Consider the following 72,089-nt stretch of genomic DNA (forward strand, 5'->3'; position numbering starts at 1 on the left):
GCCGCGGCCCACTGGACTCACGTGGCGACCTCACATGTGCCGACGCTCAAGGCGGACAAGTCATATTGTGTCACAGTGCGAGACCGACCAACCGAACGATCCAACCGCCAATGACCATTACTAAAGTTCACAGTCGGGATACTTATTAACGAGCTAAGGCACTATGTGTTGTTTATAACATGATACCAAAAATAATGGATGTATGTATTACTTTACATAACTTACACGATGCTATTGGAAATTTATTTTGGTAGCTATTCTGCATACAATGTACAAGTTCTCATATTCAAACAACAAAACGTAATTTTTATTTTTCTGTTTATTATGCATTTACAAACGGAAATGGATACAAATCAGGTTTTTCGTGGGTTACTTGCGGTTCGGTGGTGCCTTCTCATATGCTCTTGGCGAAGTGAATAGGCAAATCTCTTGACCTATGGTCGCTTGACACTGAACTTTCTCTGATTTTTCAAAACATAGGCAGAGTTTTCGCCGCCATTGTGTGTTGTTGTCGCTGTGTAGTATTCATTTGTTTCGTAGCGCGTTTTGCTTGGTAAGGCGCTCGAGTTTGAAGTGTATTTGGCATCTGTGGTGTTTGGTTTGTTTTAACGTGCGCCCGCGCGCGCGCGCGTGTGTGTGTGTGTGTGTGTGTGTGTGTGTGTGTGTGTGTGTTTTCAAGGCTGGGGCAGAGAGAGAGAGAGAGAGAGAGGGGGGGGGGGCGGGAGGGAGGGAGGGAGGGAAAAAGAAGTTTTTTTTCCTTCTCATGAGTAGTTTTGGTGTGGGTGTTATTTGTATAGTTCTTCTATTGTGGCTCAGAGGGTTTTATTGCACTGTGTGTGTATCCTTTGAGTAGTTTCTTTCCTTGGGCTACTGATTTTTGGATGTGATAGTTTTCTTTTATAGTTAATTTTTGGTATAAGCTGCTACTAGTTTTAAGGATATGTAAGTCAGTTCAATGTTTGTTGGGTGGTGATTGTGTGCTATCAGGTGGTCTGCAAATGTTGAGTGTGAGCTATTGCTTCTCAGTGCTCTGAGGTGTTCTGTGTACCTGGTTCTGAAATTCCTGCATGTTTTTCCCACATATACAGATTGACATCAATTCCAAGTAAGTTGCTATGTGCTGGTTCTGTATGATATGTCGAATCTTTGTTTCTTTGTTTCTTTAGTATATTACCCACCCTGTGTGTGACTTTGTTGTTGAAAGTCATTATTTGCCATTTGTTGCCTACTATCTGCTGATATGTTGTGTTTTGTGTTGTGTTGTGTGTGTCTGTCTGTGTGTGTGTGTGTGTGTGTGTGTGTGTGTGTGTGTGTGTGTGTGTGTTATGGTTAGGTGTTGTGTGTTTTTGTGTTTTGTGGTTTACTACTCCCTTTGTATCATATCCATTCTCCTGAGCAATTTGTTTTATTGTGTTCAGTTCTTATGTGTACTAGTGTTTGTTCATGGTTATTTTGTTCAGTCTGTGTAATACATATCTGAAGCAGGCTTCTTTGTGAGTTATGGGGTTGCGTGTTGGTTATGAATAATGGTGCTGGTGATTATGGGTTTTCTGAGGACTGTAAATTCATGTTTGTTGTTTCCTTTGTGTATGGCGAGATCTAAGAAATTAAGTTTTTCATCTGTTTGTGTTTCAGTTGTGAACTGTATTTGTGGGTGGATGGAGTTTATGTTGTCATGAAGTTAATTTATGCGAGGCTGTGTTTCATGTATTAGTCAAATTATGTCAACTACATATCTCTACCAATATAATATTTTGTACTGTTTTGGTATTCCTATTTTGTCAAAGAGCCACCATCAGCTTCAACAGTTCCCTGCTCACATGCAGGGCCCATGGATTCATGAGACTGTCTCAATTTCCGTTGTCGTCCATCCGCTCGATTCAACTTGAAAGGAGACTCGTCCGATCAGGCAACATGTTTCCAGTCATCAACAGTCCAATGTCGGTGTTGAGAGGCCCAGCCGAGGCGTAAAGCTTTGTGTCGCGCAGTCATCAAGGGTACATGAGTAGGCCTTCGGTTCCGAAAGCCCATATCGATGATGTGTCGCTGAATGGTTCGCAAGCTGACACTTGCTTATGGCCCAGCATTGATAACTGCAGCAATTTGCGGAAGGGTTGCACTTCTGTTATGCTGAACCATTCTCTTTAGTCATCATTGGTCCCCTTCTTGCAGGCTCTTTTTCCGGCCGCAGAGATGTCAGAGATTTGATGTTTTACCAGGTTTCTGATAGTCATGGTGAACCGTGAATTTACTTTCAAAACCTTTTCTTATGAATTTACTTTCTTTACTAGCGATTCATCAAGAACATTGACACATTTAATCACACTATGTGAGCGTGGAAGTAGTTGCCAATTGGTAACTGATGAAACAAATTAATTTATTTTCAATAAATGGAAATTTTATTCCTAAAAGACACTTTTTTTAAAACAGATTTTAAATTATAGTGAAAAAGCGCCCTGAAAATATCAAGTTACAACTTATTCAGAGACAGAAATTACATTTTTTTTATTTTTATTTTTTAATAATATGAGTTTACGGGCTGAGAACCTTGACGCTCCCTTTTAACACGGCCGCAGTGACGACCGCTCACAACAACCTCTGAAAGACTACACTGGTGCAAATCTGCAACACACCAGATTACTTTAAAGTAAATATTATAACAACTCACACAAACATATAAACTATGCACCTCGTAAGAGGGATGGAGATGGTACAAAACACTCACATTATAAATTATTTGCCACCGAAAGTACAACTTGTTTTTAAAAGAACTCTTATATTGGAATGGTGGCAACTTTATATACTAAAATGACCATTTAAAAAAAATCCATGAAATGCAGTTTTACATTTAATGCACCAACATGATGTACATTACACATATACCACCTTGCAAGATGATAGGCAAGATAAAAACGTATTTCAGGAATTCGGCCCTTACAACTTAAGCAATAAATTCGTTAACACCGAATCCGACAAACACGACAGAGGCAGCTATTAATGTACGGCAGACCGACAGACAGACAGACAGACAGACACTAACTGACTAACAAATGCGGACGAGAAGCAAATGAGCAAGCTGGGGACGAGTGACTGACCAAGAAAACAAGGACAATTTAACAAGAAACTGATACAACATACTAAGAATCTCTTAAATTCTAATAACTGCGATTTTTGGCGAAGACCTGGCGCAGCACCCAAAAAAGGCTCTCCCGAACCGTCCGCTGCCAGCCGACTCAACGGACGCAGAAAGGCGCGCCGATCTCCCGTCTCACGGCGTCGCAGATCGCCCTGGCCAGACCGACGTCGTGGGTTGACTCCTGTTGCTCTCGTGTCGGCCGCGAAGCCACTATTCCCCGCTATACGGCGCTGCCCACTGGACTCACGTGGCGAGCTCACATGTACCGACGCTCAACGTGGACAAGTCATTTTGTGTCTGAGTGCGCAATCGACCAACCGATCGATCCAACCGCCAATGACCGTTGCCCGAGCAACTCGAGCAGACTGGAGGCGTAACGCGCACACTCAGATGCAGGAACTCGGCCCCGACCGGGCGACAACGAGCTGAGTTCTGTTACTGGCGGAGTAGAAGATTCTCATTTTCTGGCTTTAAAGGTTGATTCAAACAACAGACATACTAGCACTCCGACGACAGACAGACACGACTGCCCCACACTGACACTGCTGACCAACTGAACAGACTCACTCCGACTGACCAACTGCACAGACTCGCCCTGACTGACAGACTGACAGAATGACCGACCGCCAAGCTCATAGCGCCCCTTAAATGCACGTGAACAGGAACTTTTGCCCTCCCCCACCTCGTCTTGTTCTTCTAACATCTCTGCATCCTTTACATTGTCCGCAGATTGATCCCCCCCCCCACCCTCTTATTTCCTCCTTCCTCTCCACTCCCACCCCTGTTGTCGCGCCTCTATCGCTGTATCCCTCCCTCTCTCCACCTCTGCACCCTCCATCTCCTTCATCAAGGCAATTTCCAGCGCCTCCCCCTCCCAGATGACGAACTTCGTCGTGACATCTACCCTTCCTTCTAACTATAACCTGACTTTGTTCCCCCTCCATCCCAGGGCCCTATTTTTTCTCTCCCCTACTTCTCCCAGAGGGGATTTTCCTCCTTCCTCCCCCCCCCCCTTTGAGACCCTGCACCCCATACTTGCCTCTTTCCTTCCCACATCCCTCCCTACCTGGCCCTCTCCAGCGCACCCCCCGCCCATCTCCGCCCTCTCTTCCCCTCCCTCCTTCCCTCCCTCCCTCCTTCCGGTCTCCCTCATCTCCTTACGCCTGACAGATCCTCCATTTTGCTCATCGTCAGTGTGCCACGTCAGTGTTGTGTTTAGTGCTGTTTCTCCTGTGCGTCAAGAGGTGTGATTTTAATGGTGTACTGCCTTGAGGTTCGCCGTCAGTGTTTTTTATGTGCTACACCATCCGTCGATACTTTTTATGCTCCAGTCATACTGTGCCTTGTGTCCTTTTAATTGTCGCAGTGTGTGGCTTTTTGTGTGCACTACTTATAAACAGTTTTTTATCTCCATTTTACAGTCGCCCCTTTTTTAGTCTATTGCCTTCCATGATGTTCTCCCGTTTTTTTTATATCTATGTTCACCATATTCTCTCCTTTGTTATTTTTAAATGTCTTCTATTGTTTGTTCTATATCTTTCGGCTGAAGAGCAGCGCATATGCTCCTGCCAGCCCGCCCCGATGGGGAATTGAAATACAATAAAGAAAAAGAAAAAAAAAACTTTTCCACTTTCCCAGCAGAGAGAGACATCAAAGCTTCGATTGCCACAGCGGAGCCACCGCCAGCAACTGAAGCCGACTGCTTTACACTAGGCACTGCAGCGCGCTCTTCAAAACAGCAAATTTTACAACGCCTCACACGGTACACTCGTAAAATGGTCGTGCGGGAAAATTCTCACTTCGTCGCTATCTCGGAGAAGCTGTGCCCATCGCTCGTGCCCTGACTATAACATGACGTTCAACCTCACTTAAATCTTGATAACCTACCATCATTAATCAGTAATCGATCTAACAACTGCGCCAAACACTTGTTGTCTTATCTTGGCGACGCGTGGCTACGCGTCTTGTCGCGGTCCACGCGGCTGCTCCCGTCGGTGGTTCGAGTCCTACCTCGGGCATGTGTGTGTGTGTGGGTCCTTGTGTGTGTCTGTGTGTGCGTGTCTGTGTGTGTCGTCCTTAGCGTTAGTTGTTTAAGTTAGATTAAATAGTCTGCAAGCTTAGGGATCGATGATCTCAGCCGTTTGATCCCATAAGACCTTACCACAAATTTCCAATTTTCTTATATTGGCTTTACCTACCGCAGCGTCGCTTTCTGCCTGTTTACATGTCTCTGTATTTGAATGCGCATGCCTATACCAGTTTCTTTGGCGATTCAGTGTATCTTTTAATGCATAGATTAAGATAACGTTTTAATTTTTAGATTCGGTCAAAACGTATGTAAAATATTGGAAATCGAATTTTTGTTTTTCGTGAAAGCCGTCATATTGTCCAAATAGAACTTGGATTGGCTGACCGGGTGACCAGATAACCATTTTGACCGTTATGCGACATAGAAACTGTCCTTCGTGCCATCTTGTGTAATCACGAATCGACGTATGACTGCAGAAATGGCTACACAATGTCTATTATGGCTCTAAACAGTTAATAAAATTTGGTACGACGTTTTTCCCCGTCAATGTATGCTGTGTGATCCGTGTCGCTAGGCATTGTTCAAACTGTTTTGCAGGTCATGAAAGAACAGGAACGCGAGGACATTTGATACGAGTGTTACTGGAAGCCGTCGTTTCGCAGAGGTTTCCGTATTGCTTTCTTCAGCTCTGTAGCTCGCCTGCTCTGTGTGTGACTCCAGGAACCCATCCTTCGCCAGTCCGCCCACGCGGCAGTCGTTTGGTTTCCCCGCTGCAGACTGCAGACACCTGAAGCAAGGACCACGCCCACTACCCCTCTGGCACCGATCGTTTCACCGATCCATTGCCCGTTCACCGCTCGCGTGCCTGTAACGCGATCGCATTCCGCCACTGAATGGTTCTTCATCTGTCGTCGGAACCCCACCCATCTCCGAAATTCCGTCTCTTTTCACTGCGCATCGACCGTCCGAATCGTTCCTGAGAAACACCGAAGTGCTCAGCGACGTCTTTGTAAGGAAGAGTGGCGTAAGCAAACGGAATGTTGTATGTTTCATATTCCTACATAACGAAATCTTTCAAGCTTCCACCCTCACCCAGATATGTACAGAATTTGTAAAAAATGTTCTTCCAATTTTACAAGCATATGTCTGCTATGTGAATGAGGGCATAAATGTGACGTGAATTAGCATCACGTTCTGTTCATTGGACGTCTCAGTCTCGATTCATTTGAGGAAGAGGTCATTGTACTAAAAAAATGGCTCTGAGCACTATGGGACTTAACTTCTAAGTTCATCAGTCCCCTAGAAGTTAGAACTACTTAAACCTAACTAACCTAAGGACATCACACACATCCATGACCGAGGCATGCTTCGAACCTGCGACCGTAGCGGTCATGCGGTTCCAGACTATAGCGCCTAGAACCGCAAGGCCATCACGGGCGGCCATTCTACTAACATTTATTTTAAATTGAGCACCAGTAGTTTGGTACACGGCCCACTTTCAAGTGCATCTATTGCAGATGATACGTAGTCCTCGTCTTGTAGTGAAAAATCGCGTGCCATGTGTAATTGTGCATCATCTCGCGAATCGTAGCTACGAATACAACTACGCACAGCTGTTTACTGCACTAACATATGCGTAGAAGTATGCCCATGCACACGCACTCGTACACTGTGTTAATACCATAAACAATTGTTTCCAAGTATTGTTTGTAGCTATGCGCCACGAGATGATGCACTCTGACGACCGTGCTACGTACAATTACGCATCGCACGCAACGTCGACTGTATGTATATGTGCTCGTATATGTACCAGATGCAACTGATAATTGGCCATATCCGAAACTAGTGGTGCTAGAAGCATATACTTGTCTATTCTCACACTTACGTGTTACTCTTTAAGAACTGACGTGGAAGTATAAATGTTGGCTCAAATGGCTCTGAGCACTATGGGACGTAACTCCTGCGGTCATCAGTCCGACAGAATTTAGAACTACTTAAACCTACTAACCTAAGGACATCACACACATCCATGTCCGAAGCAGGATTCAAACCTGCGACCGTATCGGTCACGTGATTCCAGACTGTAGCGCGTAGAACCGCTCGGCCACCCCGGCCGGCCTATAAATGTTCGTATAATAAATTATTATTTTCAGGCTCCTGAAACTCTGTTAAAGATCCGGATGGTTCCTCTCGGAATCTGTTTTTCAGTGGTTTCGACGACCTGATCGTACGCTGAATTTTACAGAGTGTTCCTAAGAGGACTTACAGAACTGGTTTTATTGTCATTTTTTTAGCAAGGTACATTAAGTTTTTTAGCTTACAGATTAGCAGGTTGAATGTGGCTTCCGTTGGTTAAGTGGCATCCATCCCTTCTCGATTCTGTTTCTTGCCAAACTAGCTTCACTATCTTAGCTGTAATTTGTTGAATATTGGAGTAGCGATACTAGAGACTTTTAAAGGTGGTATAGACACGGTACCATTGAAGAATCACATGTTCAAATGTGTGCGAAATCTTACGGAACAGTCCCTAAGCTTACACACTACATAACCTAAATTATCCTAAGGACAAACACACACACCCATGCCCGAGGGAGGACTCTAACCTCCGCCGGGACCAGCCGCATACTCCATGACTGCTGCGCCCTAGACCGCTCGGCTAATCCCGGGCGGCCCTTGAAGAACCCCCTCCAGAAAAAATCAATAGGTACCAGGTCCGGTGAACGTGGCAGCCTCACAGACGGCGTATCTCGCTCGACGTTTCCATTTACCTGGAAGGCGGAGATTGAGGAAAGTGCGAACGTCGGTGAGGAACTGGCTGTGCGCAACCATGTAAGAAGTGTACGCTAACTTCCTGGTCAGTATCGTCAACCAGCTGGATTAAGAAGTTTTCCAGCCTATCTTACTTCATATTTCCGTTGATTACCTACCCTTGAAAACGAATTGTCAGTAAAATTTGGTCTTGCAAAATCCACAAAAGACGTTAACTTTTGAGCCATCAGGACCATGTTCCAATGTTTGTCGTGGATTTTCACTAACCAAGATTCTACAGTGTACTAACCACTCAACCGAAAAGTCGAGTCTTCACTAAAAATAATGTTTACAATCAAATCTTTGTTTTATCCAACTGATGTATCATTTCCCCACGGAACGTCTTACGACCAGACTTATCAGTGTCTTTTAGTCCTTGCACCATTGTTATTTCGTACGGTTTGAAATGCGAATGTCTTCATAACACACTCCAAACAGTCACATGTGGGATTCCCAGCTTCTGAGAAGCACACAGCTCGATTTTACAGGACAAGGCTTTGCCTCACGTTCTCTTCGATATCGTCACGCACACGGTCGACCTGAGGATTTCGTACCGTTTAGTCAGCACCTGCAACCAGCCAGACTGCTATACTCACTGGACCTATACCTAGAGTTGTGATCTTGGGGGTTCTATTTCGTATGACAGCAGGAACACTCTCGTGATTATACCTCGTACCCTGATTGCAAATCTGTTCTCCAGTCTGCTTATTCGACCGCTTTGTGCTTCCATTCATGAACAGCATTCAGGGGTTTCTTTTCCACGGGTTAACACTCGCTTGCACACCGTTGTTACTCAGCATGCCCTGCAGAGTGATGAGACATGTTGCCTTGGCCTGCTCTATACCCAGATCTGTCTCCAATCAAGCACATATGGGACGTCATCGGACGACAACTTTATGGTCATACACAAAGAGCATTAACCGTACCTGCATTGCCAGATGAAGTGCAACAGGCATGGAACTCCATCGCACAAACTGACATCCGGCGCCTGTAGTACACAATGGATGCACGTTTATTTGCTTGCATTCAACGTTTTGGCGGTTACACCGGTTATTAATGTACCAGCATTTCACTTTAGCAATTACATATCTCGCGCCTGCGTTAACGTGTGATCTTGGGATGTTCATCACATACATATGTTGCCTAGAGAAACGTATTTGCAAACTTTCATGGCTCTACGTCAATTATTGTTTGGCGTTGCAGTTTTTTCCATCATTATACATACCTTTTCTCATGTATGTACCTTTCCTGGAAAAAAATGCATCACCCATAAGGCAAGGAGAAAACGAAATGAGCTTACCGAGTGGCGAGGGCCTTTGATGTTATTGCAGTGATCAAGTGCTCATGAAATCGTCTCAAATTTAGGCCTGTAAAGTACCTGCCAGCATGAGGCTCCTGATGTTTATGACACTGTATCGCGTACTTATGGATTTTCTGGGCGACTACTTCTGACCATCACAAGGAAGGATCCCCGTATTGTGCACCAAGCACATCGTAATCCCTCCACATCTGCGCCTGCTGTCCGCGAACAACAATGGAATCCCTGCAACAATGTGTGTCATATGCACCATTGGTCGAAGAGTAGCAGCAGCCTGGATGCATGTACTGAATTGGATGGGATTGATTTTATAAAGCCGTTGTGTCCTCTCCTGGAGCAAGTTACCCACAACTGTGTTGTGAATCGTCTACGATATCATGGGTCCTGGCAATGGGACGGAGCTGACGTCCAAACTGGTCCCACATATTTTCTATCACGGACAGATCTAGGGACCATGCTCGTCACAGCAGTATCTCAACATCACGCAGAGATTTCACAGAAGCACATGCTTATTGTAGACGAGCAGCGTCCTGTTGAGGATATGTGAAGCCCGTGAGTTACCGTTGTGCCTTCAGGCTTCCCTCAGTCGTTAACAGTCATGAACCAAAGTCACACCCGAGTGCTTCCGAAAAACACCTACTTGGGCATCATCATTTGTTGCAGGTCTTGGCTGACGTTTCACATGTTTCCTTAAATAACGTAACCATCCGGCGAACGGTCCAGACACTTGGATGATGTCGTCCAGGATAGCGAGCAGCATACATAGCACCCGCCCCTTGAGCATTTTGATCACAATAGCCATGCATCAACACGATATCAACCTTGGTAAACGGTCCATTTTCACACGGGTAATGTATCACGAAGCAAATACCGTCCGCACTGGCCGAATGTTACGTGCTACCACGTACTTATACGTTTGTGATTATTACAGCTCCATCTATCAGAAAGCGAAAAAAGTGGGCCAACTAAAGCATTCATATTTCTTTACATACTACACGAAAATGTAATAAAAATGGGGGTTCCTATGAAAAAAAACGCAGTTGATATCCGTTTGACCTATGGCAGAGGCATCTGGCGGGCCAACCATAGCGCCATCTGGTTTCCTCCTTCAAGCTAGACAAGTTTCGTTCTTTGTAGTTTTTTCGTTTGACGCTTACTTCGTGAGATATTTGGCCCGGTCACGATCAATGGACCACCCTGTATACATTGAAAAAATGACAAAGAGGAAGGACAAAGTTCCAGGGCACTCTCTTCGACTTGGGGTGGGAAACTATCCGAAAGGTGGAAGAACCAGCAGTTTCAACGGGATGAGGATGCAGAAGGCAATAGAAACCACAGTATTAAATATATATAATGCGCATCCACAGGACGTGACGTGTAATTGTAATAGTGTAATGATGATCTCTCCATTGGCAGAAGATTCCGGACTAGACCTTCATTCGGAACTCCGGGAGGGGATTGGTAAGAGGGTGGTAAGAATGAGAAACAGATTGCATGACCAACGAAAGGACAACGTTCTACGAGTCGAGGCGTGGAATGTCAGAAGTTTGCACGTAGTATAGAAGCTAAAAAATCTCAAAACGGGAATTTCCAAGGCTCAGTCTAGATTCAGTGGGGCTCAGTGAAGTGAGGTGGAAAAAAGACAATGATTTCTGGTCATAAGAGGTAATATCAACAGCAGCAGAAAATGGTATGACAGGACTAATATTCGTTGTAAAGGCAGGTCAGGGACTGTGTTACTGTCAACAGTTCAGCGAGAGGATGGTTCTCACCAGAATCGACAGCAAACAAACAATGACAGCAATAGTTCAGGTATATATACCGACGTCGCAAGCATAATATGAAAATATGAAGATAGTTTATGGGGATACCGAACAGTTAATTCAGTTCGTAAAAGGGGACAGTCACTGGAAATTAGAATGTGGTAGTAGGAAAAGCGTAGAAATAAGAGTTATTGGAGAATATGGGCTTGGTAGTAGGAATGAGAGAAGAGAAAGACTGATAGAGTTCTGCAATAAATTTCAGCTAGTAATAGCGAATACTCTGGTCAAGAATCACAGGAGGTGGAGGTGTACTAGGAACAGGCCGGGAGATACAGGATGATTTCAGTCATGTTACATCAGGGTCAGGCAGAGATTTCGATATCACATAGTGGATTGTAAATCTTACCCAGGAGGAGATAAAGACTTAGATCACAATTTGATAGAGATGAAGAGTGGGCTGACGTTCAGGAGACTAGTCCGGAAGAATCAATGCGCCCAGCAGTGGGATACGGAATTACTAAGGAATGAGGAGATAAGCTTGAACTTTTCTTACGCCAAAAATAATGCAATAGCGAGTAGCTCAGTGTTCAGTTTAGTTCAAGAGGAAAGGACAGATGCAAAGAAACCTTAGGTAACATAAGAAATAATTCAGTTGATCGATGAAAGAAGTCGGTACAAAAACGCTAAAGGAAATTTAAAAATTTAGAGATGCAAGTCACTGAACACTGAAATAGGAGGTTCAGGGAAGCTAAGACAAAATAGCTGCACGAAAAAGTGAAGAAGTCGAAGAATAAATAAGTGGCGGAAAGACTTACTTAGCGTGTAAAAAAGTCAAATCAACCTTCGGTAAAATTAATAGCTAGGGTGATAACATCAAGACTGCAACGTCAATTCCATTGTCAAATGCAAAGAAGAGAACGAATAGGAGGAAAGAGTTCACTGAAGGGCTCTATGACGGAAGGACTTGTCTGATAACGTGATAGAAGAAGAAATCTTCTTCTATCACGTTATCAGACAAGCCCTTCCGTCATAGAGCCCTACAGTGAACTCGTAGTCAATATACAAGACATTGGGGGGTAGAGTACCAAAATCACAATTTAAAAGAAGGCAGAAGGGATAGATAACATTCCACCAGAATTTCTAAAATCATTGGGGGGAGTGCAGAAAAAACGACTGTTCATGTTGATGTGTAGAATATATGAGTCTGGTGATATACATCTGACTTTTGGAGAAACAGCATCCAGACAATTCAGAAGACTGCAAGAGCCGATAGGTGCGAGAATTATGGGACCATCAGTTTAACAGCTAATGCATCCATGTTGCCGACGAGAATAATGTACAGAAGAACGGAAAAGAAAATTGAGGATCTGTTAGACGACGATCAGTTTGACTTAACGAAACGTATAGACACCATAGAGGTAATCCTGACGGCGCAATTGATACTGGAAGCAAGATTGAAGAAAGATCAAGACGAGTTCATATAATCTACGACCTGGAAAAGCTTTCGACAATGTCAAACGCTGCAAAAAGTTCGAAATTCCGAGAAAAGTAAGGGTAACCTATAGGGAAAGACGGGTAATATAGAATCTGTACAAGAATCAAGAGTTAACAATAAGGGCGGAAGACCAAGAACGAATTGCTCGGACTAAAAAGCCTTTTCGCCCCTACTGTTCAGTCTCTACATCGAAGAAGCCATGACGGAAATTAAAGAATGGTGCAGGAACGGAAAAAATAGAGGTTGAAGGGTGGGATGATGAGTTTCGCTGATGTCATTGCTTTCCCCAGTGAAAGTGAAGAAGCAGTACAACACCTGTATAATGGCAGGAACAGTCTAATGAGTTCATAATATGGACTGAGAGCAAGTCAAAGAAAGACGAAAGTAATGACAAATAGCAGAAATGAGAAAAGCGAGAAACTTAATGTCAGGTTTGGTGACCACGAGGCAGACGAATTTGAGGAATTCTGCTACCTAGGCAGCACTATAACCCATGACGGACGGAGCAAGGAGGTCATAAAAAGCAGACTAGCAAAAGGGCAATCCTTTTCAGAAGAAGTCTGCTAGAATCAAACTTGGGCCTTAATTACATGAAGAAATTTCCGAGAATACACGTTTGGAGCTCAGCATTGTATGGTACTGAAACATGGGCTGTGGGAAAATCGGAAAAGAAGAGAATCGAAGCAATGGCATTGTGTTGCTACAGGATAATATTGACAATTAGGTGCCGTGAGAAGATAAGGAATGAGTACGTTCTCCGGAGAATCGGCGAGGAAAGGAATATATGAAAAACACTGACAAGAAGAGTGACATGGTGGTAGGACATCTGTGAAGACATCAGGAAATAGCTTCCTTGGTCATAGAGAGCTGTAGAGGATAAAAATTTTAGAGGAAGACAAAGGTGGGAATACATACAGCAAATAATTGAAGTCGTAGGCTGCAGCTGCTACTTTAATATGAAGAGTTTGCCACACGAGAGGCATTATTGGCGGGCCTTATCAAACCAGTCAGAAGACTGATAATGAAGAGATTCATAAGTGAATGCAGAATGCACTGTTGTCCACCCCGCATCGTTTATGTCCTCTTTTTCCTCTCCACTCACTCCCAAAAGTCCTAGATAAAGGGCACTCGCCAGTATTTTACCGTTAGTCTAACATCTGACAGCGTGATGCATATGTTATTGTTATTTTATACTATTTTCATGATTGTTTAGTGTGCGTGTAATTAGGGTTTGTACATCATGACGAAACTGTTTGCGAAGTATTTTCATATCTGAAGCCGATAACGCGAATATTTGAAGTAATTAAACTGTGTTAACATATTAAAGTGCTATTGCATGCAGTGATGAAAAGTTTTTATTTTCAGATGAACCACCCGATTCTGCAGGAGTATATCTTCTACATGCATACGCATACAATATTGCGGTTCTTTTAAAAATCATATTTATTATGCATGTTTTCATATACCTTTCCCAAAAGTTCAATGAGCCGTCCACCGGAAGCACGACAAACATCCAAGCGACAGTCGAACTCGTCCCATATGTTTGCTACTGAGTCTGGATTTAACTACGTCCGCTGCTACTATACGGCATTGCAGTTCAGCCAAGTTGTTGCGAGAGGAGGCGCATACACGGAGTCTTTCGCAAATCACCACAAAAGCAATACACATACTGTGGGATTACTAGATCTTGAGGGCAAGTGGTAGAATGTTATGTCACTATGCGCCTTACGCTGCTGGAGTTGCACTGGCTGTAGAGGAAAACGACAAACCCTTCTTGTTATTGTGTTTTTAACTATCTAGACGCGAAGCACATTGCGCAATGAACGAGAGAGCAACAGAGCGAACTAACTGCGCCACGGAAACCCCTAGCAGTTGTGGTGAAGTTACGGGAAATGCGTTGGAGGGGATGGTCAGCCACCGCCAAGTCTTAATCTTAGGACCAACACAGTTTGTACGTCTCTTCCGCGAGATAAAATTCAATCGTTGATGAACTGACCTTGCTGGAGAGGGCTACTCAGCGGGCTTCAGTAGGCAGGCATCATTCAGCACTACAGTTTTAGACACTGACAAACCCTACGGCACTGCTACGAGCCATAACACCCTCAGAGAGCTCCACACACGGGCTCTTGGGAGCGCCTGCCGCCCGATGACCGATGCTGCCCTGATTTTCTCAGAGGCAGCATCAATATTCAGGGGAGGTACTAGTGCAGGCAATCTAACTTAGCTGCCCAGCGGTGTCGGCCACCGTAGGGAGCGTGGGACTGCAGTTTCAAGACTGTTCATTTCTCTCGCGCTTCCCGCCACAGTAGATAATTTAATTTCATTCCTACATAGCCACATAGAAGCAGCCAATACCTCGATCGCATATATATATATATATATATATATATATATATATATATATATATATATATATATATATATGTAAGCGACTACAGTCAACTACAGATGGCATGTGACGTCAGTTAGCATACGTAACGGATCTAAAAAAAATCGTGAAGCTTCCTAAAGAGAACCAGGAGATATGCAAAGGGCACTTGCTGCTTTTCTTGTCGCTGTAAGCTATTACTGTGCAGTAACCGGCAACAATCCTCTCCCAAGTTGTTCCACACGCAGCTAATTTTGTAGCATAATAATATAGCCCGTTTCACGTGCTAAATGAGCTAACATTACCTTATTTAGCCATTTAAAACTTATACTATACCAACAACTCACCCGCGCTTCACACAGGTAGCACCAAGTATCTGCGGTCGATAGACTTGTTTGGCGTAGCTACAAGAAGTCGTATACATAAACCTTAAACATTACTCAGTTTATGTATTTGCGAAAACTGCATAAAAATCCCAGCAGTTGTTCCTGAGAATAGCCTTCACATACATACAGAAGAAAATGGTGGAGGATTTAAGTTTGTAATATGTATATATTCTGATCAAGCTCCAGTGCTCTCTGGTGTTGCGGCGGATTTAACTTTGCTGTTTTTCCCGGCATGTACCGCTTCCTCTGTAGCATCCCAGGTTGTAACTCCCATCATTCTCACCAGATGTCACTCTAAGGGTCGATTAAGTATGAATCCGATAAAAATAAACATACTGCACACTCGCTATTTTTATAATTATAAATTAAATACACAAAACTTCTTTTTGAATCAGCGTGTCTACTAGTGAAAACTGTATCGATATCCCTACCCTAATTGCTGAGATTAGCCTTCTAACACATAAGAGAAAATACGGTGGTGAAGCTGGTTTTATAATTCCCACATAATTTTAAGCGAGCCTTTGTGAAAGGAAGCAGTAGCAAACTACACAGGAGAGGAACGGTAGACAACGATGCGCCCTGATACAACTTAAGACCGAAGTCTGGATATGGAGCCTTCATTATAAAGAGGAGACACGTGGGTGCGAATGAATGAATATAAATCGGTCCAGCCGATTAAACTGAAAGCAGGTTAATAGATTTCGTAACCTTTGGAGTAAAGCCTGGAGTGCCTCCACAGTGTCACTGCTATCAAAGGCGCTGTACAGAAAGATAAGTCAGGCTTGAATCGCTGTGGACCAGCACCTTGCTCTGTTGCCGAAACCAAAGTTGTACATATAATTTTTTAAAAGGAGATAAAATTCGCCACTGACTCTGGAAATTATTTACCGTTCACGTTTAGCCCAGGTCCTTGCTGTGCTGGTGTAGGCTATCGCCAGCAAACTGGTCAGCAAAGATGTAGCGCGAATATACAAAAAAAAAGGAAGGTTCAAATGGCTCCGAGCAGTTTGGGACTTAACATCTATGGTCATCAGTCCCCTAGAATTTAGAACTACTTAAACCTAACTAACCTAAGGACATCACACACATCCATGCCCGAGGTAGGATTCGAACCTGCGCCCGTAGCGGTCGCACGGTTCCAGACTGTAGCGCCTAGAACCGCTCGGCCACTAGGACCGGCAGCGTGAAGATCGATAGCAGGTGCTTCATCATGTGCGTCTATCACGAGAGAGGCCAGAAACAGACTCGCAAGCAACATGGCGTCAACGTCCTCTTGACAGCAGGTATTTAGGGCACTGCCACTGACCGGAGGGCCTCAATAACTCACACTCCAGTTTGGCGATGGTCACTCATCCAGCAGAACGGGTCACAGGTTAAAACAGTGCCTAGCGACCAGATTAGTGACACTGAGGTCTGTAATAGTCAGATTACCGATATTGTCTGCATGAGGAGTTTATGGAATAGCTTGTACTACAACATACAGACTCTAATAGAGTTAAATAACCAGATCCTGTAAATAAAGAAAAATATCGATCCATGTGTGCATTTGTGTTGTAGAAAGCTGATACTGGCCAACCATATTACATCAGCTTCCTTGCTTCCTTGGTCAAGACACTACACTTACCAGGGTTAAACGATTGGTCGTCAGGGCTTTCTAATGAACTTGAGATTTACGTTGAAGCCAGCGCATACCAGTGGGCAAAGTGGTCGGGATATGGCGTGCCTTCAGGAACCTCTGTATGATCAAACATTCTCTTGAAGAATCTAGCTTCTCTCTCTTCCCATTGGTAGCAGCAGTCCCACGTCATATTCTGGCCACACTATGCCACTGGTGTGCCATTGCTTAAGTTTGGTGTCCGAGTCATCATTCACTTACCACGCCACAAGTGCAGCATTTGGATTCAATCGATGTAAGTAATGAATTTAGTTGCTGCAGTCGATTCGAGGTCTCTGATCCTAAAGTTCACTTGCTATCAGGTTTCTGTAGTTGTCTGCAATGAAAGTATTGATACTTCAAAACTAGTCTTCGTAATTCACTATTTATTTCGTAGCAAACTCACTAAAGACGCTCAACACTGCCATCTGACATGGTATTGCACTATTTTCAATCCTGATTTGGATGGCTTTCACAAAGATTAGAAGTATTACAGATCAACATGAATTACCGCAATGTCAACTCACTCTAAAGTGACGCTTTGCATCTAGTAAAAACTGATTAGAAGGCACCACTTTCCCCTCCAATTTAATGGATGCAATGTCACATTAAAACTAATAATTGAATTAAGCTGCCTTAAGGCTACCCTATTTTAACTTATATTAGTATAAGTTAAAACATGGATGGTAAATAGTTTGGACAAGAAGAGAATAGAAGCTTTCGAAATGTGGTACAACAGAAGAATGCTGAAGATTACATGGGTGTATCACATAACTAACGAGGAGGTATTGAACAGAATCGAGGAGAAGAGGCGTTCGTGTCACAACTTGACTAAAAGAAGAGATCGGTTGGTAGGACATCTCCTGAGGCATCAAGGGATCACCAGTTTAGTATTGGAGGGTAGAGCGGAGGGTAAAAATCGTAGAGGGAGACAAAGAGATGAATACACTAAGCTGATTCAGAAGGATGTAGATTCCAGTAGGTGCTGGGAGATGAAGAAGCTTGCACAGGATAGAGTAGCTTGGAGAGCTGCATCACACCAGTATCAGGACTGAAGACCACAACAAAAACAACAAGTTAAAACAGTTTCTTCTGTCACATATTAAATTTGTTTGAGAGTAAATTGATGTAGCAGCAATCATACTTGGGTCCACTACCATTTATACCAACATGTCAGCAATCTTAGCAAAATAAAAAGTGAAATTTTTTGAAATTTAAAACTATTGACAATTTATGTACATAGTGTCTCGTTTACAGAAATTTTCTTGCTGATTTAAAAACTGGTATGAAATTTTGCGTGTCTGTAAAATTTCGAAATTTATGGAAAATTTAACATATTGATTTATATTTCACCAATATTAATACATCTGACGCGTTTTGCTTGCAGCTGTATAAGTAAAAAATGATCCTTTGTTGTCCATCACCTGCAGAATAAATTTTTCATTTCAAAACAGTGTAACTGAATTTTAATATTGCACAACAACTTCCATTGTTAATACGTGACCAATTTTGGAATTAGGTAACTGATTGCTCCCTGATTACATCTATTACGCTATTATGGTCTGTCTGTGTTGTCTCAATGATTTGCAGTCTGTATCCATCTTGTGTGTATCTTGGTCTAGAATTTTTTCTAATAAATTTTCTCTCTGCTTTCTTAGTTTCTTGTGAATGTAGTTTTCGATTCAGTGAGAGTGTTTCACTTGTATAGGTGACTACCGGTTTGATTACAGTGTTACAGAGTTTGATTTTAGCGCCTTTTGACAGGCACTAGTTTTTATACAAATCTGAAATAAGTCCAAATGCTTTCTTGATTTTCTGGAATATGTTTTTTGTGCTAATGTTTTCAAGTCCTCTTGGTTCAGTTGTTTCACTGACCTATTTAAAGTGTCTGACTCAGTTGATTTCACCATAATTTGCATTAAGTTTCGGAATATCTAACTTGCAACACATGAATTCAGTCTTCTCAAAGAAGATTTGCAGGCCAACCTTCTTTGCACATTCATTGAATGTCTCGATTTGTCTTACGGCTATTTCTTCACCGTCGGTTACAATCGCCAAGTCATCTGAAAACGCTAGGTATGGAACTTTCAGTTTCCCTTTACCTCTTCCTAGTTCGTTTGGCTTCCTAAAGTTTCGTTTTCTTTGTTCCCTTTCCCATTATTTCATTATTTTGTCTGAAACTATCTTTAATAATAGTGGCGCGATCCTGTCTTCTTGTCTTACTCCTGTTTCATCTAAGAATTGTTCCGAAAGTTCATCTATGATTTTAATTTCTGATCTGGTTTCTGACAGTGTTGCTTATATATTCAATATATTTCACACACATTTGTTTCTGTAGCGATTTAGGCTGTGTAGCATCTGTTTCACACAGCTCATGTTTATGACATCGACTCTCCTGATTTATGCCTCATACAATTCTATAATTTTGTAGTTACATCCATTGGTACATGTGAACGCTGTCTGAGAAATGTTTTACGAATACAGTTAGTACTAAGAAAGTACTTAATTTAAATGTGATGCAGGCTGCGACAGTTTTTCACACATCTCACAGTTTATGAAATCATATCTCCTTAATTATGTGTCGTTCAATGATATCTTCTTGCAAGTACAATCAGAGGTATACGTGAATTCCGTCTGCAGAATGTGTTGCAAATGTACTAGTAAAGAAGTAACATGTTACAAGGTCATGCCTGATGTGGCAGTTTTACTGCATGAACAGTGAAATACAGTAAGCAATAAACCATTTTTCCTTTGATTATGTGCAGGTTGTCAATCTGAAAAATCTTGTAAAGTTTTGTCATTATGCGCAGAGTTGGTTATGAGTTATTAAGTGCCCTCTTTCTTAAATATTGGATGAACATCTATATGCATGTCGTGAGCTACACTTCTTCTTGGTCCCCAACCCTACCGCTTTGAGAGTAAGTTTTTATTGCCACCTTACTGGTTCTTTCTATACTGTAAGTGGTTTGTATACCAAGTTTGGCTGAGATCAGAGTATAGGTTTAGGAGGCGCTGCGGAACATAAGAAAATGTATATGTACATATGCACGTACATACATCAACATTTATAATATCTGCGGATTGACATTTATTTGTGTTTTATAATTTAGACACTAATTGCTCATTAGGCTTGTCTTCTGTGACTTAAATGTTTTCATAATTGTACAGTCCAACAGTGCATACCCAAACCACTACGTTATAAAATGAGCCACTAGATAGAGTTATGATTGTACTCACAATCCAGTGGATAGGTAACAACTAATTAATGTCATCTGATGTTGAAGTTCCCTTCATTTATCTGTTATTATAAACCACTTGGTACACTGACATTGCCGGCCGGTGTGTCCGAGCGGTTCTACGCGCTTCAGTCTGGAACCGCGTGATCGCTACGGTCGCAGGTTCGAATCCTGCCTCGGGCATGGATGTGTGTGATATCCTTAGGTTAGTTAGGTTTAAGTAGTTCTAAGTTCTAGGGGACTGATGACCACAGATGTAAAGTCTCATAGTGCTCAGAGCCATTTGAACCATTTGAACACTGCAATTGGGTTGGTTCGATATGGGTAGGCCTGTAGGTGCTATTTATTCCAAAATTTATTTCGAGATCATGTATCTCAATCAACAGTTTAGACCTTTGGACAACTAGTGTCGACACTCTGAGCTTTAGTCAGTGTAGTAGCAATGGCAGTATAATCGTTGTTTACAGATGCACGTTTTATGTAGCAGTAGAGAGTAGTCTGTACTCTGCAGTATATACGCCAATCCCATGTCATCATATTTTTATGTTAAAGACTCTACAAGTCCATGTCGCTGCATGTTGACGACAATCTTCATATCGCCGCGACATACATGACACTGCTTGTTAGTTTTGCTATTGTCACACCAGTACCTGAACTTACAGCAGTCATCTCAGGGGCGTTGTTCGCATACGTGACTGCAAGACTGTGCTGCAGCTGAAACACCTCTTCATGCCACAGCATCTCTACGCTGCAGCCATCACATGGTCATTGCGTTCATACCGCTGCTCGTCTATGAAGAAGTCACTGCATGACCACTACGTCTGTGTCACTGCCTATCTGCACATCAGACGTCGCTCCCGTCCTGTCAGATGCCTGCCCAAGCAGCTGCCATGCCAAAGCGTTTCATGTGACACCTCTGTTGCTTCTCCAGGCCGCAGCGCCTTTGTGACGCTTCCTACAGGCCGTGTTGCATCTAGGCCGCAGTTTCTCCTCACCATAGATGGTGGTCCCCAGGCTTTGCCTTCTGCAGCGCTTTGTACCATAGCAACAAGTGAGAAAATGATGATATAAATACAGCAGGAAGCTGCATTTTCTTTTCTGGCGTTTCAGATCACCAACTGAGGGCGGAAAAATGAAAAAATCACCAAATTATTGTCGGTCAATGGGTGCATGTAATGATATTGGATGAACTAATGATCAGAGAGAAGGAGTCACTGTAAAGCAATGGATGACAGGGAATGAGTCTTTGTTCCATGTAATCGCTGTAAGTGAGAAACAGATCTGAAACTGGGGAGATGAACTGAAATTTGCAGAGGACTGAATCAGGGTTTGAGGAAATAAAATTTGAATTTGTGGGTTAAAAAGAATGCAACTTAAAGAAAGTGAAATTTGAAATTGGAAATCATGTTAAGGCATTACAATCTGAATTTCGGAGCAAATATGAAAATTTAGGAACAGCTCTTGGACATAAAATAAATGCTGTGAGTGGAAAGTTTGAACAATTTCGTCACAGAAGCTGAAACGAAAGGAGATTATCAGAGGGCTGAAGAGATAGAAAAGGAGAGAGAGGTTAAACTGAAAACTCTGTTTAGCGATCTTGGGCATACTGCAGCACAAGACTGTGTGCAATATCAATTGTAAATAGAAGCATAACTAAAGTGTGTGAATGTAAATTAGTGTAAGGAGGTCAATTAAGCTGGTAATAAAGGGCTAGGAAGGGAGGTGACTGGTATTGAAAGAGAAAGAATTGATATAAAGACAGTCATGTTCAGTAAAGTAACTGGGAAAGGAAATTATCAGGAGTATGCTAGGGGCATGGGATGTCTAAGTGTGTCGACTTTTTCAGTGAGGTGAGGTTATTCCGTTTAAAAGAGCCATGCACAATATGAAGACAAAAAAGGAAATTAGTTAACAGAATTTGCTATGGGGTGTGGACATATATTTATAATGAGTTTTCCAATGGAGAAAGCATGTTTTGTTTTGTAAGTTTCTTGGCAACATGCTGCATAAATTTTATTAACAATGTACTTGATTCGTCAAAGATTAAGAAGAAAAGAGGGATATCTGTGTATCAGAGAGTGTTATAAGGAAAGAAGAAAATTGTGGGGAGGAAGAGGGAAATGAGCCTTATGAGAAAAATAATAGTGTTACATTAAATGATAGATGTAATCAGGATGGAGTCAAAGTTAATGCAATCAATCTGTTCGCATGTACAACAGTTAGTGTGGTGTCTGTAATATGGGCAGTGATTTCCCAGAAATGGAAACAGATGAAGAAATGGAGCTGAATGGCAATTCAATTTGTAGTGAAGAATGAGTTATTGTGAGTGAGCCTGTTCTGAGAGGGCATGTGCTGTTATGCTTATAGTTATGTTGGTATTCTTCTATTATTGTGTATTAAATGGTCCTATTCAAAGGAACCGTGTGTTTGATACTGAGATTTCATTGGTAATGACAGAGTCGATGGCATATGAATATTTATTTATCTATTCTCTGTTTAATTGTAATTATTGTGGAGGTAATGGTTCTAGTGACTAAGCCAATACGCATGTTGTATGATATAATTGATATAATATGCACAGCTGGTGTGAAAATGGTGTGAGAAGTCTTGTCTGTAAAGGAAATGGAAAGCAGAAAATGAGTAGAACTAACCACTGTACGTAAGTATGTTCATTATATATATATATATATATATATATATATATATATATATATATATATATATATATATACACTCCTGGAAATTGAAATAAGAACATCGTGAATTCATTGTCCCAGGAAGGGGAAACTTTATTGACACATTCCGGGGCTCAGATACATCACATGATCACACTGACAGAACCACAGGCACATAGACACAGGCAACAGAGCATGCACAATGTCGGCACTAGTACAGTGTATACCCACCTTTCGCAGCAATGCAGGCTGCTATTCTCCCATGGAGACGATCGTAGAGATGCTGGATGTAGTCCTGTGGAACGGCTTGCCATGCCATTTCCACCTGGCGCCTCAGTTGGACCAGCGTTCGTGCTGCACGTGCAGATCGCGTGAGACGACGCTTCATCCAGTCCCAAATATGCTCAATGGGGGACAGATCCGGAGATCTTGCTGGCCAAGGTAGTTGACTTACACCTTCTAGAGCACGTTGGGTGGCACGGGATACATGCGGACGTGCATTGTCCTGTTGGAACAGCAAGTTCCTTTGCCGGTCTAGGAATGGTAGAACGATGGGTTCGATGAGGGTTTGGATGTACCGTGCACCATTCAGTGTCCCCTCGACGATCACCAGAGGTGTACGGGCAGTGTAGGAGATCGCTCCCCACACCATGATGCCGGGTGTTGGCCCTGTGTGCCTCGGTCGTATGCAGTCCTGATTGTGGCGCTCACCTGCACGGCGCCAAACACGCATACGACCATCATTGGCACCAAGGCAGAAGCGACTCTCATCGCTGAAGACGACACGTCTCCATTCGTCCCTCCATTCACGCCTGTCGCGACACCACTGGAGGCGGGCTGCACGATGTTGGGGCGTGAGCGGAAGACGGCCTAACGGTATGCGGGACCGTAGCCCAGCTTCATGGAGACGGTTGCGAATGGTCCTCGCCGATACCCCAGGAGCAACAGTGTCCCTAATTTGCTGGGAAGTGGCGGTGCGGTCCCCTACGGCACTGCGTAGGATCCTACGGTCTTGGCGTGCATCCGTGCGTCGCTGCGGTCCGGTCCCAGGTCGACGGGCACGTGCACCTTCCGCCGACCACTGGCGACAACATCGATGTACTGTGGAGACCTCACGCCCCACGTGTTGAGCAATTTGGCGGTATGTCCACCCGGCCTCCCGCATGCCCACTATACGCCCTCGCTCAAAGTCCGTCAACTGCACATACGATTCACGTCCACGCTGTCGCGGCATGCTACCAGTGTTAAAGACTGCGATGGAGCTCCGTATGCCACGGCAAACTGGCTGACACTGACGGCGGCGGTGCACAAATGCTGCGCAGCTAGCGCCATTCGACGGCCAACACCGCGGTTCCTGGTGTGTCCGCTGTGCCGTGCGTGTGATCATTGCTTGTACAGCCCTCTCGCAGTGTTTGGAGCAAGTATGGTGGGTCTGACACACCGGTGTCAATGTGTTCTTTTTTCCATTTCCAGGAGTATATATATATATATATATATATATATATATATATATATATATATATATATATATGTGTGTGTGTGTGTGTGTGTGTGTGTGTGTGTGTGTGTGTGTGTGTGTGTGTGCAGTTATATAGGAAATAAGAATTACTTATGGAACAGTAAAACTTGTGTGTTGTCATATAAGTGAGGATTTTCAGGGATTTTACGTTAGTGGGTATGTGGATACTAATAGGAGCTCAGGTCTATTAACATAAAACTCATGTGTGAGTAATTTGGGAAAATCAATTGTGCATGGATCTGTGTGACAAATAGGGTTGTCGAACTTGTTGATGATGATAATAGACCGTCATGATTAAAATATATAAGTGGTAGACAGGTAATAGCGCCTTTGAATGTAGAACAGAAACTTAAGGCTGCATTTGTGCTGTAATGTTTAAAGTGTGTATGTAACTAGTTATAGGAATTTTTGTAGGTTCATTTATCTATGGGATGTACCTTCGACACTTGGAAGTCAAGTCTCGTGTTTCAGAGAGGAATCATTAGTGGGTTGGCTCACATGAATTGTGATAATTACATAATTATTTGAACAATAGCTATACATATAAAATCTGTAAGTGTTTTGTTGTATTTTATTATGTTTATGTTGTATTTAGATGGTTTAGCTGCTGGTAGGTTGCCCAGCACTACAGACTGTATGTACACATGTCGGTAGAACAAGGACTGTAGTTGAAGTGAACAAGAAACTGATTGTCTCCACTTGAATGAAGCATCGGACAATACACAGAGTTATCATGTAATTAGTGTTTTGCACAATGGGAGTACGTCGTACATATATAGTGCAAAACATAAAATATTGTGACGTTTTTTGTTCATCCATACCATCATTAAAAATATTCATCCAAGGGCAAGATGTAGAAGAATTTAGACTTAAGGGTACAAAAACGAAGACTATTTGTGCAAGTGAGTTAATTAAGATAACTGTATCAATATGTAGAAAAAGTATCTGTCAGTTGTCAAAACAGTAGACGTTTGCTGAGGGACGATGCTCCTTCCCGTTAATGACTCTCGGCTGTTCTGTCTTGTACGACAGATGTAGATATGTGTAACTGTAAAATCTTGTACTTTGTATTGTTCTGAATAATAACTAGACGTAATTATCAAAATTGTCTACCATTACTGCAGTCACATAGAGATTTCTTACATATGTTTTAATGCTTTATATTTTCTGTTTTAGAGATTGTGTGTCAGATCAACCGCAGATCGCATCTTGCTGTTTAAGCACTGCTTTAAGAAACAAACTGAAACTTCGAGTATGAGGTTCGATTCAGCTTTATTATCATTACTTAAGATAGAAAGTAAAGTAATACTTTTCATGATATTACTTTCCTATTTATGCTTCAGAGACCTGACCTGTGAGCCATATGTGGCTGTAGGGTTGGTTTGCGATTTGAAGATCTTTCTCTTTAAACATATCACTAGATGTCAACGCTCAAGAGCTCGAGCTTCAGCAAATTTTAATATGAAGTCTTGAGATGAGTTTCAATTTCCATTTCCTTACTGATGATCAAAGGCAGCACATGTCCAAAGTATGCATACCTATGCCTGCATTCAAGTTGGGTGATATCCCCTTATATTAATGGTTCTTCTAGAGTGCTCATCTTGATCTTCGTTTTTTAAGACCAGATTAATTAAATACATCATTGCGTTATTCTAGCACCTTCACTAGTTCGTATGGGGTATGTACATATCTTCCGAAATTAACAGGTGGCTTAATTTCTTTCCAGAAATCATGACTCTTGTGTTCTCCCAATCCACTCTCCTACAAGCAATTTTCATAGTTGTAATTAATTTTTCTGAGGCCTAATCAAACTTGATTTCAGTCCGAATCTTCAACTTTTCAACATATATTCCGATCAACCATAGTCACACTGTATTTTGGTCTATGTGGCGCGCCTGCGCACACACACACACACACACACACACACACACACACACACACACACACACACACACACACACACACGCATACACACATACACACACATGATTTCCTGAAGCAGAGATCAAATACTTTTCTAAAATACACTAGCTGCAGTACCCAGCATTACCGAGGTCAGAATATATCGACAGTTTACGGGAAAAGGACCACTCGCCCTATCAGATAAGAACAGATATGCACTGAAGAGCCAAAGAAAGTTGTACACCTGCCTAATAACGTGTAGTGCCCCGCGAGCACACAGAAGTGCCGAAGTGCAGCAGCACGAGGTGGCATCAACTCGACTTAAGTCTTAAGTAACGCTGGAGGGTACCATCACCATGAATCCTGCGTAGTTTTCCATAGATCCGTAACTGTACGAGGGGATGGGGATCTCTTCTGAACAGCACATTGCAGAGCATCCCAGATCCCAGTATGTTCATGTCTGTGGAGTTTGGTGGCCAGCGGAAGTGTTTAAATTCAGAAGAGACTTCCTGGGGCCACTGTGTAGCAATTATGGACGTGTGAGTTGTCGCATTGTCTTACTGGAATTGTCCAAGTGCGTCGGAATTCACAATGGACATGAACGGATGCAAGTGATGAGGCAGGATGCTTACGTACGCGTTACCCGTCAAGACTCGTGTCTAGGTGTATCAGGCGTCTCATATCACTTTAACTGCACACGCCCCACCAGCTCAAACAGTCCCCTGCTGACACGGGGGGGTCCATGCATTCATGAGGCTGTCTTCACACCGTACACATCCATCCGCTCGATACAATTTGAAATGAGACTCGCTCGAGCAGGCAAAATGTTTCCAGTCATCAACATTGCAATAACGTTGTTCGTGGACCCAGATGAGGCATAAAGCTTTGTCTTGTGCAGTCGTCAAGGGTACAAGAGTGGGCCTTCCGCTCTAAAAGCCCATATCGATCATATTTCGTTGAATGGTTCGCACTCAGGCACCTGTTGATGGCCCGGCATCGAAATTTGCAGCAATATGCGGACGCATTGCATTTCTGTCACATTGAACGATTCTCTTCGGTCGTCGTTGGCCATGTTCCGGCCGCTGTGCTGTCGTAGATTTAACGTTTTACCGGATTCCTGCTATTCACGGTACACCCGTCTGACGGTAAAATCCTCACTTTATCGTTATCTCGTAGATGCTGTGTCCCACCGCCCGTGCGCTGACTATAACACAATGTTGAAACTCACTTAAATCTTGATAACTTCCCATTTTAGCAGCAGTAACTGATCTAACAACTGCGCCAGACACTTATTGTCTTATATAGGCGTTGCCGACCGCAACGCAGTATTCTGCCTATTTACATATCTCTGTATTTTAACACGCATGTCTACACTAGTTTCTTTGGCTCTTTAGCGTATATTCCATTACAATTACTGTCTACACAGTGCGTATTTCATTAATTTATCAATGATTCGATAAAATATTATTATTTAAGTAAAACTGGTTATAATCTAAAGTTACCTAATTGAATAAGAAATTTGATTTTTTATATGCATAATTATATTTACATTTTTTCACAACACTTGTTTGTACACTATACTTATAGTTTTGTTGTTCGAACTATAAATGAACAAATTTTGAGGTAGCCCAACTCGTGGCACATGATGTTCACTTGTCCGTGTGCTGAGCTTGATTCCTGTAAATGTAAGGAATATTTGGCCCCACGCTTTGTAATTATTGATAATAATGTTATTTTAGACACTATTCATGAAACCAATATATGAGGATAAGATTTTTGCAGCTTTCCCGCACTCACTTCCACAATCCACAACTGAACCCCCTTATAAACAGCAGGAGACTAAGGGCTATCTACCACCAGATGTGCGATTGGCTGGTAGTGGGGGTCATGAAGAAAAGAGTGCCTTTGCATGCCATCTTATTAAAGACGACAATTTTGTGATTCCATGTTTATTACGTTCTCAGTTATATGATGAGTCACTGATAGACAGTGGCCTGCAGAGAGGCGAGATGTTTCCAGGCTGAGGAACAGCATTCGCTCTGAAGTGACCGCCAGGTTAAGCTCGTAAATTACTGCCTTAAATGTGTCCCACTATACCGAACAGATGCTGCGATAACATTGAAAAAATGAAACGTTCCTGCTCATGTCCGCATCAGACAGTGACCAACTCCTTAGATTTCCAACACAGAATCTCTGTACGAAACTGTAGGTGGTATTTCTTCGTTACATCTGGTTCCATTAGCAGTTGTGTCTTCGAAAATACGCTGCTCACGTCAGATATGCAACGGTTGAAGATTGTGGTAATTCCATAATGCATAGTATATAAACTGATGGTTACATATTACGAAAAAATACAAGTAAGTGCGTGAAGCACGACATACGGAAATCTATGATCTTCATTCATGATAAACAGAGTAGCGCACGTGTTTTGCTAATATATTTATTGTGTGCTTCATAAGGTTTTAAGCATTTGATGAAATGCCTATGCGAAAGTTTAGGCAAGAATAATAGCAGCCGTAGAACAAGTTCAGACGATATTTCATAGTGTCTGCAAGCAACACTTCTGTCTCCAAAGGTGAAATTCTTACAATTTGTGCATTAATTGTTTATCCTTCTAATAAACAGATAATATCAAGCTAAGAGAAAGAAAGAAAAATTACAACGCTTTAGTCAATTCTGTGCACTAGATTTCTTAAACTGCCTTCCTCCTGGTTATGCAAACAACAAAAAATCCTTAGCGCCCAAAAACTATTGGCACTTTTGTGCTATCTTCAGTGTATCACTTTTTACTCAGATGTGCAACACACAATACGTTCCTGAGCCAAAGCTTTAGCCTAAAAATATTTCTTATATATTCATTTCCATTGCTTCTAGATGTTCAGGTTTTGTACTAGCTTCTTTAAATGCTCATATGTACTCATCATACAGGCTGTGTCACAAAAAAGCACTTCTTATTTTAGTAAACAGCACTCACAAATTAATCCACTGAACTTCCAAATCATGATGTTTACAGTCCTGCTCAGTTCTTGGCTGTAGATGACTTTCCTATGGTTTTCTGAACCTTCTTGTGCGTGATTTGACCCTGTTTATTTCCCACTGTGTAATGTCTTACTCCCTCCCCCCCCCCCCCCACACACCCAGACCTCCAAGGACACTCCATCTCTTTCCCCTTCTCTCTTACCCTCCCTCCCTCTCTGTCTTTCAACTATTCTCTTACACACTCTCTTACCCCCTCTTTCCCTCCCACTCTTTTCCCTATTCCTCCCACCCTGTACCCTCCCTCCCTCCCTCCCAGTCCCCATCTCTCCTCTTCTCCCCACTCTCTCTATAGCTCTATCTGCCTCTACCTCCTCCCCCCCATTCTCTCTCTCTCTCTCTCTCTCTCTCTCTCTCTCTCTCTCTTTCTCTTTGTCTCTCTAGAAGAGCACTTCATCTCTCCTCCTCTCCCAACCCTCTCTCTAGCTCTGTCTCCACCTCCTCTCCTCCCCCCCCCCTCCTCCATTACTCTCCCTCTCTCTAGTAGAGCAGTTGTAATACTTTAGAATATGCTCTGATGCTTTCTAGTTTAGTTTTGCCTGTGTAAATGTACATAGTTTGTCTCTTGGGTATAAGCATTATATACGTAATAGTCAGCAAGTCAAAGAATGTGACTGTTCAATTATCTGTTTACATAAACGTACTTAGAATGCTAGATATCAAATTAAACCTCCTCAGGCTTACGCACACATAAAACTGTATTATGAAGGAAGAGAGTCGCTGATGTTCTGGAAGGTACCGACAAGGGTATGAAGCCATTCCGACTCCATTGAAGTGCCCAGCTGCACTAGGTTTCTCGACTGAGGATCCTTGGCGTGAACTGCCCGATCGAGCATATTCTCCATTATCGAGATATAGGGGAGAGAATGTCTTGGACGTGATACAGTATTTGGGGTGGACATCATTAAAGCAAAGATATTTCTCATTGCAGCGGGATTTTCTCATCAAATTTCAATCACCAACTCTCTCCTCCGAATGTGAAAATATTTTGTTGACGCCGACCTACATAGGGAGAAATAATCAACATAATAAAACAACGAAAATCAGAGCCCGCAAGGAAATATATAGGTGTCCGTTTTTTCCATGACTGCTGGAGAGTGGAATATCAGAGAATTATTGTGAAGGTGGTTCCATGAACCCTGTGCAAGGCACTTAAATGTGATCTACAGAGCCATGTAGATGTAGGGGTGTTCCAGTGATTGGGTTTAAATTCGGCGAGTCTGGTCGCCAGGGCAGTATGGCAAACGTATCCTGGAGATCTTCGGACAAAGCACGTGCACTGAGAGCTGTGTAACACACTGCATTGTCCTGCTGGTAGCTGCCATCGTGCTGAGCAAAAAGCAAACTGCATGTGGGGGTGGACATGGTCTCTGAGGGTAAATGCATATACATGGGTGAATCCATTGTGTCTTCCAGAGTGACGAGATCACCCCGGGAATGTGACGAAAACATTCCCCACACCATAATGTTTGCTTCCAGACGCTTCACGCCGTACTCGGCAACGGCCGTCTGTTCGATGCAACATAAAAAGTGATTCATCTGAAAAGGCAACTGGTCGCCATTCAGTGGATGTTCAGTTCGGATGTCCGCAGCTCGTGGTCGTGCGGTAGCGTTCTCGCTTCCCAAGCCCGAGTTCGATTCCCGGTGGGGTCAGGGATTTTCTCTGCCTCGTGATGACTGGGTGTTGTGTGATGTCCTTAGGTTAGTTAGGTTAAAGTAGTTCTAAGTTCTAGGGGACTGATGACCATAGATGGTACGTCCCATAGTGCTCAGAACCATTTCAACCATCAGTTCCGATACTAGGGTGCTAATTACAATCTTTGCCACCGAAGCACAGCAGTCAGCGTGGGTCCATGAAGCAGGCGACTGTTGCAAAGGCGCTTACGCAGCAACGTCCGCTGGTAGGTCGTTTGAGGAGGCACTGTTAATAGCCCCTTGGTTCATCTGGTCGGTCGGCTGCTCAACAGTTGCACGTTTATTCTCTCGTACACATCTCTTCAGCCATCGTTCAACATTGTTATCTGTGGCCCTTGGTCCACCATAGTGCGCGGGTATTGGATATCGCCATTTTGCCACCACGGCGGCACATGAACAACTTAAAAACTTAGGAATTTCAGAAATGTTTTCACCCTTGGCCCGTATGCCAATGATAATGCTTCTTTTGGACGTCAGATGAATAGCACTCTTTTCGCATTACCACTACTGGACTGTTTTTCGGAGTCCGCCCCCTCTCCTCTCCCTTGCACATCTTACTTCTGCCACCTGCTAGCTAAAGGTACTGTTGCTGTTCAATATAAACTCGTTGCGTTTGAAGCTTAGTCTTGAGTCATTTAAAATTATTTAAAATACCTTAAGGCTAGGTAATCGTAATTAACTCTTCCCTTCACAAGTCAACACTATGAACTATACGTAGAGATGTTTTGTAATACTCCTTCCTTTGTTATCAACAGTAGCAATATGACAGAGGTGTAATGACTCCCTGGTCAGAGATAGTAATGCTAAAATAATCGTCATTTTATTACGAGGCACGTCCGACAGCGTGAGAAATATGCGTATGTTTATTCGTTAAAATACTTTGTTTACTTTTACAATCTTTTTTCTGTAATAGGGTCTAAATACTAATGTCTGAATGCGTATTCGGATCCCTACTTTTTGTTTCCTTATTTAGGTGGCACTGTACCATTAGTGAACCGTGGTCTGTGGGAAATCCGTAAGGGAAGAGACTCGAAGCACTGGACATATGTTGCTAAAGAAGAATCTCGAAAATTGGGCGTAATGATAAGATAAGGAATAAGAAGGTTCTCTGTAGAATACGCGAGGAAAAGAATGCATGGAAAAAACTGACGAGAAGAAGGGACAGCATGATAGGACTTGTCTTAAGCTATCAGTGAGTAACTCTCGTTATACTAGAGGGAGCTATAGAGGAAGACAGAGAGTGGAATACATCCAACAAAAAACTAAGGACGTAGGTTGCAATTGCTACTCTGAGATGAGGAGGTTTGCACAGGAGAGGAATTCTTTATGGGCCGAATCAAACCAGTCAAAAGACAGATGATTCAAACAATTTTTAATTTAAACCTTGTTGCATCTATTTTTATCCATAAAACAGCAGTCATTCTTATTAATATATTCCCATTAATTTAATTTAATAAATGAATTTGTGAATATCACTTTTCTTTCCGTTTCACCAGAACTTTCATCAGGCCAGTCATCGAATAAAAATGTCAGCTTTTTTATATATTGTAAACTAGGTCGAAAATTTATTTCTATTTAGTTCAGTACACCCACAATAATCCATTTCCGATATTGTGATATCGGTAGGTACGATGCCACGGCGTAGGTGCAAATTCGTAGGTTGGCACAACCACACTGTCCGCCCCCGATAGCTGAGTAGTACCGGCACGGTAGCTCAGCTTGTTCGGTCAGAGGGTTACGTGCCCTCTGTAATAAAAATAACTGAGTCAATCGATCAACAACGAACATAAAAGGATGTTCTACGACGTCCACCCCGAGCAGATGCAGCGAACGAAAGCGAACAAAATGAGAAAAAAAAAAGTGGTCAGCGTGACAGACAGTCAATCCTAAGGGCCCGGGTTCGATTCCCGGCTGGGTCGGAGATTTTTCTCCGCTCAGGGAGTGGGTGTTATGTTGTCTTTATCATCGTCATTTCATCCCCACCGACTCGCAAATCGCCGAAGTGGTGTCAAATTGAAAGACTTGCACCAGGCGGGTGGTCTACCCGACGCGAGGCCCTCGTCACATGCTTTTTTTTTTTCACTACCACACCGACACAGACGACAGCGCCCTCTAGCCGGCGCTATGCAGGTCTACGAGCACCGCTGAAGATTCAGCCCATTTGATTCCGAGCCGACGATCAAGCAACTTAATTTCTACTTCATAGGCGGCTAGCCATTACAGACTTTGTTATTTCAGTTACTTCAATGATAGTTTGTCCAATTACCAGTAGCGTTTAGCGTTGATGCTTCTCACCTACGAGCTCATCTCAGCCAAAGTTAAATAATATTATTTGTACATGTTCATACACCTGTAAAAGAGTTTTAACTTCTACGCAGTACCGCTGTACTTCACCGTATCCTGCTCCTATTCTCTTCCTACATTCGGCCTAGCCTTCAATTTACAGGACCAGACCCACGCACCGCCTACCAGGAGAGATACCTAAGATATTAGCCCATATACTAACTTGGCCTTCCCTGTAAAAAAAAAGTGTCAGTCCCAAAGCCAGATGACCCGCCCCTGTTAACGAATGTTAACAGATTATCTACCTCTTCAAGGGCTGACTTCTAGGTAAATTATTTCTCCCACTTGTAGGGTACAGTAATAGATAGAAATTCGATCCCGATTATGGAACAACTGACTAATTTCGCTACACTTTTGCTTTTAACTGTTCCATAAGACCACAACTAAGTAAAGCTTTTTGTTTTTCGTTTTTCGCGAGGGATAAAATACTGCATCAGAAAATCAAACTGTATCGTGACTCAACAATGGTCTCTGCTACACTGTCGGACGTCCACTTGAGCCAGCCGCTGTGTCCGAGCGGTGGTTCTAGGCACTTCAGTCCGGATCCTCGCGACCGCTGCGGTCGCAGATTCGAATCCTGCCTCGGGTATGGATGTGTGTGATGTCCTTACGTTAGTTAGGTTTAAGTAGTCCTAAGTCCTAGGGGACTGATGACCTCAGATGTTTAGTCCCATAGTGCTCAAAGCCATTTGAACCATGCGCTTGAGTAGGTTAGCTGCACTTTTACGCAAATTATCAAAATCATTCCCACATCAACCAGCAGACACCACCAAATTGTAGATGAAGATATGCACTGGCAAAACTACTTCGCACCAGAAATCAATTGGATATTCTTCCGGTCAAAATTTTTCTTCTATGCACAACCATTAATTCAGATTTGAGATTCTCCGGATGAAATGGTCAATCTATGACCGCTTAATATTTTCCCAACCTTAAGATTCCTAAGAGCCTTAAGATCCCTGAGATACTTAAACGACCATCTATGTCCACTTTTGCCTGTGTACATCTCCATTCATTAACCGAACATTCTGAATTCGGAAACGAGTTAAATTTATGACGCTGTGTACTCCCTTCACCTGACTTGATCATTTCTCTATTACGACCTTAAGCAACACCATGAAGTCGATTCACTCTTCTAGTACTGAATTATCTGGTGAGGTCTCGACCAAAATCCCTAACAGCTCCCATTAAGCCATACTGAAAAACCTAGGAACCAAACGAAAAGTGTTATTACAGCGATTTAACAGTAGTTATATAGGAGCTCAGGTATGTCAGGAGAATCCTGTAGAATACAGCTTCCCTGCTGACATTGACCCTTTACAGCCATGGAGCTTCCACACTGTGGCTAGCATCAGCATTTTCTTTTTTTTTTACGTATGCAATTCATTTTATGCAAAAGACACCTGAACGAAAAAAAAACATAAATGATGACCTTAACATGAAAAGCAGCACAAGCGTAACACCACAGTGCATAGCAACATACACTCCTGGAAATGGAAAAAAGAACACATTGACACCGGTGTGTCAGACCCACCATACTTGCTCCGGACACTGCGAGAGGGCTGTACAAGCAATGATCACATGCACGGCACAGCGGACACACCAGGAACCGCGGTGTTGGTCGTCGAATGGCGCTATCTGCGCAGCATTTGTGCACCGCCGCCGTCAGTGTCAGCCAGTTTGCCTTGGCATACGGAGCTCCATCGCAGTCTTTAACACTGGTAGCATACCGCGACAGCGTGGACGTGAACCGTATGTGCAGTTGACGGACTTTGAGCGAGGGCGTATAGTGGGCATGCGGGAGGCCGGGTGGACGTACCGCCGAATTGCTCAACACGTGGGGCGTGAGGTCTCCACAATAGATCGACGTTGTCGCCAGTGGTCGGCGGAAGGTGCACGTGCCCGTCGACCTGGGACCGGACCGCAGCGACGCACGGATGCACGCCAAGACCGTAGGATCCTACGCAGTACCGTAGGGAACCACACCGCCACATCCCAGCAAATTAGGGACACTGTTGCTCCTGGGGTACCGGCGAGGACCATTCGCAACCGTCTCCATGAAGTTGGGCTACGGTCCCGCACACCGTTAGGCCGTCTTCCGCTCACGCCCCAACATCGTGCAGCCCGCCTCCAGTGGTGTCGCGACAGGCATGAATGGAGGGACGAATGGAGACGTGTCGTCTTCATCGATGAGAGTCGCTTCTGCCTTGGTGCCAATGATGGTCGTATGCGTGTTTGGCGCCGTGCAGGTGAGCGCCACAATCAGGACTGCATACGACCGAGGCACACAGGGCCAACACCCTGCATCATGGTGTGGGGAGCGATCTCCTACACTGGCCGTACACCTGAGGTGATCGTAGAGGGGACACTGAATAGTGCACGGTACATCCAAACCGTCATCGAACCCATCGTTCTACTATTCCTAGACCGGCAAGCGAACTTGCTGTTCCAACAGGACAATGCACGTCCGCATGTATCCCGTGCCAAGCAACGTGCTCTAGAAAGTGTGAGTCTACTACCCTGGCCAGCAAGATCTCCGGATCTGTCCCCCATTGAGCATGTTTGGGACTGGATGAAGCGTCGTGTCACGCGGTCTGCACGCCCAGCACGAACGCTGGTCCAAGGCGCCAGGTGGAAATGGCATGGCAAGCCGTTCCACAGGACTACATCCAGCATCTCTACGATCGTCTCCATGGGAGAATAGCAGCCTGCATTGCTGCGAAAGGTGGATATACACTGTACTAGTGCCAACATTGTGCATGCTCTGTTGCCTGTGCCTATGTGCCTGTGGTTCTGTCAGTGTGATCATGTGATGTATCTGACCCCAGGAATGTGTCAATAAAGTTTCCCCTTCCTGGGACAATGAATTCACGGTGTTCTTATTTCAATTTCCAGGAGTGTAGTTTGTTCCTTTAAGAAATCGTTCTTCACGTTTAGCTGGTCTGACCCCGGGAGCGGAATGGTCAGCGCGACAGACTGTCAGTCCTAGGAGCCAGGGTTCGATTCCCGGCTGGGTCGGTGATTTTCTGCGTTCGGGGACAGGGTGTTGTGTCGTCCTAATCATCATCATTTCATCCCCATCGACGGGCAAGTCGCCGAAGTGGCGTCAAATCGAAAGACTTGCACTCGGCGAGCTGTCTACCCGACGGGAGGCCCTAGTCACACGAAATTTACATTTTACCTTTAGCTGTCTGGCTACTCAAATTTCCCTCAATGCTTTTGGGTTTGTCTTACCACAAACGTGGTTATCAACTGTCGGATGGTGGTGATTCTCAGTACGTCGTCATGTCCATTACAACTGTAAGACATCAAAGTAGCTCGAACAGAATTCTACGTTATTACGTTCTTGTAAAGCCTGCGTTGTGACAGCAACTTAATTAGAAGTGAACCGCGCGACCATCTAAGCAAAGAGAGACGGGGGCCTGCAGGCCGACACCAGAGCGCCTCCCCGTCGCGTTATTGCCACAGAAGACGTCGCGCTAATTGATTGCGCAGTCGGCGGCCGCACTTCCTCGCAGCCGTCTCCCGCTGTTGACTGCTGCGTCACCGCCAGCTCCCTGCAGCGGCGGCTGCGTCGGAGCTCTGCCCTTTACGGCGCCGCTTATTGCTCTTTATTGCGTCACGTGCAGGCCAGTGCTTACTGTCGCGAGCATAAGATTGATCGCATTACAGAATAATATACCGCGTGAACACTGATGGAAGCGGCAGCGACAACTACGGGATGAAAACAGTAGAATAGATAGCACTGCAATCGAACGGAGTGGAACGCAACCTTTCATCACCCCTCGCATACTACCATCAAGCACGAAGTGAGGAGCGGTGAGTTTCTAAATTTGTGTTTACATGTGGCTGGTGCACTATTCTTTTTGAGGGGAGAGCCACCTAGTGGTTGGATTACATATGACTGTCATATCAGAACAAACTAAAGAGAAAAAGTGCGGTGCTCTATCATTACTCTGGCGCCTGATTTAGTTCACAAAGTCCTGCACGCAGAGCAGCAGAGCATTACGCAGTTGCAAATTGCAAGCTAGCTATATTTTTTAAGAAACATTAGCCAACTTAATTCGTTGTTCTGAAACGCACTTGCCTCCTGTATCAATTCATGTGGCGCCGCCGATACCTGTTGACGTCTATAAAAGTACAAACACGTATCTGGTTCGTGCGTAAAAAAAAGAAAACCAGTTGCAAATGTAGTGAGGGGGAAACAGAGAAGAAGTACACTGGAACTCTGACACTTGGATTTTATATTCTTTATACATGTGGCTTCACCCACGTATGCGTGTGCCGCATCTCCTCTTCGTCCCTCTGCCCTCCTCCTCCTCATCCTCCTCCTCCTCATCCTCCTCCTCCGCCTCATCTTGCTCCTCCACCACCCTCTTTCTGTCCATCTTCGTCTTCCCCCGCGCTCTGTACATCTCCTCTCACGTCCCTCTGACCATCTACTCCTCCCACCTCTCTCTACCCTTTCCTCCTCTCTGTGTCGATCTCCTCCTCCCCCATCCTCTGCTCTCCTCCTCTTTCTCTTCTATTTCTCCTCCACCTCCTCCTCAACCTCCCTTTCCACCTTCGCCCGCTCTTTATCTGCCCATCATACCCTCTCTCTATCTCCTCCGCCCCTCTCTAACAATCTCTTCCTCCCCTCTCTGTGTGCTGTTTCCTCCTCCCTCTCCCTTCCATACAGTATTTCTTTCCAGTCAAGTGGTATGTGTACATATTTTGGTTGAAATCGATCCAGTAGTATAGGAGCAGATAGGAAACGTACTTACATCCATCTACATATGCATCTACATACATACACCGCAAGCCGCCGTATGGCGCGTGGTGGTTAGTACCTTTTACCACTACTTGTCATTTCAGTTCCCATTCCACATGCAAATTGATCAAGGAAATAACGGCTGCCTCTATGCCTTTGAATGAGCCCTAAATGTCTTTCACCTTACCTTTGTGGTGCTTATGCCTTGCCGGCAGTAGAATCGTTCTGCAGTCAGCTTCAAATGCCGGTTCTCTAAATTTTCTCAATACTGTTTCACGAAAAGAACTTCGCCCTCCCTCCAGGGATTCGCTTTCGAGTTCAAAAATGGCTCTGAGCACTATGGGACTTAACTTCTGAGGTCATCTTACTACTTAAACCTAACTAACCTAAGGACATCACAAACATCCATGCCCGAGGAAGGATTCGAACCTGCCACCGTAGCGGTCGTGTGGTTCCAGACTGTAGCGCCTAGAAGCACTCGGCCACAACGTCCGGCGCTTTCGAGTTACCGAAGCATACTCATAATACTTGGGTGCACTTCGAATCTGTTGTTGTTGTTGTTGTTGTGGTCTTCAGTCCTGAGACTGGTTTGATGCAGCTCTCCATGCTACTCTATCCTGTGCAAGCTTCTTCATCTCGCAGTACCCACGGCAACCTACATCCTTCGGAATCTGCTTAGTGTATTCATCTCTTGGTCTCCCTCTACGATTTTTACCCTCCATGCTGCCCTCAAATACTAAATTGGTGATCCGTCGATGTCTCAGAACATGTCATACCAACCGATCCCTACTTCTAGTTGTGCCACAAGCTCCTCTTCTCCCCAATTCTATTCAATACCTCCTCTTTAGTTATGTGATCAACCCATCTAATCTTCAGCATTCTTCTGTATCACCACATTTCGAAAGCTTCTATTCTCTTCTTGTCAAAGCTATTTATCGTCCACGTTTGACTTCTATACATGGCTACACTCCATACAAATACTTTCAGAAACGACTTCCTGACACTTAAGTCAATACTCGTTGTTAACAAATTTCTCTTCTTAAGAAACGCTTTCCTTGCCATTGCCAGTCTACATTTTATATCCTCGCTACTTCGACCATCGTCTGTTATTTTGCTCCCCAAATAGCAAAACTCCTTTACTACTTTAAGTGTCTCATTTCCTAATCTCATTCCCTCAGCATCACCCGACTTAATTCGACTACATTCCCTTATCCTCGTTTTGCTTTTCTTGATGTTCACCTTATACACTCCTTTCAAGAAACTGTCCATTCCGTTCAACTGCTCATCCAAGTCCTTTGCTGTGTCTGACAGAACTACAATGTCATCGGCGAACCACTAAGTTTTTATTTCCCCTCCATGGATTTTAATACCTAATCCGAACTATTCTTTTGTTTCTTTACTGCTTGCTCAATATACAGATTGCATAACATCGAGGACTGGCTACAACACTGCCTCACTCCCTTCCCAACCACTGCTACCCTTTCATGCCCCTCGACTCTTATAACTGCCATCTGCTTTCTGTACAAATTGTAAGTAGCCTTTCGCTCTCTGTATTTTACCCCTGCCACCTTCAGGATTTGAAAGAAAGTATTCCAATAAACATTGTCAAAAGCTTTCTCTAAGTCTACAAATGCTAGAAACGTAGGTTTGCCTCTCCTTAACCTTTCTTCTAAGATAAGTCGTAGGGTCAGTATTGCGTCACGTGTTCCAACATTTCTACGGAATCCAAACTGATCTTCCCCGAGGTCGGCTTCTATCAGTTTTTCCATTCGTCTGTAAAGAATTCGCGTTTGTATTTTGCAGCCGTGGCTTATTAAACTCATAGTTCGGTAATTTTCACATCTGTCAACACCTGCTTTCTTTGGGATTGGAATTATTATATTCTTCTTGAAGTCTGAGGGTATTTCGTCTGTCTCATACATCTTGTACACCATATGGTAGAGTTTTGTCAGGACTGGCTCTCCCAAGGCCGTCAGTAGTTCCAATGAATTGTTGTCTACTGCCGGGGCCTTGTTGCGACTCAGGTCTTTCAGTGCTCTGTCAAACTCTCCACGCAGTATCATATCTCTCATTACATCTTTATCAACATCCTCTTCCATTTCTATAATATTGTCCTCAAGTAAATCGCCCTTGTATAGACCCTCTATATACACCTTCCAGCTTTCTGCTTTCCCTTCTTTGCTTACAACTGGGTTTCCATCTGAGCTCTTGATATTCATACGAATGGCTCTCTTTTCTCCAAAGGTCTCTGTAATTTTCCTGTAGGCAGTATCTATCTTGCCCTTAGTGAGATATGCCTCCACATCCTTACATTTGTCCTCTAGCCATCCCTGCTTAGCCATTTTGCGCTTCCTGTCGATTTCATTTTTGAGACGTTTGTATTCCTTTTTGCCTGTTTCATTTACTGCATTTTTATATTTTCTCCTTTCATCAATTAAATTCAATATTTCTTCTGATACCCAGGGGTTTTTACTAGCGCTTGTCTTTTTACATGTTTGATCCTCTGCTGCCTTCGCTGTTTCATCCCTCAAAGCTACCCATTCTTCTTCTACTCTATTTCTTTCCCCCATTCTTGTCAACCGTTCCCTAATACTCTCTCTGAAGCTCTCTACAAACTCTGGTTCTTTCAGTTTATCCAGATCCCATCTTCTCAAATTCCCATCTTCGAATCTACCTCTAACAAATCTAGCAGCTCGCCTCTGAATTGCTTCTATGTCTTCCTTTAATCCAACCTGGCGAGGATCCCAAACACTCGAGCAATACTCAAGAATAATCGCACTAGTTCCCATAACTATGCAGTCGCGTTTACAGATGAACCACAATTCCACAAAATTCTCCCAATAACCTTACGCTTTCCATTCGCCCTCCCTTTCACAACCCTCATATGCTCGTTCCATTTCACGTCGCTTTGAAGTTGGGCCCAGACACGTAAACGACTTGACAATGTCAAGCAGGACACTACTAATGCTGTATCCGAGCGGTATGGTTTTGTTTTTCCCACTATTCTGCATTAAACTCCATTTTTCGAAGTTGATAACTGGCTACTATTCATCACACCAACTATAAAATTTTGTCTAAGCTATCTTGTATCCCCCTAGAGCCATTCAACGACGAGAACTTTCCATACACCACAACATCAACAGCAAATAGCGCGAGAATGCTGTGCACCCTATCAGTCAGATCATTATGTGTAGTATGCAGAACACATACTTACTTTTGTATAACATACTGGCCTTTCACTCGCTTAGGTACGTGTATGTCACATGTATTACACACACATATATTTCTGAATCTCTGCTGTTTTACGCAGAGAGTGCCTTCAATTTGCCAATAACCACAATCTCAGAAAATAGATTGTTACTTACCGTAAAGACCGTAAAGATACCACACTAAACTGGAAATAGGCGCAACACAAACAAGAATACCTCATGTACACATGATCGCCAACGCCGGCATCTCGGAGATGGCTGCCATGTATACGTAAGGAATGCTTGCTTCTTTGAATGAATGGTGTGAATTTCTCTTTCTCTATTAAGCCGAAAGCTTAATGTGTACGTGTCTTTTAATTGCGCCTGTCTGCAGCTTTGCGTGTTATCTTTACGGTAACCAGCAATCTACCTTTTCCTACAGTGCTGATTTTTCTATCTGGAATTTCCATTGTTTGTTTTCGAATGTGTGTTACCAGACGTCTGTGATAGTGTAGTTTTGTAGGAACTGTGACCATGGTGTATTCGAACTCTGAAAAGGCGGAGATGATACTCATCTATGGCGAGTGTCGACGAAATGCAACTGAAGCCAGCAGGGTGTATGCAGAACGGTATCCGGACAGAGAGCATCCAACGTGCCGCACATTGCAAAACATCTACCGCCAACTGTATGCAACAGGTATGGTCGTAGCACGCAAACGGGTCCGTAACAGGCCCGTCACAGGAGAAGCGGGTACAGTCGGTGTGTTAGCTGCTGTTGCCATGAACCCACACATGAGTACATGGGACATTGCGAGAGCCGGTGGACTGAGTCAAAGTAGTGTCATGCGCATACTGCATCGTCACAGCTTTCACCCGTTTCATGTGTCGCTACATCAGCAATTACATGGTGATGACTTTAATAATCGAGTGCAATTATGTCAATGAGCATTAACAGAGAATGCGTTGCAGTTCTACCTGTTTACCGATGAAGCGGCTTTCACAAACCACGGGGCAGTGAATCTACGGAACATGCATTACTGGTCCGTGGACAATCCTCGCTGGCTCAGACAGGTAGAGCGACAGCGACCGTGGACTGTAAATGTATGGTGCGGAATCATTGGCGACCATCTCATTGGTCCTCACTTCATCGCAGGAGCCCAAACAGCCTCAACATACATCGCGTTTTTACAGAATGATCTGCCAACGTTGCTCGAAAATGTCCCACTGGAAACGCGTCGACGTATGTGGTATCAGCATGATGGTGCACCTGCACATTCCGCAATTAACACTAGGCTGACCCTTGACAGAATGTTCGACGGGCGTTTCATAGGACGTGGAGGACGCATAAATTGGCCAGCCCGTTCTCGTGATCTTACACCTCTGGACTTCTTTCTGGGGGGTACGTTAAAGGAGAATGTATACCGTGATGTACCTACAACCCCAGAGAATATGAAACAACGTATTGTGGCAGCCTGCGGCGACATTACACCAGATGTACTGCTGCGTGTACGACATTCATTACACCAGAGATTGCAATTATGTGCAGCAAATGATGGCCACCACATTGAATATCTATTGGCCTGACGTGTCGGGATACACTCTATTCCACTCCGTAATTGAAAACGCAAACCACGTGTGTACATGTACCTCACCCCTCACGGTAATGTACATGTGCGTCAATGAAAAAGACCAATAAAAAGGTGTTAGCATGTGGACATAATGTGCTGTTCTAGTTTCTTCTGTACCTAAGGTCTATCACCGTTCCCTTTGGATCCCTACGTAATTCGGTGCTCTCCGATACACACGATCGAACAGCGGAGGAGTGGTACTGAAGCGTCAACTTTAGGTTACAATATCTCCGGATGTAATTAACATTTTACAATGCAACACACGGCACTGAATACGTAATTGTTTATATCTTCATATATGCTAACAAAACTAACAGGGTTCAATTTTAAAAAACGTAGGTTTGTGTTAAAAAACATACTTCTGTGCATTTTTTTATGGTTTGTATAAACCAATTACACTGGCCCCTCTCCTCACGTTCGGTCTGTGGAATCTTTTCGTCAGTATTTGATGTGGTTTACGAAATATATCCAGCGGTAATCATACGTGACTCACCCTATATATACAGGGCGATTCAAAAAGAATACCACAACTTTAAAAATTTGTATTTAATGAAAAAAGCATAATATAACCTTCTGTTATACATCATTACAAAGAGTATTTAAAAAGGTTTTTTTTCACTCAAAAACAAGTTCAGAGATGTTCAATATGGCCCCCTCCAGACACTAGAGCAATATCAACCCGATACTCCAACTCGTTCCACACTCTCTGTAGCGTATCAGGCGTAACAGTTTGGATAGCTGCTGTTATTTCTCGTTTCAAATCATCAATGGTGGCTGGGAGAGGTGGCCGAAACACCATATCCTTAACATACCCCCATAAGAAAAAATCGCAGGGGGTAAGATCAGGGATTCTTGGAGGCCAGTGATGAAGTGCTCTGTCACGGGCTGCCTGGCGGACGATCCATCGCCTCGGGTAGTTGACGTTGAGGTAGTTACGGACAGATAAGTGCCAATGTGGTGGCGCTCCATCCTGCTGAAATATGAATTGTTGTGCTTCTTGTTCGAGGTGAAGGGCTGCGAACAAATGCTTGCTGGATGCCTGCTACATTTTCATCACTCGTTCTCGGCCGTCCAGAACTTTTCCCTTTGCACAAACACCCATTCTGTTTATACTGTTTATACCAACGTTTAATACACCACCTATCAGGGGGTTTAACACCATACTTCGTTCGAAATGCACGCTGAACAACTGTCGTCGATTCACTTCTGCCGTACTCAATAACACAAAAAGCTTTCTGTTGAGCGGTCGCCATCTTAGCATCAATTGACGCTGACGCCTAGTCAACAGCGCCTCAAGCGAACAAATGTACAACTAAATGAAACTTTATAGCTCCCTTAATTCGCCGACAGATAGTGCTTAGCTCTGCCTTTTGTCATTGCAGAGTTTTAAATTCCTAAAGTTGTGGTATTCTTTTTGAACCAACAAAAAGATACGGCCAAAATTTCAGGAAACATTCCTCACACACAAAGAAAGAAAATATGTCATCTGGACATGTGCCCGGAAACGCTTACTTTCCATTTTAGAGCTCATTTTATTACTTCTCTTCAAATCACATTAATCATGGAATGAAAACACACAGCAACAGAACGTACCAGCGTGACTTCAAACACTTTGTTACAGAAAATGTTCAAAATGTCCTCCGTTAGCAAGGATACATGCATCCACCCTCCGTCGCATGGAATCCCTGAGGCGCTGATGCAGCCCTGGAGAATGGCGTATTGTATCACAGCCGTCCACAATACGAGCACGAAGAGTCTCTACATTCGGTACCGGGGTTGCGCAGACAAGAGCTTTCAATTGCCCCCATAAATGAAAGTCAAGAGGGTTGAGGTCAGGAGAGCGCGGAGGCCCTGGAATTGGTCCGCCTCTACCAATCCATCGGTCACCGAATCTGTTGTTCAGAAGCGTACGAACACTTCGACTGAAATATGCAGGAGCTCCATCGTGCATGAACCATATGTTGTGTCGTACTTGTAAGGGCACATGTTCTAGCAGCACAGGTAGAGTATCCAGTATGAAATCATGATAACGTGCTCCATTGAGCGTAGGTGGAAGAACATGGGGCCCAATCAAGACACCACCAACAATGCCTGCCGAAACGTGCACAGAAAATCTGTGTTGATGACGTGATTGCACAATTACGTGCGGATTCTCGTCAGCCCACACATTTTGATGGTGAAAATTTACAATTTGATCACGTTGGATTGAAGCCTCATCCGCAAAGAGAACATTTGCACTGAAATGAGGACTGACACATTGTTGGATGAACCATTCGCAAAGTGTACCCGTGAAGGCCAATCAGCTGCTGATAGTGCCTGCACACGCTGTACAGGGTACGGAAACAACTGGTTCTCCCGTAGCACTCTCCATACAGTGACGTGGTCAACGTTACCTTGTACAGCAGCAACTTGTCTGACGCTGACATTAGGGTTATCGTCAAATGCACGAAGAATTGTCTCGTCCATTGCAGGTGTCCTCGTCGTTCTACGTCTTCCCCAGCCGCGAGTCATAGGCTGGAATGTTCCGTGCTCCCTAAGACGCCGATCAATTGCTTCGAACGTCTTCATGTCGGGACACCTTCGTTCAGGAAATCTGTCTCGATACAAACGTACCGCGCCACGGCTATTGCCCCGTGCTAATCCATACATCAAATGGGCATCTGCCAACTCCGCATTTGTAAACATTGCACTGACTGCAAAACCACGTTCGTGGTTAACACTAACCTGTTGATGCTACGTACTGATGTGCTTGATGCTAGTACTATAGAGCAATGAGTCACATGTCAACACAAGCACCGAAGTCAACATTACCTTCCTTCAATTGGGACAACTGGCGGTGAATCGAGGAAGTACAGTACATACTGACGAAACTAAAATGAGCTCTAACATGGAAATTAACGGGCACATGTCCACATAACATCTTTTCTTTATTTGTGTGTAAGGAATGTTTCCTGAAAGTTTGGGCGTACCTTTTTGTAACACCCTATATCAGTTTCTTTTTAAGTGTCTTTATTATACATTTTATGTGTGACCAAGTTGTGAAATCCGTACGAACGTGTTGAAACAGAATACCTCATGGAATCAAAATCGCAGTTACGCAGTCGAATATCAATACACAGGTGCTTTATAATCGGTACTACCCCAGGTTCGAAGCACTAAATAAGTAATGAAAAGGAGTTGTATAGTGATCTCTGGCGCTACCCACGCCTGGCCTAAAATGCCTGACCCATACACATTTTTCAATTGATGGTCACGTTACCTAAAGAGTTTCTGCGACTTGGAGCAAAGTTATACGCCTGCATCTTTGCCGCCACCGATAACATCCAAGACTCCCATTCGTTCTTTTGAGTCATGTTTCTCGTGGTCAGGAGAGTAAATGTGATACTATCACTTCCCTGAAACAGTTAGGGCCCAACACGGTAAAATGGACAGCTTTCAAAGTGTCGTACGGAAGGTTTCAGTAATTATTTTAGTTTGTAGTTTCCAATAGTTCATGAGGTTCTAATTCTAAAATCTGTTAGTTCCAAAGACGCGCTACACGTACTTAACTTAGGAATAATCGGGGCTATATCACGCAAGTGAGGAAGATGTCCATAAGCAAACACTGTATCCGAGACTTAAGAGTTGCAAGGTTCCTGTCGAAGCATTTACACCATTTTCGAATTTTTTTGTTAATCCTGCAGGCCGAAAGAGCACATAGCCAAACTATAGCTTTCGGCTGAGCTCATGCAACGCACTGACGTTTTAGAGTTGTTTTTTTGTTTTGTTTTTGTTTTTTAGCCTTCAGTCTTCTGTCTCGTTTATGTGAGCCCCCATCACTTTCATACCTGTGCCAACCATTTCATCTCAGAGTAGCACTTGCTACCGGTATTCTCAATTACGGTTTTTGCGCTCTATGGCTCCCTTTGCTACCTTGGAACTTATTCCGTGACGTCTTAATAGATGTCACCATCATGCCCCTTCTCTTTTCAGTGTTTTCCGTATATTCCTTTTCTTGCCGATTATCTGGGGAACAATAATCTCTTCATTCCTAATCTTATCAATCCACCTAATTTTCAACAATCTTCGGTAGCACCACATTTCAATTGCTTCGATTCTCTTCTTTTCCAGTTTTCCCACTCTTCACGTTTCACTGCCATACAACCCTATGCTGCAAACGTGCCATCCTCAGAAATTTCTCCCTCAAATTAAGGCCTATTTTTGATACTAGTAGACTTATTTTGGCCAGGAATTCCATTTTTGTCAGTGCTAATCTGCTTTTTATACCTTGTTTGTTGCGTCTGTCAAGAGTTGTTTTGCTGCCAAGGCAGCAGAAGTCTTTAACTTAATGTATATCGTGAGAACCAAACGTCATATTAAATTTCTCACGGTTTTCATTTCTGATACTTCTTATTACTTTCGTCTTTCTTCGATTTACTCTCATTCTATATTCTGTGCTCATTAGACTGTTCATTCCACTTATCAAATCCTGTAATGCTTTTTTCACCTTCATTGAGTATACCAGTGTCATCACCGAATCTTATCACTGAATACTTTCACCTCGAATTTTAATTCCACTATTGTACTTTTATTTCAGTTTTTGCTTCCTCGATGTACAGATTGAACAGTAGGGCGAAAACCTGTATCTCTGTCTTACACGCTCATAATCAGAGCACTTCATTTTTGGTCTTCGACTCTTATTGTTCCCTCTTGGTTCTTGTACATATTGTATATTACCCATCTTTTCCTATAGCGTATTCTCATTTTTCTCCGAGTTGCGAACATCTTGCTCCATTTGACACTGTCGAATGCTTTTTGCACATCGATAATTCTTATGAAGATGTTTTGATTTTTCTTTAGTCTTGCTTCCATTATCAACCGCAACGTCACAATTGCTTTTCTGATGCCTTTACCTCACCTAAAGCCTAAGTGATCATCGTGTAAAACATTGTTAGTTTCCTTTTCCATTCTCCTATCTATTACTCTTGTCAGTAAGTTGGATGCATGAACTGTTACTACTTGTCACCTCTTATAGTTCTAAGAATTTTGCAAATGATGTTTTATCGAAAGTAAGATGGAATGTCGCCAGACTATACACCAGCGTGAGTGGTCATTTGGTTGCCATTTTCCCTAATGAGTTTATAAATTCTGATGGCATCATTTATCCTTTTACCTTATTCGATCTTAACTCTTCCAAAGTCTTTAAAGTCTGATTCTAATACTAGCTCTACCTCTTATACGTCCTCCTCTTAGGTGCCTTCAATATGCTATTTTCAGCTATCCGCTGTATCCTCTACTTTTAACAGTGAATTTACCATTGCACTCTTACTGTTTTACCTTTGCTTTTAATTTCACAGAACGTTGTTTAGACTTTTCTGTATGTTAGTCAATCCTTCCGACAATAATTCCTTTATCGATCTCCTCATATGTTTCTTCGAGCCATTTTGCCCTTGCTTACCTGCACTTCCTTATTTTACTTGTATTTCTGTGCTCCTGAATTTCCCTGAAATTTTTTGTACTACATTCTTTCGTCGATCACCTGAAGTACTTTTTCTGTTCCCCATGGTTTCTTCGAAGTTTTTTTCTTTGTACCATTCAGTTGAACTGCCTACTGTATATCCATTATCGCAGTATCTACGACCTCAGAGAAGTTCTAGCCGTATCTGTTCATTACTTAGTACTTCCGTATCCAACTTCTTTGCTCATTGATTCTTCCTGTTTAGTCTCTTAAACTTCAGCCTACTTTTCATCACTACTGAATTGTGATTTGAGTCTATATCTGCTCCTGGGTATGCCTTACAACACTGTATCTCATTTCGGAATCTCTGCCTGACCATGATGTAATCTAACTAAAATCTTTGCGTATCTCATGGCGTTTTCCATATATATCTGCTCCTCTTATGATTCTTGAGTACCTGCTATTAACAGCTGAAATTTATTGCAAGTATCAATTTGTATTTGTCCTCTCTTATTCATAGTCCGAAGCCCATATTCCCTCGTAACCCTTTCTTCTACTCCTTCCTTTACAATCGCATTCCAATCCCTCAAGACTGTTAGATATTACACTCATCCTGGAGCATATCTAATGTTCCGATGCCGATCTGTGCTGTATATAATGTTCACGACCGTCCTTTTATGGTTGTGAGCACGTGGGTCTCTTGTTAAATGTGCAGATAGTAAATCGGCATACAATAATTGGCTAGAGTATTCCCCACTCTGATATTCTTCAATATGCCTAAAATATTCTCCGATTATTCTGTTGACATGTTTATATCCTCATTCAAGGTTCAAGCTAGTGCATGTGGTTGGAGATTACAATCATACCAGTAAGTTCATAGTTTAGAACAGGAGACAATATAATAATAGCCCAAATGTAACGTCTAAGGCTACAACAAGGTTATGAACATGTTACTTCAAATGGTTCAAATGGCTCTGAGCACTATGGGACTTAACATCTGTGGTCATCAGTCCCCTAGAACTTAGAACCACTTAAACCTAACTAACCTAAGGACATTAGACACATCCATGCCCGAGGCAGGATTCGAACCTGCGACCGTAGCAGTCGCGCGGTTCCGGACTGCTCGCCTAGAACCGCTAGACCACCGCGGCCGGCGAACATGTTACTGTCAAAGTCATAATCTATATGCATTTTTTATGCTTCTGCATATTTTTTGCTGTCAGCTACCCGCCTTATCGGTCCCTTCTTATTTCCTGGAATTCCACATGTAGTACCAGTTCGCCTGACGACTTCCATGTCCTTTTCAGCACGGACAAAATTACTTACGTCTCCACTCCGTCCTCTTCCATGTCTCACTTTGTTTATTGTCCTTTTTTCCCAGTAATTCTCTATAGGCACCTCTCCATTGGTTTCTCAGAAATTCTCAAGTGTTCCTACAGTTTTATGATTAAACTGTATATCTCACTGCGTAACACTGATAAAAAGTACTGATTCTAAACTTACCATTTTAGATAGTTGGGACGCTGATTTTCAAACCCTTAGTTTCCCAAAAACCTCTAGGATAGTTTTACACTTTTTATTTTTGTATCTGTCCATTGGATTATTGTCTTCAACAGTCAAAAATCATGATAATTCATCCACTGGTTCTATGGCTTTATACTTAATTCGTGCTCTTATCTAGTTTGATTATATGTTATTTTAATAATTAAATTGATTTTGAAACCTACATTTAGACTTCGGTCCTGCACAACCTAACATTCGTTACCGAGTTTCATCTGTGCTAGAGGCTGACAGTACAATCGCATCAGTAAAATGAAACCTGTGAAAACTGGTAAAACATATTGCGTTACTACGAAATTCTTCTTCAATTTCGCTATTCATGATGTATAATCTCAGCTTGATGAAGTCAAATTGAGACTTTTTTTTCTTAGTCATCAGCCTTCTGACTGGTTGACGCGGCCCACCACAAATTCCTCTTCTGCGACAACTTTTTCATCCCAGAGTATCAATTGTAACCCGGTCCTGAGTTATTTGTTACATGAATTCCAATCCCTGTCTTCCTGTACATTTTTTTTATCCTATAGAGCTTCCTCTAGCACCATGGAAGTTATTCCCTGATGTCTTAGCAGATTCCCAATCATCCTGTCCCTTCTTCTTATCAGTGTTTTCCACATATGCCTTTCCTCCCAGATTCTACGGAGAACGTCGCCTTACCTTATCATTCCATGTAATTTTCATCATTCTTCTGTAGCCCCACATCTCAACTCTTCGATACTCTTGCGTTTCGGTTTTGCCACAGTCCATTTTTCACTACCGTACAATGATGCGCTCCTAATGTACATTCTTAGAAATTTCTTTCTCAAATTGTAACCTACGTTTAGTACAAGTAAAATTTTCTCGGCTATGAAAGTCTACTATTGAACAAAAGGAGTAGCGCTGTGCGAAGTGTTGTTTCCTTTGCTTACTTTCACTCTATACGGAATCACAGTTTGGACACGACTTGTTTTCACATTTAACATTCACAGCCTGAGAAATATGCTAAGGACGATGGGGGGTATCACTTACTGAACTCTGTGTAGGCTTGAGCTGAAGTGACTGGGAATTCTCTGTCATCCGTCTATAGTTAAACCTCAAGATATATGTGGGTTTAATACTAAATACTGTCACATGTAACTCAGTGAATACCAGACAAAAAAATTATCATTTGTGAAACAGTTCCCTAACCATTGTAAAGAAAGAATGTACTCTTTGGCAGGTACATTTGCAATAGGATTTTCAATTTGATGACGAATGGTCCCCTTGAGGCAGGCTTACTTTGTTTTGCACGTGATAGTCTTCCACAAAAGTATGTTACTTATTTCACTATACCAACTCAAATTTGTTGCTTTCTGTTATCCCACATTTATTTTTAAGAGCTTTACAATTATTCTGGAAAGTTTTCTTGGCTCGTTCCGTAATGGAGTAACTTAAGCCGTAAAACACCTACGAGCCGAATGGCGGTTTTTGTGCAAATATTCTGCATGTTTGAAAAGGAAAACTGGTCGAGGTAAGACCGTACTGAAGTAGGCTGCTATTCTTGAACTTTCCGTTAGATGGGACTATTTTTATTATGGTTTATTTGGACAAATTTGTTTTTGTCATGAATTTAATTGAAGGTAGGATTTTTTTTTTTTTTTTTTTTTTTTGCCTTACATGTTCTTAACGACTCTGCTGTAGTGCGTAACAGTGGAAGAAATAAGTTGTATTATGATGTGGATACAGTGTGAAGGAAACATATACCTATGAACGTGCTAACGTGCAAGATACGTTAGCCGCCCCCCGGGGGCATCCGTGCTCGCTTGTAAAGAAGCGACCTCTAGTAACAGCTGCAATACTGCAAACTCAGTCTACAATGTGGCAGAAGCATTAGCCTCTTAGAAACTGCATCATTAATAAGAAAGAATAATAGATGTACACTGAGAGCAAGGCATTGGTTTTATAGCTAATTAGCAGTGTTAGAGACCACTTTTCTTCTGACTGTGTACGCTCCCGGGGATACAAAAGAGTAATGTTGGTTACAGAACAGAAAGAGGAAGGGTTGAATATTTCCTACAGTTTGTTTACTTTCTTGACTTGCCTCCATCGCTTGTGAAGAACTCTCTCCATTTATTAAGTTACTTCTGTTGCAACACCAGCGAACACAAACCCTGTTTTGTGTGCTTGTGTTCTTGCTCATATGAGTGAGAAGCTTCGCGATTCAAAACTGTTAAATATAAAAGAAAATGGTTGTTTCAATAATCGATGAAACAATCGTATCTCACAAACGAAATAATGTAGACATTTGTTTGTGACCCCACTGTATTTATTAAGATTTGGAAAACAATCTATGAAAGGTAGTGAGCAAGGCAGTAGTAAATTTTTGCATGCCTCTGTAAGCGTTCTGATCTCTCCTATCTCATTCTCCCTACCGCTGCGAGAGATACACGAGTATCATGATAGTCTTCTTCGAGTACAGCTTCTCTAAAGTTACATTTTCGTATGGGCCCTTGTCGCGACCATGTTCTGAATTCGTTCGATTCGGTTTGTCAGGCCTGCGTGATACATACTCCATACATTGGAACACTACTCTAGTACTAGTTTCACTTGCGTCTTTCTTTATAGATGTATTGCGCATTTCCTGAACCCTTCCGACAAGTATAAGTCTTCCATTCGTTATCGTCCTATTGCATATCGCTTCTTATGAAACGTCCCCTTGGAAAAATTTAAAATAACAGTGCTGGAAAGCCTCTTACGTTATTTGATTTTCAAACAGCTGACCAAAACTCAACGTACTCAAACAGTTTTCTCTTTACTCATTCTGATCATCACTAAACTGACACACCAGATTTTTTTAGCGCAACGCAGTCTGACTTTCAATAATCCTTACAAAAGAAATTCTCAAACTAACAATAACCTATATTTTTCATGAATCACTTACCTCACAATCTTCGTTACTCGAACTACTGCAATACAGCGAGTGCAAATACTGCTAGTTTAATAAAAGATTCTAACTACTGATAGGCGTAGTTAGCAAATGAAAGATTTTGATAGAGAACAAACAATTCATTTAACTTAATAGCGTTCAAAAGTCATTATATATATATATATATATATATATATAATTTTGTGACATCCAATTAAAGAAATTTCCTTTTTCTGACGGACACAGGTCCATATCGTCCCCTCAAAACTCTAGCATATCTCTCTCTCTCTCTCTCTCTCTCTCTCTCTCTCTCTCTCTCTCTCTCCACATCTACCACTACCAACTTCGCAACGCTACGCGCTATTCACTTCCAACTGCCCAACACTACAATAGCGAATATTCCAACAATGCCAACCAGCCACAGATTGCACACAGCACAGTCAGTGATTTTCATACAGAGCGCTACGTGGCGTTACCAACATAAAAACCTAAACAACCTACTTACACTTATATTACTTCTAAATACCTGCAAAATAGGACGTGCTAGAGGTCACCACACTAATCAAAATCGGATAATACCCGTTTCTACTTGTAAGAGGCATTATGTGGCGTTTATCTGCGTTTGCACTGACCTACAATTCATTATAGCAACTAGAAATGTGTGTCCTAGTTTTTCTGTATTTGCCTACGATCATCCAATGGCAACACTTTCACGCAGACCGATGAATTTTAGAACCCCATCTGATACGTCGTTTATGGATATTGAGAATATGAGAGGTCCTTTAAGGTTCCTGTGGGACACGCTGTCTTTTGTTTCCATGTAATATTCGCCCCCATTTTGTTTTTTTTTTTTCAGTCATCAGTCTTCTGACTGACTTGATACGGCCCAAGTTCCTCTTCTGCGCCCTCTTCATCTCGAAGCAGCCCTTGTACGCAATGTCCGCAATTACCTGCTGCGTGTATTCGAGTCTATCTTCTCCTACACCTTCTGCTCTCTACAGCTCCCTCAAGTATCATGGAAGTCATTCGCTTCCTCTTGTCACCGTTTATCAAATACACCTTTTCTCGCCGATTCTGCGGAGAACCTCCTCATTCCTTACCCCAGCAGTCTCTCTCATTTTCAACGTGCTTCTGTAACACCACATCGCAAATCATCCTATTCTCCTGTGTTCCGGTTTTCCTACAGTCCACGTTTCACTATTATGTAGAGATATGCTCCAAATTTTCATTCTCAGAAAAGTATTCCTCAAATTAAGGCCAATATTTGATGAAACAGACTTATAGACTTCTCTTGGCTAGGCATGCCCTATTTGCCAGTTCTGATCTGCTTTTTGGATCGTCCTTCCTCCGCCCGTCATGCGTTATTTTGCTGCCTAGGTAGCAAAATTCCGTGATTTCGTCTACTTCCTCTTCACCAATTCTGATGTTAAGTTTCTTGCTGTTCTCATTACTTTCGTCTTTCTTCGATTTACTCTCCGTTCACTTCTGTACTCATTGGACTACTCATTCCACTTAGCAAATCCTGTAATTCTTCTTCACTTTCACAGAGAATAGCAATGTCTTTAGCGAATCTTATCCCTGATATCATATCACCTTGAATTTTAATCTTTCGATGTAGAGATTGAACAGTAGTGGCTGAAGACTACATGCCTGTATTACACCCTTTGTAATCCGAGTACGTTGTTCTTGGTCTTCGATTCTTATTGTTCCCTCTTGCTTCTTTTATATACTTTACATTCCCATCTTTTTCTATTGATTATCCCTATTTTTTCTCCGAATTTCAAACATCTTTCGTTATTTGACACTTTGGAATCCTTTTTACAGGTCGACAGAGATCCAATGAACGTGTCTTGATATATATTTCGTCTTTCTTTCACTATCAACATCAACGTCACAGTTGTCTGTGTGGTGCCTTTATCTTTATTAAAGCCAAACTGGTCGTCATTTAACCCACTCTGCTCTCTTTTCCATATTCTGTGTACTATCCTTGTCAGAAACCTGGCTGTAAGAACTGTTAAGCTGATTGTGCGATAATTCTCACGCTTTTTGGTTGTTGCAATCTTCGGAATTGTGTGAATGATGTTTTTCCAGAAGTCAGATGGTATGTCGCCACAGTCATACATTCTACGCACGAACGTGGATTGTAGTTTTATTGAGACTTTCCCAATAATTTTCGAATCCTTGTGACAAGTTATCTATCTCTTTTGCTTTATTCGATTTAAAGTTCTTTTAAATTCTGATCCTAATACTGCATCTTCCATCTCATCTATATCGACTGCTGTTTCTTTTTGTATCACGTCATCGGACAAGTCTTTCCTCTCATAGAGGCCTTCAGTGTACTCTTTCAATCTGCTAGTTATTGAATCTAATTGGAGAGAAAAGAAATTTATGACAATTTTACTAAAAGACCGCATACGTTGGCAGAACATACACTGTGACATTAATGAATTCTGAATTTGTTAATGAAGGAAACTGTGTTGTTTGAGTTGGGGGGGAGGGGGGTGGAGAGGTATAAATTACAAAGGAACCCCAAGGATTGATTTCAGTAAGGGGTTTCAAATTGATATAGGTTGAATTAGTTATTCAGCAATGAAGGGGCTTGCACAGGATAGATTAGGGAGGGCAGCGGCATGGGGTAATGGGCCGGGGGCGGGGGGGGGGGGGGGGGGGGGGCGAGCCTCGTCAAACGAGTCTTCGGACTGAAGGAAAGAAGAACAGCAACAACAACAGCTGCGGGTATAGTATAAGCGTCTCTCATTTGGGTGGTTGTGCGATAGTCAGACATTGGTACGGTTGTACCCATACGCATAAACACATTCTAAAACGCAGTTTTTAATATTTCTGTTTTTTTTTGTCTGCAGTCTTCAATTTCAGCACAGCGGAGACACACGAGAGGCTCAGTGAAAGAATTGATTCCTTTCAATGACTTCAAATATAATCAGAAAACCTTAAAATTCTATGACAGGGCTTTCTGCAGGATCTATCTCTAAAAGCGCAGGCTTCACACATGCTCCTTCTTACATATGCAGGAGCTGAAATGAAGTTTTCTCTATCAGTTTCTCTCTAATATCTTTTGTAGTGAGTGTAATAGTTTTCACAACGTTCTCTGATCGGTGCTATTAAACGTATGTGGGTCATAGCCGTCTTTTATTGCTTTACTTGGGACATACTTTTCTAAGTTGAAGTTTAAAATGTCTTTTAGTTTCGACCAGAAATGTTCTGTGAATTTACTGTTCTCAGTTCGTCCTTTAAATAAGCTGATACTGTCTGCCAGGTCGAGCAAACACAAATACGTTCCTTACGCTCTTGATGACCAGTTTACCTTTGTTGGCCGTTGTTCCTACATAACATCATAGTCAGTAATCCCCCCGTCACTGATGACAGCTAGAAATACGGGGTTGTCAGACTAGATGTTCGAGGAAGTTGCCACACTATGTACTGAGAATTAAGATCTTTCTATAGTTAGGGTTTACAGTTACGTAGAAATTTGTAATAGTAATTTCCGCCATTTGACTGATAATTGTTCATTTATTTTACACAATCATCATTTCAGGTTTACAGACATTCTCATGTGAATGTTGAGATGCTAAAATATAACTGACATGTCTTGACAAGCACTTTTCTGTAACATGCCAGATACGTTTTAACATTTCAGTTGCACTTGCGAATGGCTATAAAATCGAAATCATGATTGTGTAACATAAATGAAAAACTGACTGTCAAATGCCGCAAATATCTTTTAAAAAATGCTGAGAAATGTTTCAGAAGAGTGTCCTTACCACCAATACCAAATACGTAGTTTCTCAGGATATCTACATGTACATCTGCATCCAAACTCCCCAAGCCACCTGACAGTGTGTGGCTACTGTGTGAATTACATCAACTACTACTGTATGTTGTATTTTCGTCCTATGGGGATTAGGCTGTCGTTAAATGACACTTTAACCGCTGTTTCTGAGACCGACCGTCGGCGGGTACATCCGATAAGTAATCTGGTCCACTGACCCCGGGTACTCTTGTCCATATTTGTTCGCAGTCGCATTCATATCTGCGTCTCACTTGACCTAATGCTTCTGCTTCTCGCCGTATACACTCCTCCTCCTAGGGAGTTTTATCGTATTCCCGATGTATGTCCCCCATGTTATAGAAAACTTCTCTACCTCAGATTTCCAAAAACTAGCGGTATGATGCGCGAATGATTGCTTTCTTCGAAGGAAACGAGATCTGTCACTTTATTGACAAAGATAACAAATAATGTTTAGAGATTCTCAGTCTCCGTATTTGCTAGTTGTAATAACTGCTTTATGTGATTATGTTTTTCCTTCTTTGGTGTGTGTGTGTGTGTGTGTGTGTGTGTGTGTGTGTGTGTGTGTGTGTGGGTGTGGGTGAGTGGCTGGTTGGGTGGGTGGGTGGGGAGGTTTGAACTGATCATGCATTCTACACTTCTCCAGGACCCAAGAGAACGTTTTTGGTGAATAGTGTACACCTTGTGGTCGAACCCTCACGATTCTACGTTAGTTCAATTTTTGCTTTTATTTAACGACAAACAGGGCACAACTGTATCAAATTTCTTATGCATCAGTCACTATAATACTTTGCGACGAATGAGTCTTATATTTTGTTTGTTTCGTCTATTAATATCGTTCAAATACGCCAGATTTTGATAAAACTTTTATACTGATCTTGTAGTTCAGTAAGGCTCTGTTCCACATCCTGAGCCGCTACTCGTGAAACCAGAAGTTACATCGGCCATATGCCAGAATCTGGCACGCGACCTTGGCTATGAAAAAAGATAGTAACTTTCGGCTTCGCAATAGCCGTCTGCAAACATAAAGTTTTACCCTATCGCTCAATGCACTATCTAGGCAGCTATTACGCGGCAAATAACGATACTAACATCACTATATCATTTGAATAGTGTGTGTGTTCTAACTGGATTGTTCTTAGACAAAAAAGGCTACTACTGATTGCAAAGCACCGGGTGGATGAACGATCGTATATTTCACCCACTATTATAAAAATCACTGCATTTCATTTAGCAATGCTAATCCTCTATATCGTTTTGACACTATGATTATATCCACCATTCCAAAAGTCTTTCTTTGCAGACACACGAAAGCAGACGTTTTCGACTCACCCTATTTAACCCTCTGAAATAAATAATATAATTGTTTTACAGCCTCCAGACTCTGAAGGAGCTTCATTAATCCTAAAATTTACTGTGAATGAATAATCAAGTTTATTAATGTGATCATCACAGGAGAATGCAGTACTTTTTATGATGCCACACCTAGGAACCCATCATTAAAACTTCTAGCTTAGTAATTACTTAATTTTATTTATTAGATTGTGAACTTCTATTCTGCAAAATTTGCGTCAATAAATGGAAGAAAAAGACAATTAGAAACTTAATACGTCGTTCTGTTTAAATGAACGGTAATTGAGCTTCATCATATTGTGAATTTGTAAAGTTTCATATTATGCAAATACTATTTCTGCAATCGTCATTTTAATACAAATTATTACTTGAAATATACGAGACAGGAATTCGGATCTTGACTTGTCTTTACGTTCAATGAAATTCGAATTAAACTGAATAACGAATATTGAAACTATGTCCTTTTTAACATTTTCACAGTTTTGACAGTTACTGCTTGCAGTTTTAGATCTACTTAAGAATATAAAAGTCTTGACATTCCGAAGTTGCGCCGTCTAAGGAACTAGTGGCCAGTAGCATTATACGGATTCTTCATATCTCTAACAAAATATTTAAATTGTCTACCAACATGATGCTTTCCAGAGCCATTGTTCCAGTATTAGCTGTGGCTCACAAAACTTCACAGAGTCATAAGTCCAGAAATTCCTTCATCTGCAACTTCAGATTTCGGAGACGATTTACTAACGTGCAACTAAACATCACACCACTTTAAAAATGTTTCGACACACAATTCACCATAATATTAATAGTTACATCTGTGGCCATTAACTATGCTTCTGCAACTTCAGAGCCTCGCTACATTCCCCTTCTCACGATTGTTGCACACGTCACCATTAAGCTGACTTAGCCAATCGTCTAAACAAAATCCATGACTCTCATGGTAACATATAGCTACTTCTAGTACTGGATAATTTACAATTATAAAAATAACTTTTCCTGCATATTGCCTTTTCAAAGCATCACAACAATAAATCTCTTCATTTCAGAAGCTACAAAAATATCAATATTTTCAACATTCCCTTTTCGACATTAATTGATCTTCAGTTCCATCGAAAATTGTTTTGAGTATTTTATTATTTAATGTGTTTAGTGTAGTTGTTCCTTCGTAACCTGGCCTATCCATAGCGAGTGTTACATTTAGCTAACACAGGAATCTACGGCCAGTCCTGTCCCATTACTGACAAAGCTTCTGGATTACACTGCACACGGCTCCGGACCAGATGTCCTCTCTGTCGTGGGAACCGTGCCGTGCTGCAGATAGAGAGATGTGGTTGAAAATCGCTCTGCGCAGTATGGGACTTAACTTCTAAAGTCATTAGCCCCCTAGAATTTAAAACTACTTAAACCTAACTAACCTAAGGACATCACGCACATCCATGCCCGATGCAGGATTGGGACCTGCGAGAGTATGGTCGCTCTGTTCCATACTGTAGCGCCTAGAACCGTTCGGCCACTCTGGCCGGCAGAGAGATGTGGAAAGGACTCCCGAGTCTCCAGAGAGAAATGAAAGTGGCCTGAGAAACCAGTCCGCAGATGTCGTTGGTATCGACGATCGGCGGCTGACTGGAACCTGTGCTCCCAGTTGCTCCCAGAACGGCCTCGTTGACAAGTTTCTCCGGGACCCGCTTACAAATCAATTACACATTTAGTTCGTTTCCAACTTATGATACTATTTCTCTAAGAAGGTCATCATAGACAGAACATAATGAATATATCGATTGAAGAGTGTAAACCAACAACCACCTATATGGCATTCTTAAATAATTCCTTTTTGCATTACAATCCATCTATGTAACATCGCCAATGTACTCAAGACACGGCTAAGTGCCACAGTGGTTAGTTTAGTTCACACAGTCATCACAAGATGAAACCTTTGCTACGTTGCTCACCTGTTTACCCAGAGGTCTGTAGGTGCCCAATAGCTGACATGAAAAATGAAGGACAATGGTTTTGGGTGCTTTGCATGCAAATCATTTTGAAATTGCTAAGAAAAGGAAACAAAGGCATTGGGTATAAGTTATATGTGGAGAAGAAACTGAGAATTAGTGGTAAAGGATACAAAATATCTACTAATGACAAGAAACAAGAGAACTCGGACAAAGGTTAATACTCTAAATAGTAGAGTAGAGGTTTCTGCAATCAGAATAGTAATACTCAACGGTACTGAAGGGCAAAGAATTCTTAGAAAAGATAAAAATGAGGACTTGTTGTCAATGATACCACATTTGGATCAGAAATAGTCCATTTTATGAGAACGTGTGACATACTAATTTGGACTGCTTTGTATTTTCTTTCAAGTAGCGTATGGTACTAAGACTGAAACTACCTTTGGCACTTTGCTGATTTTTTAGTAACAGGGTATAGACACTTAGCTATGCTTAGTATTTCTGTCCTACATAATGTACACTGTATTTAATATTACAATTTAAAATGAAAACTCCTGTGATACATTTTTTTAATATAACTTCTAAGCAACTTTTTGATTACACTCTTCAGTTTTACGCCGTTCTTGTGGAACTCACCATCTATTTCTCTCGAGGCCAGGCTAAGAAATGACACTGATGTTCCAACGCAGTTACTATCATCGCTCTTTGTGTAGCCTCGTTTTGCTTGCAGTACGTTTCTAATTTAATGTAATTTATAATGGTCCGATACGGAAGTTTGGAATAACTGGGGAGAGACATTTCTTGCATTGGGCATCATACTGTTAAAATTTAATTTATACTGGACCGTATGAAGAATAGATGCCCTACGAGCACGAACATCTGTTTTACGACGTACTAAAACGCCCAGGCACAGGACCAAGGACCCGGTATTATGCGTGTTCACTATAAATTTAGTGCCTTTTGGGCGACATTTATATGGCTAGTAAAACACTTCAGAGCTTCAAAAACATATAGCAGAGTCAAATAACAGTCGTCGACATAACTGTGAAAACACACAGATCGTGAAGAAACGGTGGCTCAGGACTAGCCCCAGGACATCTCGTAAAACATATGCGCCACAGCTTGTGACACTGCGTGACAACAGCCATGCAGTTCGTTGTTTAATGGTAATTTTAGTGTAACACGAAACACTTTAGTTTCTTCCTATCCTGGAACCAACTCTGGGCCTTTCCGCCAAGACTCTGTGCTCCATAGACGCATCAGCAAACGACCCCTAGGCTTACCAGAACATCTGCTGTTGAGATTTAAATTCATAGCTGTACGGAAGGACGCAGCTAAAGAGAATGAACCATTCAGAATGGTCTACGTCGATGCAGAGGCGCAAATAGTTGACTCTGCGCGACTTCCTGGCCGATTAAAAGTGTATTCCGGACCGAGACTCGAACCTGCAGCCTTACCTTTTCCTGGCATTGCTATTACCTACTCAGCTATCAGGGAGTTCACATGACCCGTCATCACAGCTATTCTTCTGCTACTACATCTTCTCCACATTGCAAACTCCACGAAAGTTGTCCTGCATACCCTCCTGGAGCAGCATTTCTGGAGGAAAGTATATTGCCGACAAATGACTGAGCCACAGCCTATGGGATTGTTTCCACAATGAATCTTCCTTTATCCAGTCGCAGGACAGGTGCTCTTTTTAACCATTTTCATAAATGACACTAAGTGAGTAAACCGAACTACTATTACTAACATACGTGAGCCCGTCATACTGTAGTTGAAAGCTGGTAACAGTACGATATTATACTTAATCCGAATCACTATCCAACATGCCATGTGTAGAATCATACTGTAATGACATTGTGACTTTGCATAAGTTCCTCGTTCAAACTGAACTCTCACTTCCTGCTATAAGCAATTAATTCCATGACGCAACTTCCTTTCTACGATATGGTCTAGGAAGGTTACATTTTAGTTTGTGTTGCAATATTTTTATTTCACTTATTGATCATTAAATACAATGACATATGGAAATGATGAAGTAAATTAAATGTTTGTTTAATTCTATCAGTTAAAATATTATTTTTTTCTGTAGTACGCCTCAGTGAATTGCGTAATGACACTAAACTGTATAAATACAAGAGGTATTATAAACGTCATTTGACAAACATGTGTTAACTTCTGGGTAGATCTTGTATCATGCTCAGTAGTATCTGAAAAACCGGAATTTCGTTCCGCCTGACGCGCATGCAGCCCACATAACGTGGCTGTCTTTCAGGTACTCTGATCGGTTTGCGCTTCACTTTGAGCGCGAAATGGTAGTTGGAGGTAGACGCATGGGACAGTCCATTTCCGAAATCATTAGGGACTTTAATATTCCAAGATCCACAGTGTCAAGAGTGTGTCGAAAACAAAATTTCAGGCATTATCTCCCACCAAGAGCAATGGAATGGATGACGGCCTTCACTTAACGACCGAAAGCAGCGGCGTTTGCGTAGAGTTGTCAGTGCTAACAGACAAGCAGTACTGCGTGAAATAACCGCAGAAATCAACGTGTTGCGAAATTTGGCTTTAACGGGCTATGGCAGCAGATGACCAGGCCACAATTGTTCGCGATTGGACAGTTCCAGCGAATGGTTTTTCCACTCATAATGTGCGACAAGAATCACATCGAATATTTATGAGACTGAACAGAGAGGTCAGTTCGTGTGCAAAAATTCTGCACCAGCAATACTTTCGCGATTGTAGGCGGTTATAGAGGCAGCATGGCTTAATATATCTGCAGAGGACATCCAGCGACTTGCTGAATCCTTGCCTTGTCTGCTACTGCACTAAGCCGGGCAAAAGGAGGTCCAATACGATATCAGAAGGTATCCGATGACTTTCGTGACCTCAGTGTAGATACCACGTGAGACCTGCATGGAACAATGCTTTTTGGCAGTTAGTACAGAAGTAAACTAACATCACGATATGCACATACTAGGAAACACGTTATGAGATATGAGAATACCGTTAGCTCTTGTAAACCCGCCTTCATTACAATAAATGACATAAATCATGCAGTAATCCTTAGGTAAAATTAAATATCTTTATGAACAAGAGATTTTGAGCCAATATCATGACTCCTAGTATTTTTCTCTCTAAAATATTTTCCCAAACCTGCTACAAGTTGTTTCTACGACTAGTGGTTTTGCATAAACTGGTTGTTACACTAACCAATAAAAACATGTGATTAATAGCGGCAAGCACTCTACTGAAATCCCATAGTGTATCATTAACAGCGTATCACCAGTAATTTCACTGTTCTCATAATTATGAATAGTTATTTGTGTGTGTGTGTGTGTGTGTGTGTGTGTGTGTGTGTGTGTGTGTGTGTGTTTGAACTTTAAATGAGATAGTGAATTCTTATTCTGCACCTGAATTCAAACCGAGCACATATAGCTAATTCTAACGAAGCAAATATTTCGTGCCTGACCGACATTCAATAGCTGCAACGATCGCCGTTGCTGACTATGCATAAAGAGATCTGAGATATCGAATTAGTTAACGCGTTATCACGTCGTTTCACTGCACTTTCACACACGTATATTTTTCGGAAGCTTAGTTCTGGCGTCGATTATCCATGTCGTCAAGGCTCCAGAAGCTACTGCGATTTCCGTGACTAAAATCGCCGCGTACTGCACCCAAAGGCAGAAAATCTGAACTTGAACATAAATGACGCAATTTTTGTCACTGAATCGGGAATCCTATCAAAAACCTTATCTCCCTCTCCACTGACTGCGAAAGTCTTAATACTGTTTCATTCACAAGTAACAACGTGCGCCTGTGTTCAAAATGGAAATACCATCATGTAAAGTTTTATGACGAGGTTCGAACCCAGCACGTAATCGGATTGTTAACTAAGTAAAATCAGAGATTACCTATCTAATGTTTTCACCAATAACGAGATGTTTGAATCTGATATGACGATATGTTATTTTTTGCGTGATATCGTTTCGAAAACGGCGCCTAACGATGTTGTTTTCTGTCTAGGAACAGACGTTATATATCAGCTGTTTGTTCAGCAGGAGCGATCTTTACGCGTGTTTGACTAGAATTAACGGCAGCTACCGTTATTGTTGACAACACACGAAGCGGAAAAAAATAAAAATTAGTATTCAGTATTAATTCTGTGTGCACATGCTAGGGTTTGAAATGTAGTTATGAATATTTTTGTCCTGGAACAGGATTATAATCCAGATACGTGTCTTTCGTAATGATATAGAGGAATTTGCAATTAGGTCAAAACAACGAAATGATCGAATTGGGCCGGCCGGAGTGGCCGAGAGGTTCTAGGCGCTATAGACTGGAATCGCACGACCGCAACGGTCGCAGTTTCGAATCCTGCCTTGGGCATGGGTGTGTGTGATGTCCTTAGGTTAGTTACGTTTAAGTAGTTCTAGGGGACTGATGACCTCTGAAGTTAAGTCCCATAGTATTCAGACACATTTTTTTGATCGAATTGTATCGTTCCGAGAGGGTGGAACAAAGCTAAAGCGGAGATCGAAATTCCAATACCAATATCTCAAGCTGAAATAAGGTAAGAGCTCCGTGACATTAAATGACTATTGGTTTATTAAATAAATAAAATTTCTGGTATGAAAGAGCGCTGGTGACACGGTTTCTCTTTGTGACAACTTTCACCTCTGCTCCAGTTGGTAGGAAAGGGGCGGATTCTTAAGTAAGCTGCAATCTTGGCGTTACCAGAGTTGGAGACCTGTTCATGCACGTTAAAATGGACTTCTCTTGTGGGAACCTAACCTACACCCCACATCTATCGAACTACGATCAATACCCCAGCCACAGTATTATGTTCTAACGGGAAAAGCGTGCTACAGTATGAGAAGTCTGACCGCTCACTCCCTGGAAGTGGATTGCAGCTGGTTCAATAAATTTATTTCCTGGCTTCGTTCAAATTTTGTTTGACTGCATCGTCATTCACCAGCTGCGACTACTCCTCAAGCCGTACTTTCGTTATGCTCCATACGTCCACTAATCCCACAAGACAATGACTGAAGTACCACCAAGACCACTTTATAGGCGATTTTAACTGCTAATTTGTTACAGTTAATTTCTGAGACTTATATTGAACAGAGCTCACAAATTACACATGGTGAAGAAAAACCGGTTCTCTATTGAAACTTCCTGGCAGATTAAAACGGTGTGGAGGCCCGAGACTCGAACTCGGAACCTTTTCCTTTGCGGGCAAGTGTTCGAGTCTCTGTCTGACACACAATTTTAATCTACCAGGAAATTTCATGCCAGCGCACACTCCGCTGAAGAGTGAAAATTTCATTTCGGTTCTTTATTAACTGGTTAATTCAGCAAGCTAACGACACGGAAATCATGCTAGCCTTACGTCAGTGGAATATGGAGGCGCTTCTTGCCATCAGTGCTTCGAACCAAAGCGATTTTGAAATTTTCATTATTTCTACAAATTTCGTAGTTGGCGATACCGCTGTTGATTATGAAGTTGCCAGGTAATTCGATTATTACTGTTATTACTGCTTGAGGAAACATTTAATGCTTTTTGGAAATGTTAAGAAGTTACCCAAAAACAGTTAATTACGTTGTTCTTTGCTCATGTAAGAAATATATTTCAAGTTAATATCCAGCATCTCTGATTACTCGTTACTTATACTGAAACTAATTTAACTAATGAGGACGTTACTTGATAACAAAAATCGCGTTGCAAATTCTAAGCCTGTGAAACGCCAGTTTCAGTCATACGAGGATGCAGCCAAGACTGGCAGTCCTCAATCCCACCTGCAAAGACGCAGTTCCTATCAGATCACCGAAGTTAAGCGCTGACGGGCTGGGCTATCAGTTGGACCAGAGACCATCCGGTCTGCTGAGCGCTGTCGGCAAGCAGGGTGCACTCGGCCTTTGTGAGGCAAACCGAGGAACTACTTGATTGAGAAGTAGCGGCTCCGGTCTCGGAAAATGACATTCGGCCGGTAGAGCGGTGTGCTGATCCGGCATCCAGTGACTCCTATTGGAGAAGGATGACAAGGCAACCGGTCGGTCCCGTTGGGCCTTCATTGCCTGTTCGGGTGGAGTGGAGTGTAGTTTAAATACGCAGTGGAATTAGTGGGCTCTGTATCTACACCGTATAGCCATATATACGACAGATATAGATTGAAAGTGTGCGTGTGTGTGTGTATGTGTGTGTGTGTGTGTGTGTGTGTGTGTGTGTTTGCTTGCGTTTGTGTGTATGTTTTGAGCTGTGGCCTTCAACGCCGAGGTTATCAGCGCCCTTACACATATGAAAAGAAGCGAATGTCGGTAAAATGACTAAAATCTTTCCACACAGGGTGGAGGAAACCTATATGACACTAATCCACTGCCTCCAGTCTCACTCTCGTTAACCCACACAATCGATCTCATTGACCTTAATTCAACAGACAAGCGTAGAAGGTGCTACAAACAGGATTCGAACATAAGTATAACCACAGAAGAGCTAAAGGAAAGGCACAGGGAAACATGACTGCCTTTCCAATTGCAAAAAGACTTGGGTAAACCACTCACCCCCCCCCCCCTCCCCCCCAGTTAATTCATTAAGACTATCTCCCTAAAATTTTCGGAAACAAGTTGGACGGATAACAAAATCTTAAAATTCTAACTACATACGGTTCAGTGTCAATTAAAATAGATCTGCCGGTAAATCGGTCGCATCCCTCTCGTCCGAAAATAAAACAGTCTATTAAAATTTGGCACACCGCGATCTGTATCCCAGTAGCACCTCACAATGGACGTTCGTCGCGCCGGAGTAAGACGTCACGCGTCTGAGGAATGTAGCCTATGCGAAGATGAGTAAGGAGGGCCTCATCCCGCCTGCGTGGCTGGAAGGAGGGTCGCCATGGCTGCGTAGTGGACTTTACTAGACGCAGCTTATTATTAGTTACTTTCAGCCAGTCATTATGCCATAACGCATAACTATGTACCTCAATAGCGAGGTGATAGACCACTGAAATAACTGAGAATTGCTACATACAGCCGCCCTTTCATTCACCGCAACACTCATGTGTCCTAGTACGCAGCAAAAAGGCACCACCTTCACCACTCGTTGTAACTGAATAAGGTCATGCTGAATAATGTAGACTGCTTTACCTGCGCAGTAAAAGCGTTGTATAGAGTGAAGGGCACTCAATGATCCGAATAGACAAGGAATTTAGTACTCGAAGCACGCCTCATTTGCTCCAGTGCTGTCAAGATCGCAGACAGTTCCGGGCCGAAACAGTAAAGTGTCAAGACAGTCGGACGTTGAGGAGACGACGAGGGAAAAACAGTGCAACCAATTGAGTCCCCTGTTTCGATCCATCCGCAAAGACAGCTGTTGAGTCGTCATGTGTTAAAATGTTATACGATAATGCACTAAGAACATACGCAGGGCTGCAGTCTCTCCTGTACTGTATCAAATGTAAAATTACTCGGGTCCTCTGCAATAACCACGGTGTCAGGCGGTTAAAACCCTGTATTTGGGGTTGGACGTGCTCCATACGAAATGACTCCAGCACATGGGGCACGTGGATCCTAAATGGGCTTGTTGCTCTTTGACGATTAGAGAAAAGCCGTTAGAGAGGCGGACGAGCCACAGTAGGGTACGCAGACGAAGTCGGAGCTGCGACGCACTACGCGGATCTAACGCCGGACGGTCTAGATGCTACTAATCTCGTAATCTCTGCTGGCATATTTTCTGTTGCGTTAAAGTCTTGCGAACTTTGGAAGAAATCGTAAGATTAATCCTGTTTTGGTATTCGAACATTCTTACAAAGCTTAATGTGGCTTTCCTTCGATACTGTAATAGAGAAGTAATCCCATGAAGCCCGCCCAGTTAGCCTTGCGGTCTAAGGCACGGCTTTTCGCATTGGGAAGGATGCCTAGTCCCCGCACGGAACCTCCCGGTGGACTTGTTTTGAGGTCCAGTGAGCCGGCCAGTCTATGGTTTTTAGGCGGTTTTTCATCTGCCTCTGCAAATGCGGGCTGGTTCCCCTTATTGCACCTCAGCTACACTATGTCGGCGGTTGCTGAGAAAACATGTTCTCCTCATACGCGTACACTATCATTACCCTACCACGCAAACATAGGAGTTTCACTCGTCTGGTGTGACACGTTCCCTGGGGGTGTCGAGCGGGAGCTGAACCGCACAATAAACCTGAAGGAGTGGTTCGGTGTGTGGCGGCGGGAGGGGGTGAAGTGGACTGCGGTAGTCGTCGTGGGGTTGCGGACCACTGCGGCTGCGGCGGGGACGGAGCCTCTCCGTCGTTTCTAGGACCACGGTCAACGTACAATACAATACAATACAACCCCTTGAATATCCTTATGGAACACGTAATCAATGACACAAAAACAATGTTGATTATTGTTATCTGAGCATATATGTGACAGGAAGTGAAATATACAACAAACAGCAAAATCAGTTAACTGAAGAACTTACAAGACACTATCGGCCTAATCTTGTGAATCCAAGATACCACTGAATATAACAAAAAAAAAAAAGAAAAGAAAAGGAGGAAAAATTTGTCGGTCCATTTGTAGTGTATTATTTTGGGCTTAATACAGTTACAGGAACCGAAGAAGCAATTATGAATCGAGTAGTGCTGATGGAAAGAATTCCATATTACTAATTTGATAAAGACTTCCGATAGTGTTAATATAGCAACTACTTTAACATTATAAAGAACACCGTGATGGATACCGTGAGTGGACAAGAATCAACATGGAAAAATATTGTAAATTTAATAGAACAGCTGCGTGAAGTCGAGAAGCAGCATGACAAGGGTGTTCCATGTTCCCGTAATTGCTGAACATATTTTATTGCAGAAGCCATGAAAATCATGGAAGAGGCAAAGAAAGGAATTAAATTCTTTGGTAACGACATAAATTTATCACATTTTCTGCCGACATTTCGAAAGTCGCAATTAAAAAAAAAGAAATAAATAAACTATAGGTAGTTTTCTAATGCATGAAGGGAGGAATCCTGAAACCAAAAAGAAAATAATTAAATATTGGCAATGAAAAGAGACGGTGATACCACTACATTTAAACAAATAAGCAGACTGGCTATATCGGCAGAATCATTACGGAAGGTAAGAACTATTTACTGGTGCTTGCCCATCCGGTATGCCGGGTTGCACTCAGCCCTTGTGAGGCAAACTGAAGAGGTACTTGATTGAGAAGTAGCTGCTCCGGCCTCGTAAACTGACATATGGCGGGAGAGCGGTGTGCTGACCACATGCCTCTCAATATCCGCATCCAGTGACGTCTGTGGGCTGAGGATGACACGGCGGATGGACGGAACCGTTGGGCCTCTATGGCCTGTTCGGGTGGAGTTTAGCTTTTTCGTTACAAGAGGTATTTAATAGAACGAGATGAGGACTGATATTAGAGAGGAAAAGGGTATGAAAGAAATGATCGCCTGAATGGAACGTAAATTCAGACATCGCGAAAAACTCTTGAGTACTAGATGCATGGAAGGAAAAGAAAATCCTGCGAGATGTGGAAGTGGTTACAAGCCTAATAAAAGAAACAGAAATAAGGTAAATGAGTCGGACAAGTCCTTGGACACGTCACTTTTCGCAGAAATATATTTGAAGGTTTGGTATTAGGCAAAACACAAATGTGATTCCAGACAAAAGCATATTGATAGAACTTTAAAGCAGACAAAAGTGTTCCACTTTCAATGCAAGATATTTCAAACAGGCTTCAATAAATTAGAAGACAGTAAATAGTTCATTTACTATGTAGCATTTAGATGTCTTGTACATTCATCTGCAGCGATACAAAGCATTCTATTTTATGTTCTTGTTCTTCTGCTACATATAAATGTGGATTTGCTATGTTTGTGAGGCTATTTCATTCCTTTGTGTGTTCATCCAAATTGCATGTCGAATTATGTGTTGTTTCATGTAATGTGTGTGACATCTTATGGGACTTAACTGTTAAGGTCATCAGACCCTACGCCATGAAGCCAGTTGGTTTCTATCCATCAGGAATGAGTACAAAAACGTTCATCAGTGAAGCTTTTACACGGCTTAAAATCTTTAAATCTGATAGATACGCAGTGGATAGGTTTGTTTGTATCTCAGAGGAATAAGCCATACTATAGTAGCCCAGAGCTATCGTAGGGCCTTGCTTACCTGTTTTGGTGGATATCAATAATAGTTTCAATCCAAATGAGTGTAATACTCAGTGAATTCTGAGAACAGTTAAAATTTTATGTTTTTATTACGTAAACTGAAGGTGCAGGGGGAAGAAAGGAACAGGCCATACTATACTAGCCCAGAGCTATCGTAGGGCGTTGCTTACCTGTTTTGGTGGATATCAGTAATAGTTTCAATCCAAATGAGCGTAATACTCAGTGAATTCTGAGAACAGTTAAAATTTTATGTTTTTATTACGTAAACTTAAGGTGGAGGGGGAAGAAAGGAAAGGAACTAATGATATTAGCTGCATCGGGACTTCGTAGGCGATCATCAGCAATGAGAGAAAATGTGTGCCGGTCTGGAAGTGCTGCTTACTAGACATTGCATTAACCACTGCGCCTCCAGACGCGGAGTATCTCGGCCCACTCTCCGGCCGACCCACACTGCCACCTAGAGTCACGTATCCACAGTAGTCGTCCCTGTCCTCCATTCTCGTCGATTTTTAGGTCTAACATAAATGTGCCTCCAAGCTGAACATTGCAAATTCATTGCTCATCAGGGCGGATAAATTATCTGAATGCTTAGAGCCCGTTCTTTCGGACATATTCAAATGAACAGACTTCACATACTCAGGTAGTTTACGTTTTTGGTTATTAGAAGATTATATACTAGAGATATTGCGCTCATTTCATTTGAAACGTATTACACTCCTGGAAATGGAAAAAAGAACACATTGACACCGGTGTGTCAGACCAACCATACTTGCTCCGGACACTGTGAGAGGGCTGTACAAGCAATGATCACACGCACGGCACAGCGGACACACCGGGAACCGCGGTGTTGGCCGTCGAATGGCGCTATCTGCGCAGCATTTGTGCACCGCCGCCGTCAGTGTCAGCCAGTTTGCCGTGGCATACGGAGCTCCATCGCAGTCTTTAACACTGGTAGCATGCCGCGACAGCGTGGACGTGAACCGTATGTGCAGTTGACGGACTTTGAGCGAGGGCGTATAGTGGGCATGCGGGAGGCCGGGTGGACGTACCGCCGAATTGCTCAACACGTGGGGCGTGAGGTCTCCAAAGTACATCGATGTTGTCGCCAGTGGTCGGCGGAAGGTGCACGTGCCCGTAGACCTGGGACCGGACCGCAGCGACGCACGGATGCACGCCAAGACCGTATGATCCTATGCAGTGCCGTAGGGGACCGCACCGCCACTTCCCAGCAAATTAAGGACACTGTTGCTCCTGGGGTATCGGCGAGGACTATTCGCAACCGTTTCCATGAAGCTGGGCTACGGTCCCGCACACCGTTAGGCCGTCTTCCGCTCACGCCCCAACATCGTGCAGCCCGCCTCCAGTGGTGTCGCGACAGGCGTGAATGGAGGGACGAATGGAGACGTGTCGTCTTCAGCGATGAGAGTCGCTTCTGCCTTGGTGCCAATGATGGTCGTATGCGTGTTTGGCGCCGTGCAGGTGAGCGCCACAATCAGGACTGCATACGACCGAGGCACACAGGGCCAACACCCGGCATCATGGTGTGGGGAGCCATCTCCTACACTGGCCGTACACCTCTGGTGATCGTCGAGGGGACACTGAATAGTGCACGGTACATCCAAACCGTCATCGAACCCATCGTTCTACCATTCCTAGACCGGCAAGGGAACTTGCTGTTCCAACAGGACAATGCACGTCCGCATGTATCCCGTGCCACCCAACGTGCTCTAGAAGGTGTAAGTCAACTACCCTGACCAGCAAGATCTCTGGATCTGTCTCCCATTGAGCATGTTTGGGACTGGATGAAGCGTCCTCTCACGCGGTCTGCACGTCCAGCACGAACGCTGGTCCAACTGAGGTGCCAGGTGGAAATGGCATGGCAAGCCGTTCCACATGACTACATCCAGCATCTCTACGATCGTCTCCATGGGAGAATAGCAGCCTGCATTGCTGCGAAAGGTGGATATACACAGTACTAGTGCCGACATTGTGCATGCT

This window comes from Schistocerca gregaria, chromosome 2, assembly GCF_023897955.1.
Source record: "Schistocerca gregaria isolate iqSchGreg1 chromosome 2, iqSchGreg1.2, whole genome shotgun sequence".
Classification (NCBI taxonomy): Eukaryota; Metazoa; Arthropoda; class Insecta; order Orthoptera; family Acrididae; genus Schistocerca; species Schistocerca gregaria.